Source organism: Ochotona curzoniae, unplaced genomic scaffold (assembly GCF_017591425.1).
Source record: "Ochotona curzoniae isolate NIBS_2020 unplaced genomic scaffold, NIBS_Ocur_1.0 scaffold_1852, whole genome shotgun sequence".
Taxonomy (NCBI): Eukaryota; Metazoa; Chordata; class Mammalia; order Lagomorpha; family Ochotonidae; genus Ochotona; species Ochotona curzoniae.
The window spans coordinates 35,067,174-35,138,445 of NW_024467087.1; the positions used below are offsets into that span (position 1 = coordinate 35,067,174).

At 44.0% G+C, this 71,272-nt stretch overlaps 2 protein-coding genes across 5 annotated transcripts; both read left to right on the plus strand.

Annotated features, from left to right (window-relative positions):
* The first annotated feature begins 3,230 nt into the window (after positions 1 to 3,230).
* On the plus strand, positions 3,231 to 28,178 carry LOC121169274 (glycine receptor subunit alpha-4). 2 transcript variants are annotated; one of them, XM_040999813.1, is made up of 9 exons: positions 3,231 to 3,318; positions 6,739 to 6,869; positions 7,151 to 7,218; positions 7,861 to 8,084; positions 8,207 to 8,289; positions 9,193 to 9,333; positions 14,275 to 14,489; positions 18,507 to 18,656; positions 25,991 to 28,178. In XM_040999813.1, exons 1-9 carry the CDS (start codon positions 3,248 to 3,250, stop codon positions 26,279 to 26,281), a joined length of 1,374 nt encoding a protein of 457 aa, XP_040855747.1. In that variant the 5' UTR covers positions 3,231 to 3,247; the 3' UTR covers positions 26,282 to 28,178. The 2 variants fall into 2 exon arrangements, with proteins under 2 accessions (XP_040855747.1, XP_040855749.1); XM_040999815.1 differs by lacking the exon at positions 3,231 to 3,318 and having other exon boundaries at positions 6,747 to 6,869; positions 18,507 to 18,643; positions 25,948 to 28,178.
* Positions 28,179 to 44,422: 16,244 nt separating this feature from the next.
* Positions 44,423 to 55,849, plus strand: MORF4L2 (mortality factor 4 like 2). 3 transcript variants are annotated; one of them, XM_040999644.1, is made up of 4 exons: positions 44,423 to 44,441; positions 47,105 to 47,195; positions 53,133 to 53,229; positions 54,281 to 55,849. In XM_040999644.1, exon 4 carries the CDS (start codon positions 54,305 to 54,307, stop codon positions 55,169 to 55,171), a length of 867 nt encoding a protein of 288 aa, XP_040855578.1. In that variant the 5' UTR covers positions 44,423 to 44,441; positions 47,105 to 47,195; positions 53,133 to 53,229; positions 54,281 to 54,304; the 3' UTR covers positions 55,172 to 55,849. The 3 variants fall into 3 exon arrangements, with proteins under 3 accessions (XP_040855578.1, XP_040855579.1, XP_040855577.1); XM_040999645.1 differs by lacking the exon at positions 44,423 to 44,441 and adding an exon at positions 45,661 to 45,768 and having other exon boundaries at positions 53,082 to 53,229; XM_040999643.1 differs by lacking the exon at positions 44,423 to 44,441 and adding an exon at positions 45,661 to 45,768.
* The last annotated feature ends 15,423 nt before the right edge of the window (positions 55,850 to 71,272 follow it).

Here is a 71,272-nt window from a genome sequence, read left to right on the forward strand (position 1 = left end):
TACATCTTTTGCCAAATGCTCCCTGATTGCTGATTCTGCACTGGTATTTGGGTAGAATAACATGTCCATGCTCTGGGAGGTCATGATGCAATAGGGGGTGAGAGGTGAGCAGGCACCTGTGGCAGGCTGAGCACATTGTGAAGGGGGAGGTGACAGTCTGGTACTCACACCTGCTGGCAATAGGGCAGTCAGACAAGCTTTCCTTGACCACATGACAACAAAACTCACTCCACAAAGGTACCAGTGGAGAGAAGAGTGCTTTGCGCAAAGATAATATGTGAAACTACTGAAAAATGGAGACAGAAGAGGCAAGTATGAGCCCATTGGTTGCCAGGGTCCTGGACTGCAGCTCAGCACATCGGGGAACTTGTGAGGGCAGGGCAAGGGTGAGGTGAGCAAGTCTGTCAAAGGTACAAGCAAGCATTGTAGCCTCATATTCCAGATGGGAGTGCTGCTTTGAAAACTGCCTCCTCTTCTGTTTCCCAACCAACTTCCTGCTAACTTGCCTGGGAGGGCAGTGGGTGGCTGTTCCAGGTCCTTGCGTCCCTGCTACCTACAGTCGAAACCCAAATGGAGCTCCTATCTCTCCTGCTTTTGGTCTGGCCTAGCCCTGGCTGTGACAGCCATTTGGGAAGTAAACCAGAGTATAGAAAATATCTTTCTACCTCTCCATCTCTCCCTCTCTGTGTGTCACTCTGCCTTTCAAAGAAAAGAGATAGAGAGAGGGCCTGGCATGGTAGCCTAGTGGCTAAAGTCCTCAACTTGCACCTGCACGGATCCCATATGAGTGCCTCTTTGTGATCTGGCTACTCCACTTCCCATCCAACTCCCTGTGTGTGGCCTGGGAAAGAGGAACATGGTCCAAAGCCTTGGGACCCTGCACCCGTGTGGGAGACCCAGAAGAACCTCCTGGCTCCTGGCCTTGGATTAGTTCAGCTCCAGCTTTTGCAGCCACTTGGGGAATGAACCAGTGGATGGAAGATCTTTGTTTGTCCTTCTCTCTGTATATCTGGCTTTTTTTTTCTTTTTCTTTTCTTTAAGAAATCTTTTTCTTTTTTCAAATGACAATGAGGTACTCAGAAGAGACAAGTGCTTCCCCCAGCTTGAAAGCCTGAACACATCCCAGAACAGTTCCCGTCCATGGTGTTTAGATAGGGATGCTTGAGCTGGAGTGTGAGCAGTTAAAAGGGTGGGTGCAGATGTGTTTGGAGTAATTTGTGATTCATATTTACTGATAATCCAGGTCTTATTTGAGGTTTGTCATGTGCTTAGTACTCATTTCGAAAGCTCTGCTTGCTCATCAATATTTTAGTGTATATTGTTCAAAATCCTCTTCTCTCCCTTCCAATGTAGCTTGAAAATTTTCTTTTCCTTAAGAACACAGTCAAAAGGGAGATGCTGCGCCAAGTGCCATCCATGGCTGCCTTGTTATTAAGTCCTTTGTGTCACCAACTGGTCCCCATGGAAGAGCTCCCAACTCCCCCACAAACCATTTGCTAGGCAAGGTTTGGGGAGGATGCAGTCAGCTCTGGCATTGACCCTGCCCCAGGACACACTCAAACTCAGCAGAGCTGAGAAATACTGCTGCAAAAGAAATGAAAATTCTTGGCTCTGCCTGCTGGCATTTAGGAGGAGAGAGTGACAGGGTAGAGCAGGTTGAACAAGAAGACATGGATGGCGAGGAAGTAGGGGGAAAAGGAAGAGAGGGCGACAGACACAGAAGGTGTCTAAGAAGACACCTAGAGAGACTGAGATGGACAGGGGCAGATGAAGGAAAATGTCAGAGACAGGGAAGGAGAGCAGAAGAAAAGACAGTGGGTGGGCAGAGAAAGAGGGAAGAAGAAGCACACCCTGGCAAGTCCTAAGGCTCTTTAGAAGCTGCTCAGGGGAGTTGGGGAAAGGGTTAGCTGAGAAACAGTGGGGCTGTGGGAGCACCTGGATGCTGAGAGCCAATGGCAAAGACAAAGGAGGAGGACAGCCCATCACTCAGGATGCTGACTGCTCCTGCCCCACTCTCTCTCCCACACTTGCCAAGCCCGCTCCACACCAGCCCCACAGCCTGTCCCCTCTCTGTGACAGCTCTCCCTTCCCAAAGTCAGGCTGTGGAAGCAGTGTCAGAGACAGGAATTCTGAGAGCTAGATGGGGCCCCAAGCTCTGCAGACACAAATTGGGGGAGGTGGGAAGGGAGGCAGGCAGGCAGGAAGGCAGGCAGGCAAGGGGAAGGAACGCACAAGCACAGGGCTCAAAGGGCTAGGGGCAGGTGCACAGATCACAATTGAGGAGGGCCCTGGGGTTTCTGTGTATCACTCATTCATCCTCTATGCTTTCACCCAGACAGAGGGGTAGGGAAAAGCTGTCCGTGCCTTTAGCCTCCTTCTTGCCTCCTCTGGGACCTGAAACTGCCAGCTTGAGAATACCCTTCAGCTCCACCTAAACTCTCTCAGGTCTTTTTCTCTCAGAAAAAAAAAAAAATCATACGGTTTTCCTGTGCAGACCCAGCTTGGCTCCAGGCTAAATGCAGGCTAAAAGCAAAGCTGTTGGAGGGGGCAGGGACAGCAAACCGCCTGCCTGTACTCTTCCTGCTGGAGTTAGAGCCTGGTCAGACACCCTGCCTCTTCTGAGTGGTAGCAGTGGCAATAGCAGCAGAAGCAGGCGGCGGCAGTAGCCCAGATTCCTCTCCGGCACACTCACGGCTACTGCTCTGAACCCAACTCCAGCAGCTGGCAACTGTGCCTTTAAATTGCTGCTTTTGGAGGGTGCATGGCGTGGGGGGGGGGTAGTGAAGGGAGGTGGGAGGGAGGGAAACATCTTCTATCAGTCTCCCTCCTCCCTCCCCTTCAAGGCTCTCCAGGGTTTGGAGAGTGCCGCCCAAAGAGAATCTTTGCTGGCACCCTGGCCAGCAGGCTGAGGGCCGCCAGTGCCCAAGGCGAGTCCAGGCGGGAGCCAGTGGATCGTCTGTATCAGGATCATCTCCAACAGAATAGTTCTGGCCCTGTGACTGATAAAACAGGGCAAGAGAAGAGGCAGAAGAGGAGAGGGAGAAAGAGAGAGAAAGAGAGAGAAAGAGAGAGAGAGAGAGAGAGAGAGAGAGAGAGAGAAAGAGAGAGAACAACTCCTAGCCCAGCCCCACGGGCTCCCTGCAAGCAGCCCAAGTTGGAGGAAGGCACCGACCTTTGGGCGTTCCCACAGGGATATCCCCTCTTACCTTGGCAGCCAGGCTGAAAGGGCGCCAAGGTGCCCTGCGGAATGACAACTCTCCTTCCTGCAGCCCTCTCCTTCCTTCTCCTCTGGATCCTGCCAGGGCAGGTCCTCCTCAGGTGAGCTGAGTCGGGGTAAGAAGGAGGTGCATGCCAACCCTGTCGGGGGGAGGGGGTGGCCAGGACAGCTGGCAAATGCCTTCAAGTTTGCAAAAAGTCTGTGGTCTGAAGGGTTCCAGAGGGAGGATACCTGAAGCCCCAGTCAGGACCCCGGAGCTGTCCTGAGCTCTCAAGGTTCTGGCACAGGTGGGCAGGCTTCTGCATGAGTGGGAGTTTCCTGGGTCTGGGTAGAGGGTGGGTCGCTAATCCAAGCCCTAGAATGGAGACCACCTGGCCTGCCATTCAGTCCTGTCTCCCTAACAAGCTGGGCCACACACTCTTTTCAGATTCCAAAACATCACAGTGACTTCTGTCCCAGCCGCCTGCACAAAGGGCATCAGGTACCAGGAATCTGCCCCCAAGGACACAGAACAATGAAAAACTGGGTAGATCAACCCTTAACCTCTCTACAGTTACCCTTGCCCATGCATACGTGGCTTCTCATTGTCCCTCTAGGGGAACCAAGTAACACTAAGTCACTGGGCTTGCAGACAAGAAAATGCCCTCCCCCGGCCCCCTGAGAGTGCCCTGCTGTTAGTAGATTAGAAGCCAGCCCAGGTTGACAGCATGAGCCTAGCAAGAAAGATGGCCATGCTTTGTGCTGAACTGGTCCTAACATGAGTGCCTCCCAAGGTGCAGGGAGCAAGTGCTGCAATTCAAGCCTCCTTTCTCCTCCTAATCCAAACAGCACCTTGGAGCTTCCTCCTCAGTAAAACCTCCTGCCCCAGGGATCAGATGTGGAGTAGGGCAGGAAACTCCTTCAGGGTGAAAAGCAGCTCAGAATGGAAAGAAAACTCAGAGAATTGACAAGAGAGCTCTGGGCAGAAAAGGGCACCCTACCAGAGAGGAGGCTTGCCCCAAGGCCCCCACTCCAGGTTCCAGTGGCTGCATTCCCACTTGGGCTTAGGAACTATGGGTAACCAGAGAAAGATGGGCCCTCGAAGTTTTAAGTCCAAGTCTTTTGCTTTGATTCATTGTAATTAAGGCCTCAAGAAGTGGGGGTGGGGGTGGGGAAGTGATCGATCCATGGTCATACAGGTACTCACTAAGTCAGCATTCACCCCTCACCACACAGTCTTATCTGGGAAGGATTGTCAGCTCTAGCTCATCCTGAGTTCAACCAGTATATCAGACTTTCCAGGAATGAAAGGGAGGAGGAGAGAGGCTGTATAAAGTGACTGGTTTTCAGGCTCTCAGGCAAAGCAGCCCCAGAAAAGCAGGCACTATTAGGGCTTGAGGCCCAAGACAGCTGAGCCTGGAGTCAATGACAGGGTCCTAAGACTGGGATGAGTGGAGGAGGTAACTTGAAAATGGGGCTGAGAATGGTGGGGAAGGTCCAGTTGCTCCATGCGGCCTCATAGCAGGCAGGTGGCAGGTAGCCAACAGCTGCACCAGCCAGAGCAGTAACTGCCTAGCATGGACATCCTGCTGTGGGGAAGCCACAGACTTCTGCTTGCTCCAGCACCAATCCAACCTCCTTGGATTTGCAGAGTCTGCATAGGCCACCTGCTTTGGCTGGCCCTGCTGGAAGTGAGAGTAAAGCAGAGTGGCCTCTGACTGCAAGGAAAGGACCTCTTCCCAGTTGGAACATTTGGAAAGGCATGGATTTGGGAGGTGGGCAAGAGGTTACCACAGATTTTCTCCCATCCTGGTTCCTTAATAGCTCGCCTTGAGCTGTCAGCATCCTGGTGTCACAGCACAGACTCAGCTTTGAAATCAAGAACTCGGGTTTGAGTCTAGGCTTTGAAACATACTAGCCATATGATCATGAAGAATCCACCTCAGTGATCTGCTGTCAACCCTCTGCGTCTGGACGTTCCACATCCACAGATGCCACCAACCACAGATGGAAAATACTTGGGGGAGAAAAAAGCTGCACTTGTACTGAACCTATATAAACTTGTTTTTCTTGTTATTCCCTAAGCAATACAGTATAGCGACTATTTGCATAGTTGCTCCAGTGCATTTATAATGATAAGCAATCAAGAGCTGATTTAAAGCTTACCAGAGAATGTGCACAGGTTTTTATGCACGTATTACACCACTTTATGTAAGGGGTTTGAACATCCATGGATCTTGGTATCCTTGGGGTCCTAAGGCCCCACCCCTGTGGATGCTGAGCAATGACTGTAATGAGGATAATCAGAGGACTGATGTGAGAACTGATCTAGAGAAGGTGTGTGAAGTATTTCATAGAGCACCTTAGATCGTTTCACTGTTAGCAGCCCCTGGCTGCCACATGGGTTGATGGAGAAAAAGAAGCTCCCTGGCTCAAAAGAGATTAGGACCCCAAAGGACACAGCAGTCACCCTGCTGCCCAATCCAACACTGCAGCAGCAGAGGAACCAGCTTTAGTGCCTGATGCAGTGGTGGTGATGATGATTATGGTGACGACGATGACAGCAGGATAAAGCAGGAAGCCCCCAGCCCAGCCAGCCTTAGCCTGCCCCTGACCTGTTCCCCAACCCTCAAGCCTTTCCTGAGATCCTGATCCCTACCTAGCCTATCTATCTGTTGGCTGCTGAGCTGGTAAGCAGGCAAGCCGAAGGTACTTTACTGCTCTTAAATGTGGAGTGTGTCAGAGGAGAAAGGGCTGGCTGTCAGACCAGGCCAAAGGATATTACTGATCCCTGCCTCAAATTCAAGTGGATGAGGGGAGACAGAATTTAATCTTCTAAACAGGAACCTACCAGGAAGTATGCCCTATATTGCTAGAATGCAGCTTCCCCACCACAGTTGTCAAAATAAGTTCACCTACTTGCAGCAGCCATATCCCTGAACTGAAAAATATTGCTTCCAGCAACCAAGCCTTTCTCCATAGAAAGCAGGTCCTGAGTTTTGAGCAACACAGCACAAAGCAGAAGCAACTAAAACCACATCATCCTTGGAACTTTCCCATTCTGGGCATGGTAAATTGGGCAAAACTTTACAGTGGCTATGTGATTTCCAGTGAGATACCATTAAGTGTTTCCAAAGCTCCTTCAGGAAGAGACTATTGGCTGAGGCCATGGCCCAGAGGGTGAGCCCTGACCTTGTCACTCACCAGCACTAGGACTTTGCAAAAGTCACTCCTTTTGAAACCTCAGTTTCCTCATCTGTAAAATGTAAATAACAGTCCCTACCCCACCCCAACCTCACTGAGACTTATGAAAGTGGAAAGCACCTAACCTATGTGGAAGCTCCTTTCTGGGACAAGCTACTGAGTTGCTACATGGGCTTCTGGTTGCTTCTGTCTTCTCTTGAGGAACCCCAGACCCAGCTCACCTATCCTCCTGCCTGAGTGGAGACACCAGTCAGGGTGAGTGAGCATGAGAACAGAGAGAGTCTGTGATAAATGAAAAATCCAACTGGTGTCAGACCTCTTTTACCTCTCTCATCCAGGGTGGCCTTCGCAAAAGATGATGTCAAATCTGGGACCAAGGGGCCCCAGCCCATGTCACCTTCTGATTTCTTGGACAAGCTGATGGGGCGCACGTCTGGTTATGATGCCAGGATTCGACCTAATTTTAAAGGTAGGCAACATAACATCCTAAAAAGCTCCTCCCTTCTACCACCACTTCTGACAGCACACTACCTAGCCAGTTTCTGTGGCTTGCCCTAAGGAAAGGCTAGTGGGCCAGGGCTAGTTCCAGCAGCTCAAAGGAGCAACCCCATATTTTTGCCCAAAGGCCTGTGTAGGCAGCACTGCATTCTGCCAAGGACTGCCTGGGGCATGAAGCTCAGGGAGGGAGTCATTGAACCCTGCTCCAAGTCTGGAATGCCCTGCCAATGGGCTGTGCTTTGCTACCCTCAGGCCCACCCGTGAATGTGACCTGCAACATCTTCATCAACAGTTTCGGCTCCGTCACTGAGACCACTATGGTAAGGGGTCTCCCTGTTCCCTGCTTCCAGTCTGGTGTGAATGGGAGAATCCCACCACAACAGCAGGCATGTCCTTCCTCCCTGGTCCTATCACCGTTTCATAATAGTGGCTAAAGCCATGGGGTATCTGAAGTTGGCCACTGGGAGGAGAGTTTTCCTTATCCTTTCATCCCATAGCTAAATACAGACTCCTAAGCAGAAGGTGGTCAAACTTCAGTAGTTTAGTGCAGAGCACACACTTTGGAACCAAACTTGCATTTGAATCCTGACTCTACTATCTAACAGCTGTACTAACTTAAGCAGAATAGTAAGAACTCTCTCAGGCTCTGCTTCTCATCTATGAAACGGAGCTCATGACAGCACCTTCCTCACAAGGTTGGTGTGAGATAGAGTTGACATAATGGATGCAAAGAGAGCACTTGGCAAAAAGCCTGGCACATAGTAAGTATAAATAAATGCCTTTCCCCATCTTGGCTTTGCTCCATCAGTCTATGGCAGGTTCCTTCTCCAGTAAAAAAAATGGCCACACCCTGTTGAGGTGTGCCCTCAGCACTTCTCTTCCTGATCTTCTCACCCAGGAAGGCATGCTAGGTCCCTGTGACTTCCACTGCGTCCAACGGGCACATCTCTGCCCCCCTCCAGGACTACAGGGTGAATGTCTTCTTGCGGCAACAGTGGAATGATCCACGTCTGGCATACCGAGAATATCCTGATGACTCCCTAGACCTGGATCCCTCAATGCTGGACTCTATCTGGAAGCCAGACCTGTTCTTTGCCAATGAGAAAGGGGCCAACTTCCATGAGGTGACCACAGACAACAAATTACTGCGCATCTTCAAGAATGGGAATGTGCTCTACAGCATCAGGTGCACCCAAGGGTTGGCTGGAAGTCTGTGTCTGTCAAAGGGACTGAGCAGGGAGGGAACCCACCAGTGCTGTGCTGGGCCCCAGCAAGCTGATGCCACTTCTTTCTTATTGCCTCTGCCAGGTTGACCCTCATCCTGTCCTGTCCAATGGACCTCAAGAACTTCCCCATGGACATCCAGACCTGCACAATGCAGCTGGAGAGCTGTAAGTGCCTCTAGTGTGTCACAGTCCAAGGACTGGAAGAACAGCTAGTTCACAGCATTCCATGATATTGCAGACTAGAGAGAGACTTACCCAAGCACACCCAGTCTGTTCTTGGCCTAGATGAGACTCAAAACCAAGGATCCCTAACAGTTCAAGGTGTTTTTCATCCCATGCCACTTGCTGCTCTGGCTGTCCATAGGGCCAGGGAGTGCCAAAGGTACCAGCATTAGGTACCCATGTACCTACACCAGTAGTTGGGAGGCATTTGATGGATACTTCCTTCACCCAGAAGTATGTTCCTTTCCGCCAGCGCCAGCTTTACCGTCACCCCAAAACGCTACCCTGAGCAACTTGGCATGCTCTGGTATTAGCTGTCTATTTGCTCCAATTGAAGGCTCTGGCTAGGAGTCTGTAGTATGCACATTGTGCCATGCATGACTGGCGGGATATAAATAGCACTCTTCTCCCGAGGTGAAATGGCAGAAGTCCTGGCTCTGAGGCTAGCCTGGCTCAAGACATGTGTTCAGTATGCATGCTTAATCCCCTGGGCTTGAGAGAAAAGGCAGCAGCAAGTGCCCAGCTGGGGTCTTTGGCATCTTCCCAATCCTTTTGACCAGCATTCTAGATCTGTCAGAATAATTTTTTTTCTGGCTCTCCCTTAATCTTTGGAAATGGGTAGGAAAGGAGTTGGGAAACTTGCTGATTTGCCCCAGTTAAGATGGACACATGAAATAACTTACCAAGTGCCAGCTTCAGAAAAGCTTCCCTTTTCCAATATCAGCACAAAAATCCCAAACTGCAGGTCTCGCTCCTCATCTGTGAGCTCCAGCTCCTTCTTGGTTTCCCTCTACCTTCATCCAACATCCACACTCTGAAGTCCTTTGCCATCTCTTTCCCTTGCAGTCGGCTACACCATGAATGACCTCGTGTTTCAGTGGTTGGAAGATGCTCCTGCTGTGCAAGTGGCTGAGGGCCTGACCTTGCCCCAGTTTATCTTGCGGGATGAGAAGGATCTAGGCTACTGCACCAAGCACTACAACACAGGTAAGAAAGAGGTTCTTTCCTGGCTGCAAGTCCAAGGAAGGCCTCCAGATGAGAGACAAGGCAGCCAACCTCTCATGAAGACCCCTCTAGACCATATATGGTGCTAGGTACTATATGTATTTTAACTCACTGTGGTTTCAATGATCAACATGGATTACCTCCCTCGAAAGAGATGAGGAGAGTAGTAAGAGGAATAAACCATTAAGTTTAAAACTACAGTTGAGAGAAAAAATTGGTATACTCCTTATTGGACAAAACATGCAAATTTTATACAGATCAATGGCATTCCTTTGCTGTGTCTTATAGGTGTAGTCAGAGGTTTCAACTGCATATGCTTGGAAAGATGCCCAGAAATCTTCATTTTAACAAACATCCTGAGTATTGTGATGGATGTGATCTAGGGAACACAGATTGAGATACTTCAGTCCAGAAGCTATTTGCTTATCTAGAAATCCCACACTTTGGAATGTATTGATAAGGAAATATTCCAAAATATGACGTTGACTTTAAACCCCAAGAGGGCTCCTGAGTCACAGTTGATACTAACAAACTTGGAACTATTCTAAGAAACCAATAGGGCAGAAGTTATAGAAATTACACGGGGTTTCTGGTGGAATAGTAATGCAGACATTAAAAAAGAATGCTTGAAAATGTTTATATCAACATAGGAAAAACAAGTGAAGAAAGTTGAGATTCAAAGTTCTACACAGACAGTGAGTATATGGTGGGAAAAGGAGTAACCTAAAAACCTGCATTTACAATCCTGAAAGGAATAGTGCTTGATGATATAATGGGTAAGAGCAAAAACTTTAGAGTTAGGCAGAGCTGCTTGGACTCTGGCTTTAGTAGGTACTAGCTGAGTGCCCTGGAGAAATCTGATCTCTTCTTGCCTCAGTATCCCATCATAACATGAGGAATAGTAGCTTGACTTGACCCAAGGAGTAGCTACAGCACTAAATAAAAGCATACAAAGTTAGGACACTCAGTGGAAGCTTGCTAAACTGAGCTTATAAATATTATTACTCCACCTCTACATCTCACTTTTCTACATAAACAATTTTACAAGTAAAAAAAACTGCCTAAAACATAAATAAATGGGGGAGCTAATATTGTGGCATAGTTGCCACCTGTAACAACAGTATCCCATGTGGGACCAGTTCAAGTCCCAGCTGTTCCTCATCCAATCCAGGTCCCTGCCAACGCACCTGGGAAAGCAGTGGAAGATGGCCCAAGTGCTTGGCTCCTGGCTTCAGTCTGGCCAGCACAGACCACTGTGGTTGTGGAGCAGGCCAGTGGATGAAAGATTTCTTTCTCTCTCTTTTCCTCCCTCCCTCATTCTCTTCCCTCCCTTCCTTTTATTGTACCTTTGAAATAGATATAATAAATCTCTAAAACTATAATTAAGTAAAACAAAAAAACAAAAAAACAAAAAAAAAAGGAAAGGAAACAGAAGTACCTAATAAAGGCATCCATGGCAAGAAGCTACAGGGAATGGGGATAAGGTAAGGCAGACTTAGGAAACAGCAGGTGTGAGTTCATGGAGCATTTGAAAGCCGCTGTCAGTCACTGATGGAACGACTGGCCCTCAGAAATCAGCAAGGCCCGGCGAGAAAAGCAGCAGATACACAACCCCTTGACTTCATTTAGGCTATCCTGAGTTTATGCTTCAAATATCTGAATTAGTGTTTTCTTAGCCTTCGGGTGGTGAAAAGGGGATGAGAGGCAGGTGGCTGGCAGGAGTGGCCGTGCATTGGGCCAGGTGCCTAGGGCCAGCACATTTTATGTTAGTGGAATTGAATGCTGCTGCTTGATGGCTCTTAATTCTCTGCCTGCTGTCCAGAGCTGCTCTCTGTCGGGAATTATTTCCAAACGCTCGTCATCTCGCTCTTCTCACTTGCTTAAGGCACAAGGCAGTGGGCCTGGCGTGGTGGCCTAGTGGCTAAAGTCCTTGCCTCATATGCACCAGGATCCCATATGGGTGCCGGTTCTAATCCCGGCAGCCCCACTTCTCATCCAGCTCCCTGCTTGTGGCCTGGGAAAGCAGTCGAGGACGGCCCAAAGCCTCGGGATCCTGCACCCGTGTGGGAGACATGGAGGAGATTCCTGGCTCTTGGCTTCGGATTGGCGCAGCACCAGCCGTTGCAGTCACTTGGGGAGTGAATCATTAGATGGAAGATCTTCCCCTCTGTCTCTCCTCTCTGCATATCAGCCTTTCCAATAAAAATAAATAAATCTTAAAAAAAAAAAAGACACAAGGCAGTGTTGCTCCCCAGTGAAATCATTGCTACAGAACTTCCAGGGTACTAGCAAGTACAAAAAAAAAAAAAAAAATGCTGCTGAGAGAGCTAAGCTAATGGATTTCATTGAGAAAGATTTTTATTTGTTTGAAAGACAAATTTACCAGGGGCAGGAGTGGGGAAATCATCTATCCATGAGTTCACTCCCTTTTAAATGGCCACAACAGCCAGGGTTGTGTCAGACAGAAGCCAGGAACCTGGAGCTCCATCCGACTCACCCACACGGGTATCAGGGGCAAAGCACTTGGACAGCCTTCCCCTACTTTCCTAGGCACATCACAAGGGAGCTGAGGACCCGGCGTGGTGGCCTAGCAGCTAAAGTCCTTCCCATATGGGAGCTGGTTCTAATCTTGGCAGCTTTAGATCGGCACAGCACCAGCCGTTGCGGTCACTTGGGGAGTGAACCATTGGATAAAAGCTCTTCCTCTCTGTCTCTCCTCCTCTCTGTATATTTACCTTTCCAATAAAAAATAAATAAATCTGGGCCCAGCGCAATAGTGTAGTGGTTAAAGTCCTCGCCTCGCATGCCCGGGATCCTGTATGGGCGCCAGTTCTAATCCTGGAAGCCCTGCTTCCCATCCAGCTCCCTGCTTGTGGCCTGGGAAAGTAGTCGAGGACAGGCCAAAGCTTTGGAACCCTGCACCCATGTGGGAGACCCGGAAGAGCTCCTGGTTCCTGGCTTTGGATTGGCTCAGCTCCAGCCATTGTGGTCATTTGGGGAGTGAACCATGGCACAGAAGACCTTCCTCTCTCTCTCCTCCTCTCTGTATATCCGCCTTTCCAATAAAAATAAATAAATCTTTAAAAAATATATAAATCATTTTTTAAAAAAAGAAAGGAGCTGAATCAGAAGCAGGGAGCAGCTGGGAATAGAACCCATTCTTATATGGGATGCTGGTGTGGCAGCCAATGGCTTAACCACACTGCCACCACACAAGTCCCTAAACTAATGTTTTCTTAAGAAGGACAACACTAGTAACTGCTGCCTAACGTGAACACCTGAAAAGCACTGTATCCTTCAATTTTTCCAATAGCCCAGCAATGGCGTCAGTATTGTATCTGCTGTTTCACAGGTGAGGAGGCCGAAACCAAGAGGCTTGAGTGCTTTGCCCAGAGACACATAACTAATATGTGCAAAGTACAGGATTCAAACCCATGCAGGCTCTGATTCTACAGCTCTCCTGTTCTTTATCCTTTTGTGATGCCACTCCAAAGACCTTCTGCTGGAAATCAAAGTGTTGGCTCTTGCTACATGTGCAGGTATTTCAAAAAGTTCATAGAAAATGGAATGAAAAGGTTAAGTTTAGAGGCCAGTGTTGTGGCATAGCAAGTAAAGCCACTGCCTGCAATGCCAGTATTCCATATGGCCACTAGTTCAAATCTCAGCTGCTCCGCTTCTAATTCAACTCCATGCTTTTATGCCTGGAGATCAGCAGAAGATGGTTCAAGTCCTGGGCCCCTGAACCCATATGGGAGACCTTAAAGAAATTCCTGGTTCCTAGCACTGGGCTGGGCCCAGATCAAGCCATTGTGGCCATTTGGGAAGTGAACTAGCAAATACAAGATCACTCTGTCTGTCTGTCTGCCTCTCTTGTTCTACTTCATGTAATGTTCAAATAATTACTTTTAAATAAATGTATATTAAATTAATATTTTTAAAAGAGAAGCTTATTTTGGTACAAAAAATTTGAACACTATACATTGATTTTCATAATACTGTTTTTCACGAACTTTTCAAAGGCTCCTTCATATGCACAGAGTTTAAAATTTTTTGCACCCAAATAAACTTGTCTGTTTTTAAATATTTATTTATATATTTGAGAGCAAGAGTGAGCAAGAGTAAAAGACACAAAGAGAGCTTCCGACTTTTGGCCCACTCCCCAAATGGCCATACAACATCCAAGGCTAGGCCAGGCTGAAGCTAGAAGCCAGAAAACCCGTCAGGGTCTCCCACATGGGTGGCAGAGGCCCACAGACTTAGCTCAGTTTGCACTGATTTCCCATTGCATTGTTAGGGAGCTAGATTAAAAGCAGAACAGCCAGTACTTCAATTAGCATGCTGATATGGACGGTGGTGTCACACGTGGCCACCTAACTTGCTGTGCCACAATGCTAGCCCCTGAACTTACCTTTTTAAAAATTTATTTTATTGATTTGAAAGGTTAAGCTTCACAAAGAGGGCAAGACAAAGAGAGACAGGAAAAGGGAAATCTTCCACCTGTGGGCTCACTCCCCAAATGGCTACAGTGACTAGGGATGGGCCAGGCCAAAGCCAGGAGTCAGGAGCTTCATCCAGGTCTCCTGCCATCGTCCACTGTATTCCCAGGAGCATTACCAGAGAGCTCAATTCGAAGTGGAGAAGCCAGGACTCCAACTGGTGCTCATATGGGATGCCAGTTCCAAAACTGGTGGCTTAGCCCATTGCACTTCAGCACTGGTCCCTAAATTTATCTTTTAACTCCATTTTCCAAAAACATTATAAATGCCCTCATACACATAGGGCCATTTTGAAAGACTCACTCATTGGCCTAGCTTAGATGCCCAGAGGCTGGCCAAGAGAAATAAGGCTGCCCCTGTTCTGACGCCCAGGCTCAGCTGACAGAGTGTGGACCTGCTCTCTTCTACCTCATCTCTTTCCTCACAGGGAAATTCACCTGCATCGAGGTAAAGTTTCACCTGGAACGGCAGATGGGTTACTATCTGATTCAGATGTACATCCCCAGCTTGCTCATCGTCATCCTGTCCTGGGTCTCCTTCTGGATCAATATGGATGCTGCCCCTGCCCGTGTAGGCCTCGGCATCACCACTGTGCTCACCATGACCACCCAGAGCTCTGGTTCCCGGGCCTCTTTGCCCAAGGTAATCTGCTCGACATCAGGCTCTCCATTTCCCACTCACCCCATGGTCCCTCCTGCTCACTATTTATCTTAGGTTTAAGGCCGAGCAGAGCCATGGAGCAGGAGTACTACATTCTCTCTTCTCCCCAAATATGTTGGTTATAACATTGCTAACAGCATGAATGCTGGGGTTGGGAATGATTATCTGGCTAGAGACGGAGGAGAAGTGTGCTTATTTACTTTGACTTCCTTCCAGAAATAATTGCATGTCCAAGATCTTGGAATAAATAAGGTGAGTACAGCCCAGAGAGGCAAAGTGACCTTCTCAAGGTCATTTCTCCCAAGAAATAATGTAAGAAGTACTATGCTTTGAACCAATTTCTTCCCTCTTAACTGTATCAGAAATCAGAGACACTATTAAAAAGAGCTCTAGAGACAATGTCCTCATGGAATGAGAAAATTTTGAGATAGCAAATGACAAAGTCAGTGGATTCTGATCATCTGGGATCTGATGATGTTTTGATTATGCAGGAAGATTTGTGCTGATGGGACTGAGCACAGTTCTTCTTGCCTCATGGCTTCAAGGAGAGCATGGAAAGGTCACATCAAAGTCCTCACAGTCAGCAAAGTGCTAAGCAAATCATAGCACAAGGTCATTCATTCATTCAATAAATATTTATTGAGCAGGTACTGCATACCAGGCATGGTACTTAATCATAGAAAAGAAATAGGGAAAGTGAAGGAAACAAAGTTCCTTATGGATTATAGTGAATGTATTTCCTCTCGCTCTGATTTGTTGGAACTAAACTGTCATTTCCTATCTCTCAGTTTGTCCCCACTATAATTTACAACTTTAATTAATTAATTAATTAAAGCAGGTGATAATCTGGGGCAATTTATGGTGAGTTCATGAGTCTACCATATGAAGAAAGTGGTGCTTTAGAGTGAGAAATTAGAGTCAGACATACCTGGATTTAAGTCTTGAGTATTATCACGTACTACTAGTGTGATCTTTGGTGACTTACTTCCTTGACTTTCAAATTTCCTCACCTGTAACACAGAATTATCTTTTCCACAGGTTATTGTGAAAATAAATAATGTCTCACTATACAGGACAGTGCTTCACACATAATCACTCAGTAAATGTTAACTTTCTTCAGTTATTAGGTGTTAGGGTTACAAAAAAGTGTGGGATGGATCTTGGGCAAAAATGGCTAGTGTCCCCAATTATTTTTTCATTTATTTTATTAGAGGCAGAGAGAGACAGATGTATATATAGAGAGTTGGACAATGAAAGAGAGCACTCCCACCTGCTAGTTCTCTGAACACCCACGATGGACTGAGCCAAAGCCGGAAGCTGTGACCTCAATCCACAGCTCCCACAAGGGTGCCAGGAACCACACTTAAGTCACCACAGCAGCTGCCAAGGACTGCATTAATAGAAAGCTGCAAATCAGCAGCCTGGGCCACGAATCAGATCCAGCACTCTGACTTGGGACACAGACACCCTCCCTGGCACCTTAATCACTGGACTAGATATCCATCCCTCCCATAATACTGGGAAACCTTTGATCTAACCCAAAACGCTATAGGGCTAAACATGACAGAACTCAGATCAGGATCATTTGTCTGAGGAGAGACTGTTAAGAGTCATTTCTTGAAAATGCATTTGCTAGGTGGTTGGGGATACTGATGAGATTCTTGGACATAGGCTGAACTTGCGCATGGGTTATACAGCCAGGCTGGGCTGTGACAGCTGTGTTCTGATAGTGACGTTGTCCAGAGACCACAGAAAGGTAGTGCAGAGCTAAGAACCCCACTCCAGTTAACTGCCTCTACCATGCGAGGAGAGTCTTCCTTAACTCATGGAGTTACTACAATTTATGTCTTCTTTTTTTTATACTCCAAAAAACTTCTTTTTCTGGTCCCCTCCTGTGAACAAACACAATCCATATACTCCTAAGAACCATTTAGCTACCTCATTTGGAGAAAATGAACTTTGTTAGTGGCTTACTTGCTTGCAGCATTCAGTGCTTTCTCGTCAGAACTGAATGACTTCTTTACGGCTTCATTGGCCAGTAAGCAAAATAGTTTTTCCTTCTTTTAATGATTCTTTTTTAAAAAAAAAAAAAAAGATTTATTGTATTTTTATTGGAAAGTCAGATACACAGAGAGGAAAAGAGACAGAGAGGAAGATCTTCCGTCCTCTGGTTCACTCCTCAGGTGGCTGCAGCGGCCAGAACTGTGCCGATTGGAAGCCAGGAGCCCAGAGCCTCTTTGGGCTCTCCCACACAGGTGCAGGATCCCAAGGCTTTGGACTGTCCTTGACTGCCTTCCCAGGCCGCAAGCAACAAGCTAAATGGGAAGCGAGGCTACCAGGATTAGAACTGGTTCCCCCTATGGGATCCTGGTGCACGCAAGGGGAGGACTCTGGCAGCTAGGCTACTGCACCAGGCCCCAATGATTCTTTTAATAAGCAGCAACAAACATGGACACCATTTGCTTGCCCTTTGTGATTTCCTAGGGTCCTCATTAATTGAGCAGCTTAACTGGCAGAAATCCTGATTCCCATGCAAGACTAATGAAGAGACTTAAAGCTCAGAGCATAAAAGTCTTAGGCAAGATCACCCAGTGAGAAGATGATGTTAGTACCTAGGAGTCCTGGGATTCCAACTCAGTAGCCTTACAAGTTGCTTAGGCTGTGGTCTCACCAATGGACTAGGAACTCCACCCCTGTTGTTCCTCTGACCCTGTATCTTCCTGCTATTTTCTTTGTGAGAGGCCAAGTGTTAGGAATTACACACACACAGTGGGGAGTTGGGGCCTTATCTCTCACCATTTAGAGAACAAAGCAGGTTTACTCAGGAGCGCCACCTAGCAGCTGTCTGGATGCTGTGCTATTTGCAAAAGCACCATTGGCAGCCACCATTGCCTAGTGCTCCCCTTTTGCTTTTAAGTGCTTTTCTCTTCCACTTCCCTTGTGATGTTGAACACTGATTCATCCTGGAACAAGGTGACAGCTGGGTAGGGCCAGATGTGGGGGAAGACAGCTTAGGTTTGAGGTCCTTTTGCCTCTTCAACCAAATTGACCCCCTATGAAATTTTGAGTTGCTGGGTTCAGCCCAGAGAGCTCCCCAGCAGAGATGGACAGGTAATATCTTATGTCAGCTTCTGCTGTGCTTTAGACACCAGATAAGAAGAAGGTTTCAATGGATAAATCCTGTACCTCTATGGTTCCTAACTGGGAAAACATCTCCCCCATCCAGGGGCATATGGCAATGTTTGGAGACATTTGTGATGGCAGTTTGGAGCATTGATGGCAATGTGCATCGCATGGATAAAGTCCAAAATTCTGCTAAACATGCTACAGTGCACAAACACACACACACACACACACCTCTGACCCTAAATGACAATAGGGATAAGGTTGAACAATTCTGCTCTAATTCTTTTAAATTCACTTAAATGAAGAGAGTGGTTACTGATTAAGTAACCCTAATCAAGTGTCTCCCTTTTCCTATTAAGAGAATATTCTATTTCGTTCTCCATCTCCCATTTCCATTGTGCCTCTATGGATCTCAGATTACTTTTATGAAGACTGAGGATAAGGAAAGACCCCAAAAGGTTTTGGATCATCAAAGGAAAGGATCACTTAAGCACCAAGATCTTCCTGTCTCTTTTCCTCTCTGTATATCTGACTTTCCAATAAAAATACAATAAATCTTAAAAAAAAAGAATCATTAAAAGAAGGAAAAAATAAATAGAGGTAAAAGTAGAACTGCAGAAAGAATAAAGGAAAAGAAGCATAGGGAGGAAAAACAGATGGAGTAACAGGTGGAGAGTGCAGACAACTGAAGGATGGTAAGTGGCTGGATTTCTCTGACATTGGCCTTCAGATACCAGAACATTTTGTGGAAAGCTTATTTAACAGCCAGAAGAAATTCAGATTAAGGCTGAAGAACAGCTGGGCTGGAATATCCTGGATGGGCCATGGGAGGAATTCAAGAAGCCTGACCACTCTGTCAATGGCTATTTGTAGGTATCCTATGTGAAGGCCATTGACATCTGGATGGCCGTGTGCCTACTCTTTGTTTTTGCTGCCCTGCTGGAATATGCTGCTGTTAATTTCGTCTCTCGTCAGCATAAGGAATTTATGAGACTTCGAAGAAGGCAGAGGCGCCAGCGCATGGTGAGTACCGCTAGGGAGGGGCCTGGTTTCATTCTCTTTGGGGCTCCTCCCTCCCTACTCCTGTTCCCACAATCCATGCCCCAATTGAGGGCAATTGGGAGCCCCCAAAATCATTCCCAGGCTGGTCACAGTTGAGCTAAGTGCTTTAACCTCTTGGATTCTCATTCCTTATCTTTCTTTTGGGACATTAATCCCTGTAAGGTAGGTAGTAGAGATTAAGAAAATGGGCAATACTGCCTTGCATAGAAGAAGCACTGAAAATACATTAGAAGGTATTATAGCATTATCCAGTTAGTAAATATGAGAATCCTTTAAGAAGCAGAAATGGTTGCTCCTGGCTCTCCCCAGAACCAAGAAGTACTCTAGCTAGGTTGTCATAGAATAATTGGTAGTTAAGAATTAAAAAATCAGGTAATAGTGCTTTTCTAGGAGACATCATAAGGGGTGAGTAGATAGGGTCCCAGTAACTAAGCTGAACTGCAAAATAACTACTTGCCTCTCATGGCTGTTGGATTTCCAATTTATCTTCAGAATGCCTCAGAGTTGTTTGGCTTGAGCTTTGGTTCTTCCTCAGCATTGTTTGTTAACTTCTACAGTAGTGTGATCATCACCTGGGGAAATGTAAGAGGAAATCTTGTTGTCATGACAACAGAGGCAGTTTACCCTCAATTGCCCAGCTAATAGGTGCTAGGTAAGTTGTCATGACAACAGAGGTGCGTAAGCTGCCCCTGTAGCAGCAAATGTCCAATCATGTGCATAACTAAAAGCCTTTGCTGAGCTACATACTTGCTGGTTGCTTAATCATAGGGGAGATGCCAAGTCTTGGGATTGAACCCCATGTTTTCTGCCTAATCAAGAGGCCCTCAAACCAAAGGAGCAAATGAATTCAGTGACCTCTGAAGGGCAGGAAACAATGATGCTATGATCTGAACCCCCAATTAAAACCCTGGCCCTAGCCTGTCTGGGCCAACATCCCTCTCAGCTGCTCCAGGACCACCTAGCCTGCAATATGCCTACATGAAAAATATCTCACAAACGATGGCTGTGGTTTTGTGTTCTGTGCTAAGGTTCCTTTCTGCTAAGGGCAAGGCTTCTGGCTCATCAAGGGCGGGGCTGTGGGGGTTCTAAATTTATCAATTCTTGCCTCACTTTAGTGCTTTAGTTAGGCCCTAGACAACACACCCTCTAGTGGACTGATCTACAACTGCATATCCTCGAGTAGGACTCCGTCAAAAACCTAAAACTCTTTCCTATCTTATTCTCAGATTTAGAAAAATATATTTAAAAAAAAAATCGGCAGACAGGGAAAAAAGAGATGATCCCTCTTTCTAAGATATGTGTCCCTCCATCTCCTCTTGAGTTGTGTCAAACGGGTTTGTAGGTACCAAAATCCTATCTTTATAAGAGACTTTCTTTTGGTCTTGGTACCTTCTCAATGCCTAGCTTGAAAAAGAATAGGGGCGAGTGCTGTGCCCGCAGCACCAGCATCCCGTAAGAGAGCTGCTTCAAATTCCAGCTGCTCCACTTGCATTCTTGTTCACTGTTAATGTGTTGTGGGAAGGCATGAGACGGTGGTTCAAGTATTTGGGACCCTGCCACCAACATGGGAGCTCCAGAAGATACTACTGACTTCTGGCTCTGACCTGGTCCATTTCCAAACATTATAGCCAATTAAGAAAGCGAACCAATGGATGGAAGATCTCTTTCTTTCCCTGTCCTCTCTCTGTAACTGTGCCTTTCAAATAAATAAATAAATCTTTTCTTCTAAAAGAAAAACACGAATAGGCCACCAACTGGTACAAAATTCTTTTAGCAACCAAATCCAAATTACCTGTGTGGATGACACAGCAACGACAAAAATGTCAGTTTACTGTAGAGCCACTGGAACAGGTTGACACTGGTCCCGCCTCTTTCCCTGAATCCACTCAATCTCCAGGTGCTCACAGCCTTATCTCCTCCTGCTCATATACAAGTCGACCCTGAGCTCATAGTGGAGTGTGTCATAACCGGCACTCTGTTACTGCAAAGTCATAGCAGCAGCCTGGCTTCAAACCCTAGGGCCTGTCTAAAACCTCAAAAATCACACATGTGCCAGTAAGCATGTCCCTTTTCAGCTGTCCTAAAGCCACTGCCAACCTAGTGGAATTGCAGCAAGAATCATGGAGCCACCAAGCAGCCTGAAAAGGTTGATGGGAAGTAATGCATTTCTACCATCCCTCTCTTGGCTAATATATTTCTAGAATCTTTTTCTAGTGTTCCAGCTAGAGAAGCAGCTGTTTTCAGCCTGAGAGAAGTATTGTCAGGGGAGGAGAGAGAATCTACGTGATTTTCAGGGAGCAGGTTAGATTTCCTAGGAGCCAGCCAGCTATTCACTGAACTCTAGGCTTAATCTCTCATCTCTCAATCAGCCATCTTCCAAATCCTCTGTCAACAGTGACTGAGGTTTTCCCACCCCCACACCCCACCGGCATAGCTTTCTGGCCTTGTCTGCCCACAAGCCTCAGCGGCAAAGGTGAAGGTCTTTGCCAGCTGAGCAGCCTCTAGCCCCAGGATATGGACACAGTAACCATGGCACCCAGCCCACCAACTTCTGCAAACTGATTGGTAAAAGCTTGCTCTCAGTGTACACACAGAGAAAGCTTGCCTTTCTCAACAGAAGAATTGGACTAACACTCCAAATCCTGCTGCATGTTCTCAGGGGCTCTGACTCAGAACTTTGCTCATCTCTTCCCCTTCTTGCACCCTCTCCCCTCCAGACCCTATTCTCTATTCTCCTTTCTTCCAGCCCCTATCTCAGCAGCAATACATATCACTCTGCCCCACCTCTATGCCTCACCTCCTACTCCATACTTTCCCTCCCCAGCTTAGTTTTCCAACTACTTTATCTGTTTGGCTTTTCACTGCCCTTCCCTGCCCCCAATAGCTGGAAAATGAATTCTGTTGAGATAGCCTCAGGAATCACAATGTAGTATTTCAGGCTCCATTGTCCCCTGACAAACACCCATGTGCAAGCCCATGTGCACACACACCCAGAATTTGGTGTAAATAGATAATACCCAAATCCAGGACATCCTCCCATCCATGGATTTCACGCTACTAGTCTTCGTCCCTTCAACTATAAGAGTTAAGAGATATTAAAATAAAAAAATAACTAATAGTGGCTCACTTTATTGGTTATATTTTCTATCCTGTGTTAAAGGGCTTTGTCCAACCTTAGAAATATTTCCAAATAATTCCCTTTAGACTTACTAGAGCCTTATGACTGGAGAAATGGGAAAATAATTGGATCTATAGAAACAGAAATAGCAATTGTATCCAACTGTTTCCTTCAGAATTTTTTAAATTGTTACTCTTTTGCAAACATTTATATTTCATGTTTTATTCTCTAACTTGTAGGCAGTGGGTGCTTGGGTGGAGGACAGAGAGGATCAGAATAAGTAGAGAAGTGAGGGACCTTGAAATGAAAAGCAAGACAAACAGTCTTTTTACTTAAGCCCACATTATTTGTCAGTCCCCTGGGTAATTTTTTTTTTCTACCTCTGGCTCTCAGAAATGGGCCCATCACAGCCTTCCCTATAGAGAAACTGTGCAGATGAAAAAAAATACACGCGAGGTGAGCCAGGGCCTTCGGTGAAAGAGGCTGTGGAAATAACAACTCTGAGCAGACAGCTAAGATTGCCACCACTGGTCCAGTGCAACAGCCTAGTAGCTAAAGTCCTCACCTTGCACATCCAGGGATCCCACATGGGCCCCAGTTTGTGTCCAGGCTGCTCCACTTCCCTGTGGCCTGCCTGTGGCCTGGGAAAGCAGTAGAGGATGGCCCAAAGCCTTGGGACCCTGCACCCACCCGGGAGACTTGGAAGAATCTCTTGGCTCCTGCCACAGATCAAATCAGCTCTAGTTGTTGCGGCCACTTGGAGAGTGAACCAGTGGACAGAAATTTTTTCTCTCTTTCTCTCCTTCCCCCTGTAAATCTTTCCAATAAAAACAAATAAATAAATCGTAAAAAAAAAGACTGCCATCACTACAGCCTGGGGTTTAAGTGCAGCCATGAAAGCGAACTGCCTGGCTTACACGTGTACAATTCTCTCTGCAAAAGAGTGACAAAATCACGGGTTGAGTAGCAAAGCTCTCAGATGGTCAGAGTTAAGAGACAGCAAGATCTTTTCCTGAACCTAAATTTACTGCAACACTATTAATACAAGCTGAAGGATGCAGAAACAGTGCGGGGAAGTGTGGGGGGGGGGGGGCACAAATTACCAGGTTCCTGCCAAACACTCTGTAACCAAGATTCTCTTTTGAGTAGAGTTTAGGGTCCAAGCTCTCAGAAGGCTGCTGCTGGCTTCTCAGAAACTAAAAGCCACTGTCAGCTTATCAGCCTACACATTCACTCAGCAGAGACCTACCTGACTGCCTAGTTGGTTCCAGGCACTGGGGATACAGCAGTGAACAAGAGCAGAGCTACTGCCCATTGCCCAAGTTTACACTCTGGAGTCCACAGGTAGCAGACTAAGAGATGGGATTTGCCAGTGCATCTCTGACCTGAATTTTTTTTTATGTTTGTTGTTTTTTTCTCCCAGATGCCTGTGCCTATAAGACAATAGGTCAGCTTCTCATAACGTAATAACAAAAGGCTTACTGTTACCTACCACACCCAACTTCTCACCTACAAAGTCAAAGTACAAAGCCACAATTCTGACATGCTACCAAATCTGTAGCGGGCCCTACAACTGCACAGGCTTTAAAATCTACTTCTCTGTAAATGATATATTCCATTGCCATGCACTATACATGTATCTTATGCAAGCTAACCCTAGATGGTTTGCCTTAGATTTCTCTATGTTTAACACTGAAGGATCTAAGTCTCAGGAACCTCCGGAAACCTGGGCAAGTCAAGTTATAGTCTGGCATCACCCTCTGAGGAGGCATTTCACTATAGGTGAAATCACTTCGGGTGATTTCTCAGATAACAAGATTTTACTCCAAAGCCAACAGTCTTTGAAGGAACTATCTTCCAACTCTTTCCTTTGGAAGTAAATGAGACTCACCTGGATTTTATACAAAATCTGAGTAAACACGCTCTGAGTGGACTCCTCGGAGCTCCTGGTTAATGTTCTCTGTCCATCATTTAAGGGTTGGCTTGCTGCCTCTCTCTCTCTCTCTCTCTCTCTCTCTCTCTCTCTCCAGTTTTTTTTTAAATTTCCATCTACCTGTCCTTACTTCCTGGCTCCAAGCTATCTGATAGCTAATGACAGCTGACAGCCAACTACTAGATAAATGGCCTTTTTGCTAGTGCTTATATAAAATTGACCTTTTAGATGTCAATGTGTTTATTGGAATGCACTCATTATACATGAAGAGAATGCATATCAGGCAATCAATGTTTCTCTGTATGTACTGACTCCTGTGTCAAATCTGCCAATTTCCAGAAAAGCACATTTGTTTGCAGCAGAGGGATCAGGTTATTCTAATTTGTAAAACACACTGGGTTATTTTAAATTGGGAATTTTCAGCTTTGAATTGAGATAATTTTTAAAAGCAACTATAATTAAAAGAGAATTAATTCTGTCTAAAGCTTTTGAACATCATTAAAAATCCAGGTTAATCAAATCTAAATATATTAGCTTTGCTATGTGTAATGGTTTCCTAACTCAGTTTATTATGAATCAGTGTTAACTTGACATTCAGATGTCCCACTCACAGTGGCTGGCACTTCACTGAGTTTTACATTGCTCTAAATTACCTTATGCATTTTTTTAAGATTTATTTTTATTATTATTTTTTTATTGGAAAGGCAGATATACAGAGAGGAGAGGGAGAGAGGAAGATCTTCCGTCTGATGATTCACTCCCTAAGTGAGCGCAACGGCCGATGCTATGCTGATCCAAAGCCAGGAACCTCTTCCAGGTCTCCCACGCAGATGCAGGATCCCAAAGCCTTGGGCTGTCCTTGACTGCTTTCCCGGGCCACAGGCAGGGAGCTGGAAGGGAAGCGGGGCTGCCGGGATAGAACTGGCGCCCATATGGGATCCTGGGAGTGCAAGGCGAGGACCTTAACCACTGCACCACAGCGCCAGGCCCACCTTATGCATTTTTAAGATAGCTCAAAGGATGAGCATTATGGTTCAGTGTACTAAACCAACACTTGACACATCAATATTCCCTACCAGAATGCCTAGTTCGAGTCCCCACAACTCCAAGCTTCTCGTCCAGCATCCAGCCAGTACTTTTGGCTCCTACTACATATATAAATATAGGAAACCAGGCTCACCCTGGCCCAGATGTGACTGCTGTTTCCATTTAGGATGTTAATCAGTGGATAAGGGATCTCGATATCTTTTTCTTTCTCTGACTTTCTGCACACTTCAAATACATGAATAAGTCTCTTTAAAACTAAACAAATCTCTTTCTAAAAATAAAACAAAAAGGGCCTGGTGCAGTAGCCTAGTAGCTAAAGTCCTCACCTTGCACATCCAGGGATCCCCTATGGTTGCTGGTTCCTATCCTGGTGGCCCCACTTCCCATCCAGCTCCCTGCTTGTGGCCTGGGAAAGCAGTAGAGGATGGCCCAAAGCCTCGGGACCCCACCTGCATACGAGACCCGGAAGAAGCTCCTGGCCCCTGGCTTCAAATTGCCTCAACTCCAGCTGTTGCAGCCACTTGGGGAGTGAATCAGCAGACAGAAGATCTTCCTCTCTCTCTCCTCCTCTATCTGACTTTCCAATAAAAATAAATAAATCTTCAAAAAAATTAAAATAAATAAATAAATACAAAGGCAGCTCAGGGAGCTGGCATTGTGGCATATCAGGTTAAGCTGACATTTGGGATGCACACATGCTATATCAGGCGGCCAGTGCTAGTTCTAGAGCTCCACCTCCAATCCAGCACCTGCTCATGTGCCTGGGAGAGCAGCAGCGGATAGCCTAAGTGCTTCACTCCCTGTCTTCCACACGGGAGACACGGATGAAGTTCTTAACTTCTGTTTTCAGCTTTTTCCAGCCCTGAATGCTGCAGACATTTGAGAAATGGACCAGTGAATGGAAAACACATCTCTCTCTCTCTCTCTTTTCAATAAATAAATAAAAATAAATCCTTTTTTAAAAGGCAGTTCAGGGCCTATCTGCAAATGCAATTGTAACATATACTCCACATACCACGTATAATTGCTTAGCATCTATCTCATGAGTAATTTTGTGACCATTGTAAGCACACAGTGACTCACATACCAAACCAGCTTACAACACCATCTATGGGATTTTTATGTATGGTCTGTTCTTTATCTCATTTCCTTAGCACTTTGACCTCAAATTTTGCCTTGTCTTCCTTGTTATTCCAGGAGGAAGATATCATCCGAGAAAGTCGCTTCTATTTCCGTGGCTATGGCTTGGGCCACTGCCTGCAGGCAAGGGATGGAGGTCCAGTAGAAGGTTCTGGCATGTATAGCCCCCAACCTCCAGCCCCTCTTCTGAGAGAGGGAGAAGCCATGCGGAAACTCTATGTGGACCGAGCCAAGAAAATTGACACCATTTCCCGGGCTGTCTTCCCTTTCACTTTCCTCATCTTCAATATCTTCTACTGGGTTGTCTATAAAGTGTTACGGTCAGAAGATATCCACCAGGCACTGTGAACAGGGTTGGGTCTGTAAAGTCCAGCTCGGTTTCCTGTTTGCTTCTGGGTGGGCTCTCCTTCGCCCTTAGATTCCATCAGGGAATTTGACAGTTCCTTCCCAATTCCCAATTCAAAACATAAACTTACCTGTCCCAGAGCTGTGTTATCCTATACTGCATGGTGCCATGGTGGCTGTACTTAGAAGGATGGCTCATTCACCCTAACTCAAACTTTCTCCATATTTTCCCATTGCTCATGAGACTAAGCTTTGCTTTCCTGGAGCCAGTATAAACTCTTGCACTTCCTGGTGCCTCTCTATTTTCCAATACGCTGGAGAATTTTCAGACCAATGTTACTAGATTCTCACATTTGTCACCTTTTTAAAATTTTATAATACACTCCCATAGGCTCTGAGATTTCCCCTCCTCCCTTCTCCAGATCTCCTCCCCCATCTGTTTCCCTCCATATTATTACGATAGTATAGTCCTTTTGAAACAGTCTTAAGTCCATCATTCTGCCATTTGTCAGAATCTGCACTACTCCTAACCCTACTGCCTTCCAGTCAAGAGTCTGGACTTTGCCCTGTCCTTTGTCTCTCCTATTGCAGAATAAAATGGGGTATCTTTCCCATCCATAAGTGCAGCCCAGTGTGACTCCATAAGGCTTCTTTGGGGGTGACAGGAGGACAAGTCACAGGCTCGCCACCTCCCAACAAAGTTTGGAACACCCATGGGCTGCCCTGGGGTGGGGGCAATGTTTTATGTTCCAAAAGAGAGGTGTTTGAGCTTCTGGAAGACCCCAACTGTCAGAATTGGGGCAGGAACTCTGAATGCTCAAGAAAATCCTTCCAGATCCTACTGAACTTTCTGATTTCAGAATATTTTTTTTCTATTCCCTAACTAATTAGCATGATGGGAGAGTGTGCTAGGGAGTATAAAAAAGTGAAAAGTGCTTCTTTAATAAATTTACTTGATGATGCTAGAAAAGTTTCAGGGAAATTAGGATCCAAGGAAGTAAGAGCCATGGGGAGCAGAATACAGAAACTATCCTCAGAGAACGTGTTTGTTGGCTACACTTTCACTTGCTTTTTCCTTTTCTCCAAAGGACCCCTCATTTACAATTTGCCCTTTCATCTCCTTTTGACAAGCAAATAATGGTGCCACACAACCTTGTTCAGGGTGGAATGGGGCTTTGAGGTACCTGGGAAAGAGCTAGACATACAGAGGACCCATATAACTAGGCAAATGCTGACCTGACTATCAGGCTGGTACCTGAAAGCAGTTTTGCTTCCCCTCTCCTTCCCCAATGAGAAGCAGTGAAGAAGGGTAGCAGTCAAGCGACTCTGAATCTCAGAACATAGAACTGGCATGCAAGAGGCCAACTTCAAGTTTGACATACTCCTGGAGCATGGGAAATCATGAGCCTGGTATACTGTGTTCTTTGAGAAACAGAAATAGAAGAGAGCAAAGTGTGGGGCTAACAGCAGAAAGAGTTAAGCAAATGATCTCTTAGATATTATATCCTTTCTGGTCCTAGAATAATTAAGTATATAAGTCAAATCTCTGTCTCTCTGTCTCGTTCTCTTTTTCTGCCTCCCATTTCCCCACAGTATTCCAAACTGTAAGTCAATAAATACAATGGTCAAAGTAATGCCTATAGTCAAACCGAGAGTGTGGCTTTCTTTCCTCCCTTTCCCCTTTGAGCTTGGCTGTTATTTCCTCCTCTCTCGATACTCCTCTGTCTCTTGGTTTTGAGGAGAGAATTCTGGGCTGACCAGTGTAGCCGGACTAGAAGTTATTTGCCCTGCTGATATCATCTCCCTTGTGCCACAAAGATTCAAAACTAGAGAACTGGCTTCAGGGAGGACATTGAACTCAGAAGGCAAGACAGCCTCTGTTTTCTCCTTTCTGCCCAGGTAGTGCCAATCAATGAGAAGCCACAGCAATACCCCTTTGAAAGGCGCAGAGAGTATCTCTTTGATACTCTCCATGGTGGGGCTGGGGTGTCAGGCTGCTGCAGCCCGAGGGCGGGGGTAGTGGGGGGATGAACTATGGAGATGAGCTTATTGCACAGAGCTCTACTTGTTGTAGATCTTGTCCAGATGGGCCAACTGCACAAATCTGCCCTGTTGGAAGTCTCAAGAACAATGCCCTGGAGACAGCTACAGTACTGAGCAATGCAGCCTGCCCAACTGGGACGCAGATCAGGGCATCAGCTGGTGCTGGGAGTCAAGGAAGCCAAAGTACCAAGCAACATAATAGCCCAAAGGAGCTCACAAAGCTACTCAGAGGCAATGCCAGGTGGCAGGTACTCACCCTCATCATCCAATCTCCCCTGCAGAGAAGGGAGACAGAAGCAGGTGCAAATGGCTTTCATTCTCCTCCCCCTCTCCTCATATTCACAGCGGCTGAGGGGACACTGGGCCTCACAGTTCATAAGAAGCACCTGACACCTAGCAATCCACTGAATCATAGAAACTGTAAATGTGATTTCTTACCACAGTGAACTGGCAAGCAGGTGACGTAAGTGGCTAAATCGGAGGCCACTTTGATTTGTCATTGTTCTTGTCATACTCACCCCACCATAGACCCACACTACTTCCTGCCTGGATCTCACCTGAAGTGATTTGGGGATTTAAAACAGCATTTTCTTAAGAGGAAAAGCTTCCCACATAAAAAAGTGTTTTAATTCATTGTTAATATCTAATGTCAGTTAAATATTTTATACACATTTTTTTCCAGCAAAAAAGCTTTATTTATTCAATTGTTCAGGCTATCTGAACCTCTATCTTTCCTTAAGGTTGCTCTGCCTTTTGAAAAAACAGTGGCCTGTCTTCCTCTTTCCCTTCAGTCCACTAGCAGGGCCTCTTGGCTCTGCAGCGATCCACAACGCAAAGCAAAGCTCTCTAGAGGGAAAAAAATCTAATGACTAGAATTTATTCCTTTCACTTTCTCCCATGCACATTTTTCTCCACCTATTATCAAAAAACGCTCTTCCAGCTGAAATATGAAGCTGACTCTTGAAGATATTTTCTCTTTTACTGAGCCATGCAAATATCTCAGCTTGGTCCAGAACATATCACCTAATGGGACTTACATATATAGAGATGCTCCTTAGATCTCTACTCTCTCAAGTTATTGTAAGCAGCCTTGTAGCTATTATCATTCCTGGCCATCAAAATCTTGAATCTGATTTAATTTGTTAGGATTCAAGATCTTCCTTGGCTGCTGCGTTGATTAAAAAACAAACAAACCAAAAAAAAAAAAAAAACTCAATTAGGCAATTTTTAGTTCACCTACCTCCTGCCACTTAGCAACACAAAGTATGGGCATATATTATGAAAGTGTGCCTTCTCAATGAGCTTGTACACACACACACACACACACACACACACACACACACACACAAACATGTTAATTACTGGGTATAACAACCAAAGTTAAGATCACAAACCCTTCTATACTACATCATTGACTTAAGAATGATAATGTTCTGATTAAGCTTTCTAATAAGCTTTCTAGTAGTCCGAATATGAAGACAAGTATCAAGGTATATTTTAAAAATCAATCCTAAGATGAAAAGCCTAGCAGTGACAAATATAGTAGTGGGGCTTTTATGATACAACCATCCAAAGCCCTTGCCCCATGTGCTCTCTCTACTACAAAGTCAGGCATCTCTCAGGGATCTGCAATTAAGCTGTTCTTTCCCAGTCTAGCATTCTTTGCTATATCACACATTGCACGCTGTGATTATTGTGTATCCGGACTTGGCCAAGTACAGTCAGTTGGGAAGGGTTAAGCCAAGCTGAAGGAGAGTGTACATGCCAAGCCACACTCACAGGATATTCTCTCCATGGAAAAATGACAAAGTAAGTCAGCCATCATGATGCCACCTAAAGAGGCCACCTGAGGACTCAGCCATCGCCACTCCATTTGCTTAGCTCTGTTTTTCTGTCTGCTCTCACCACGGGGCTTTCCACAGGTGCCCTGGCTGCGAGATGCTGTATGGTGCAGTATCAGTGAAGCAGATGCTCTCACTCTCAATTCCTCAGACTCAGAGCAGATTCTTACCATCACCCAAAATCAGAGGACAGTTTGTCTCACAGAGCTGGAGCCAGGAAAATGTACAGTGACTCTCTTTTCACAGCCTGTGTTAAGACAGTGCAGTGGCTTTGGTTCCCCAGAGCCTGGGTTGGAATTACAATTCCAGCAGTTAGAAAAGCAGGGTTGTTTAGATAAACGACATCACCTCTCTTAGACTGTTTCCTCCTCTACTGGGTCATTTTGAGGCTCTGAAAACCCAGCACACAGCAATTACATGATGTTAAACAAATCACTGAACCTTTCTATTGTTCAATTTTCACATCTGTAAAATGGAGGTGATGCAGTTAGTGTTGTCCTACAGCAAGTTAGGCTGCCACCTGTCACGCCAGCATTCCATACGACCACCAGTTTGAGTCTCAACTACTTGAATTCCCATGTAGTTCCCTACTCATCTGTAGGGAAGCAACAGAAATGGCCCAAGTGCTTGGACCCCTGCCACCTATGAGAGACCTCGATGGTGTTCCAGGCTATTGGCTTCAGCCTGGTTCAGCCCTTGAACATCATAACCATTTGTAGTGAATTGAAAGTTGAAAGATTGTTGCATCACTCAGTCTTCCAGATAAATAAATCACTTACAATTTAAAAAATAAATAAATAAAGTACTAGGCCCGGCGCGGTAGCCTAGTGGGTAAAGTCCCTGCCTTGCACGTGTTGGGATCCCAGATGAGCGACAGTTCATAACCCGGCTGTTCCATTTCCCTTCCAGCTCCTTGCTTGTGGCTGGGAAAGCAGTTGAGGACAATTCAAAGCCTTGGGACCCTGCACCCATGTGCGAGACCTAGAAGAAGCTCCTGGCTCCTGGCTTCAGGTCAGCTCAGCTCCAGCTGTTGCAGCCACTTGGGGAGTGAACCAGTGGATAGAAGATCTTTCTCTCTGTATCTCCTTCTCTCTATATATGTCTTTCCATTAAAAATAAATAAATCTTAAAAAAAATAAAGAACTACAGTGAAGATAACACTATCTACCTTGTAGGGCTTTTTTTGGGGTTTTTTTGTTTGTTTGTTTTAGTTTTTATTTTCACTGGAAAGTCAGATATACAGAGAGGAGGTGAGACGGAGAGGAAGCTCTTCCGTCCAATGGTTCACTCCCCAAGTGGCTGCAAGGGCTGGAGCTGAGCCAAACTGAAGTCAGGAGCCAGGAGTATTTTCCGGGTCTCCCATATGGGTGCAGGGTCCCAAAGCTTTGGCCAAACCTCGACTGCTTTCCCAGGCCACAAGCAGGAAGCTGGATGGGAAGCAGGGCTGCTAGGATTAGAACCAGCACCCATATGTGATCTCGGCGTGTTCAAGGCGAGGACTTTAACCACTGCGCTATCGCACCGGGCCCCCTTGTGGGGGTTTTATAGGAACTAAATCAGATACAGTAGATGAAGTGTTTACCTCAGTACTTGGCACAGAGTCAGTGCTAGATAAAAGTTAGCTATTGACCACATAAATCATCATCATAGTGTCTTTTCTATACCCACCATTTTCCTAGCCTGATCTGTACTTTGAAGTTCCATTTTGTGTATCTTACCTTCCTGAGTCTTACACTGACAAAAGAAGGCCAAGCAAAAATCATCTCTCGTAATTTTCAGTCTCTCCACAGGCACTTGGTTCACCCTGCTGGCATTACAACATGCTTACCAACAATGTAACCAGAGGAAATTACTTAATCTGAGTCTCATCTTTTTCAGCTGGAGTCATGGGGAGAGAAAGGGGAGGAGGAGGGGCACCACCCACTCAAAACGAAAGAAGTAGGAACCACCATTCAGGCTCTGCACCTAGAGCAGCAGTTAATATGCCACTTGGGATGCCTACAGGCTATCCTAGGATGCCTGGGTTCCAATTACAACCTTGCTCCCAATTACCGTTTACTGCTAAAGCACACCCTGAGAGGCAGCAGGTGGTGGATGATTCAAACACACACAGGAAACAATTGTGTTCTTGGCTCCTGGTTTCAACATTACCCAACCCTGGCTGTTGCAGGCATTAGAGGAGAGACCCAACATGTCAGTCAGTTGGTGTCTCTCTCTCACTCACTCTATTATTTCAAATAGATAAATCTTCATGAAATGAAAAAAAAAATAATACCACATAAACTTGCAAATAGAGTTACCTACAAGGCATTACTGGAGAATATAAATCTGTCTGGATGCTGAGGTTAACAGTTTTAAAATCACTACAGGGGCCTGTGCAGTAACTCAACAGGCAAATCCTCTACCCACAAGTGCCAGCATCTCACATGGGCCCAGGTTTGTGTCCTAGCTGCTCCTCTTCCCATCTAGCTCCCTGCTTATCACCTGGGAGAGTAGAGCATGGTCCAAAGCCTTCAGACCTTGCACTCGCACAGGACACCAGGGGAGGTTTCTGGTGCCTGGCTTCAGAATCAGCTCAGCTCTGGCCATTAGGGCGATCTGGTGAGTGAACTAGTGGATAGAAGACCTTTTCTCTGTAAATCCCCTTTTTCAATAAAAAAATAATATTTTTAAAATACTAAAAAAATAATAACTCAAATAAAATGTGGAATCTGGTTACTTGAAAGGCAGAGAGAAATACTACCAGTGCCAGAGGCCAAAGGGAGGCACTTAAGGTCTAGGGAACAGCACCTGCAAAGGCACAGAGAACAAGACATAAGGGGTTGCTAGGATCACAGTGGATCAGCGCGGTCCAATGCAAGATGAATTTAGGGTCCTGAGGGCAGCTCATGAGGTGGTGGACAATTAGATTTCTTACAAGTCAATTTATGGGACTTGGGCTTTTGCAGAGGCGATAGGAAGCAATCCAAAGATTAAAAGCAGGGCGGGCACTGTGGTGTAGTAACTAAAGCTACCACCTGCAGTGCCAGCATCCCATGATTGTTGGTTCAAGTCTTGGATGCTCCACTTCTTATCCAGCTCTCTGCTAATGTGCCTAGGGAAACAGCAGAGGATGGTCCAAGTGTTTGAGCCCCTATACCCATGTGGGAAATCCAGAAGAAGCTCCTGGCTTCTGGCTTTACACCAATTCATCTCCAGCCATAGTATCCATGTAGGGAGTAACCCAGTAGATGAAGTTTGCTCTCTCTAGCTCTTGCTCTCTCCTCCTCCCTCCCTCACTCTCTGTAACCGTGCATTTCAAATAAAAATATTCAAAAAAAACAGTAAGGCTTGTCAGATATAGTGATCTCTACTCCAGTGAAGATTCCTCCAGAAAAAAAAAAAAGAGGGAAAACAAGAAACTGTTATAAATAGACTGAGAAAGTTTAAATTGACAATAGTATGGAGGACTGGAAACCACACTGGAGTCAAAGGTTGAACCAAGATGAAGTGAGGGAAGACAGAGAAGGAGAAATGTACTTTAAGTTTAAAGGTATACTCAACAAGACTCTCTCACTGATTTTATATGAAGGCTATGGAAACAGCTGTTGTCAAAAATGATTCCTGTGTTTCCAGCTTAGGTGACTGGGTAATATGAAGAACCACTTACTAACTTTGGAAGACAGGAGCTGGGGTGTTGCAGCTCAGCCAATTAGGCCACTGCCTGAAACACTGGCATGCCATATGGGTACTAATTTAGAGCCGGCTGTTCCACTTCCAATCCAGCTTCCTGCAATGCACCCAAGAAAGCAGCAGAAGATAGCCCAAGTGCCTGGGCCCTAGTACCCATATAGGAGACATGGAAGAAGCTCCTGCCTCCTGGGTTCAGCCAGGCCCAGTTCCAGTCATGGTACTCACATGGGGAGTAAAGGAACAGATGGAAGACCAGTCTCTCTCTCTCTCTCTCGCTCTCTCTCTCTCTCTTTCTCTTTCTCTTTCAAATAAACAAATCATTTTTTTAAAGATTAAGAAGATTGGAGGATTAGGGTGAGAAAAAGATTTTTAGAAGATTGTGGCTTTTTCTCTATAACACGTTGACATTGTGAGGTACTCAAGGCACAAGAGTAGAAATTTGAAAATCATCAGGTTGCAGGCTAACCCAGCCACGGAACTCGTCCAGAACAGCTAAGTGGTATGTGAGCACTGAGAAGTGAAAGCCAGAGGCGAAGTCAGGAGTATCAGAACAACAGGAAGGAATAGTCACAGGGGCATGATAGAAATGAAGAAAATGAAAGGCATGGGGGAAGAGAATTTTAAAGAAGGTATGACAGTTCTGACAAATGCTTGAGACGGAAGATTAGAACAGGGCTGACCTCATGGAGCAACTAAGAAGGTAATGTGAGAAATGTAGCAAACACGTTTGGGAACAAGTAGGGGAAAGAAAGTGGAAGAAAGAATGCAGTGGCTTACGGAAGAAAATTATACTGGCTTAAGTAAATGGGAGAGGTGAAGATTATGAAAATGACTAACAACAGTATTCCTTTTAAAAAAGATTTACTTGTTTTCATTTGAAAGACAGATTTACAGAGAAGGGAAGCAGAGAGAGAGAGAGAGACATCTTCCATTCACTGATTCACTCCCCAAACGACAGCAAAGGCCTGACCTGGGATGGCCCCAAACTGGGATCCAGGAGCTTCTTTCCAGAAACCCACACACACTTGGGTTTAGGGACCCAAGGCTTTGAGTCATCATCCTCCAACACTTTTGCAGGACATAGGCAGAGAGCCAGATCAGACATGGAGCAGCCAGGACTCAAACCACTGTCCATATGGGATGGTAGCAACACAAACAGAGGATGTATGTGCAACACCACCCCACGGGCCACACAGTTCTTTTAAGGATTATGGCAGTGAATAAAAAGAGCACAATAACTAAGCAGGTAGAGGGGGGAAAGATTGGGAGCTGGTACAATGGCTCCATTGGCTAATTCTCAACCTCAAAGCGCTGGCATCCCATGTGGGTGTCAGTTTGTGTTGCAGCTGCTCCAGTTCCCACACAGCTCCCAGGTTGTGGCCTAGGAAAGCAGTGGAGGATAGCCCAAGTCCTCGGGATCCTGAAACCATATGAGACCTAAAAGAAGCTCCTGGTTACTGGCTTTGGATTGGCTCAGTTTCAGCCACTGTAGCAAGTTGGGGAATGAACCAGCAGATGGAAGATTCTTCTCTCTGTCTCTCCACTCTGTAAATCTGCCATTCCAATGAAAATAAATATTTTTAAAAACTGCTTTTAAAAACAATTTTAGGACCTGTCACGATGGCCTAGTGGCTATAGTCCTTGCCTTGCGTGTGTCAGGGTCCCATGTGAGCACGACTTTGTGTCCTGGCTGCTTCACTTCCCAACCAGCTCCCTACTTGTGGCCGGGGAAAGCAGTCGAGGATAGCCCAAAGCTTTGGGACCCTGCAACTGTGTGGGAGACCTGGGAAAAGCTCCTGGTTCCTGGCTTCAGATTGGCTCAGCCACTTGGAGAGTGAATCAGCAGACAAAAGATCTTTCTCTCTGTCTCTTCTTCTCTGTAAATATTTCCAATAAAAATAAATTTTTAAGTTAAAAAAAATTTTTAAAAAAAAAGATTTATTAATTTAACAGGCAGGGTTACAGAGAGGGAAAGACAAAAAGAGAAAGGTTTTCCATCTCCTGCTTCACTCCCCAAAAGTCTGCAAGAGATGGAGGTGGGCCAGGCTGAAACGAGGAACCTGAAACTCCATTCTGATCTCCCACATGGATAGAGGGGCCGACACACTTAGGCCATCCTTTGTTGCTCTCCCAGGGACATTAACAGGGAGCTGAATGTGAAATGGAATAACCATGACTCAAACCAGATCTCACATAGGATGCATCTTAACCTACCCTGCCACAACACTGGCCCAATGGTGTTCTTCTGTTTCCCTCCTACATAAATATGAGTTTGTGGTCAGGAATTATAATACATTAATCTTTATGTTCTCTGTACCAAGTTGAGAGTATGAAACAGATGACTGTTTGCTAATACCATACTTCTCCACATAATTTTTTCAACTACCCAGTTTGTGCTGATTCCAATGAAGTCCATTTTCTTTGTAAGGGCTGTGTCATAAAGGATGGTACCATCAAGTTCTCAAGCATCCTAGCTTACATTTTTGCTTTATTTGTTTGTTTGTTTGTTTTTATTGGAAAAGCAGATATACAGAGAGGAGACAGTGAAGATCTTCCGCCCGATGGTTCACTCCACAAGTGGCCGCAACAGCTGGAGCTGAGTCAATCCAAAGCCAGGAGACTCCTCCGGGTCTCCCCGTGGGTGCAGGGTCCCAAAGTCTTGGGCTGTCCTCGACTGCATTCCCAGGCCAGAGGCAGGAAACTGGCTGGGAAGCAGGGTTGCCGGGATTAGAACTGGCTCCCATATGGGATCCTGGCGCGTTCAAGGTGAGGACTTTAACCACTACACTATCACGCCAGGCCCACATTTTTCCTTCTCAAAGCACTGAAATAGCATAGTGTCCTCAGAGCAAAGCTTTCAGCAAAGATAACCATGCAAGGGCTGAGGAAATGAGGCCCAGAGAGGTTAACGGACTCATCCTAGTCTCACAATAAAAGCAAACTTCAGGCTGCCTATTTCTCACTATAATGCCTTATCTGTTAGGCAAAAGACTTCAAAGTTATCTTCAAGGAGTCCTAGGCTTTTATAAGAAGAAAGAACAGGCAGCAACACACACACACACACACACACACACACACACATTTCAGTAAGAATAAAACTCCACTTTCACCTTACATATTCACTTCACCCTAATATTTTGTTTGGGGGTAGGGATGGCGAAAGAGCTTACTGCTGCTTTTTGAAGTTCAAATACAAAGCTGTACCATCTATAACTGCTATGGGGTAATCCATTTAACAGATTATCTGGGTAATATTCTAAGAGGATCTTACTGTTTGAGAATAGACTAAACCAAAGAATAGGCATGACAGAGGAAGCTAATAATGGATATCATGTCTATCTCTGAAGCTCTTTTTAAATTATCAACAGAAGCACTAACTACTCATGATCCTACCTCTGCTTACCCTTACTAAGGATGCCTGACTGAGAGATCTAGGGCGTATCAGTTCTCAGTTTAATGCTAAGGACAGCCCTGACCATCAAAGGAACAAGATTGCTTGGGACCATTGGTCACAACCACACATCTGGTATCTTGACTGTGTTTAATTTTCAGCACTAATTCCTACATATAGAAATAAAGGGTTGGCCCTTTTAGAAACCCAAATGAATCATGGGATTTCCCATAAGGCAGCTGGGTCAACTGGTCACAATCTTAAAGAATTCTAGAACCTGGCTTATTGGGCTGAGAGGTCCTTCCCAGATCATTTCAGTCTTGTTACTTTATCAGACAACATGGGGTACTGAGGGTCTGAATGGGAAAACCCCAGGCCCTATTTGGAACCCCTCTTTTCCATTAAACTAATTTGTAGCTGTGAAAGGAGAGAACAGAATAGGAAGTGAGAGACTAGAGTGTATTAGCTCTTAGTAGCTCCAGAGGCTCACCTGCCAGACTTCCCGGACTCCCAGGCTACAAGAAATTCAAGATTAAAGGTAATCTTCATCAGAGGAAACTCTTTCTGTGATGACTGTTCTGTTCTGAACCCCTGCCTTGTTCATCTTCCAACCCAGTTCAATGTTCATATTCTCCATAGAAAGTATATAGCCAGATCTTGCAACAGGATATTATAAGAGTAAAATATTCATATCAAACTCCATATTCTATACATCTAGTCTCCTTCACAAGATTTTCTTTGTGAATCCCTTAGCCTTTAACTTCCTTTAGCCCTAGCTGTTATCATCATTTTATTGACCTAAGTTTCAGATTGGTTTGAAGAATTATCTACTGGGAAATAAATTTTATTGGAAAGTCAGATTTACAGAGGGAAAGAAAGACAGAGAGAATGATTTTCCATCTGCTGGTTCACTCCCCAAGTAGCTGCTATGGTCAGAGCTGAGCTGATTCAAACCCAGAAGGCAGGCGCCTCTTCTGGGTCTCCCACACGGATGCAGGGTCCCAAAGCTCTGGGATGTCCTTGACCTGCTTTCCCAGGCCACAAACAGGGAGCTGAGTGAGAAATGGAGCTGCCTGGACATGAACCAGCATCCATATGGGATCCCAGCACAAGCAAGGTAAAGAATTTAGCTAGGGTATCAGGCCGTGCTCGTCTAGTTGGTTCTAAAAGGAAGGAGATAAACTGCTTTATCATTAGTTTATTTCTAATTGTTTAAATATTTACAATTGTGTTATATAAGAATCTATTATTCTGATGAAATATAGTACATTGACATTGGAATTAACCTTACCTATCTAATCTCATTAGGATTTCAAATTCCAGGTATATAAACCTCTTCACCCAAGGACATCTATTAGGAAATAGACTGTGGAATTTAATCTTTTATTTTGTAGCTGCTACTTAAATAACCTCACTCTCTAGTGTTCTTAGTGGTGGATTCATATTGAGGATAAATGATTTAAGGGAGAAAGCAAAGGTAAAAACTAATGAATACATCTTTAAAATGTCACTAATGTCATCTTCGATGTTATTCTTCAAGCAAGAAACATGCAGTTAGGTTTGCAGTTACAGAATTGTCTCCACTTCTTTCTTCTGTCTTTCCTTATGGTGGGGGTGGGTGTACACTGTCTCTCAGACATGTTCCACCAAATAAACAATAGCACAAATGGGCCTAAGTGCACTGAGCCATACTGTCAAAGGCTCTGGTTTGAAGAAACAATTGAGCAAATTCTTCTGTTTGCAGAGGAGCGAGAGATGGGGTAATCAGGGAGGGAAAGATAATGAGTCCACAAGTTAACTGGAAAGCTAGGGTTTAGGGAAAGCTGAAGCTGGGGTTCTCTGGGTTTTGCTTGATTATTGTTGGTTTTGCTCTGCTTTTTCAGAAGCCAATGTTCTCTTAGGATTTTCTCCCCTTACAACTGAAAACTTGTCTGTGTTTTCCCTTGCACACAGGTGTAGGAACAATCCTGAAGACCAGCTTTCACCAACCAAGGTACTCCATATCCTTTGGATGCATTCATGAATTACAGTGGAATGACTACCACAATATGTTAAGCACTGAGCTAAGTACAGGGGATACACAGTGAAGAAGAAACTTAGTCCCTAGCCTTTAGATCTTATACCCTAGCAAGGAAGACAAACTCAGACTAAAGTTTTGGATAAAAGTAAGATAGAGGAAATGGGAGAAGGTATTCTGGAAATAAGTCAGAGGGACACTGGCCTAGCTGTGATAGGAGTTGGGGGAAGGGTGTGTAGGAAGGCTTCCCTGGGGCAGACATATTTCAGAAGTCATCCAAAGGAAAGGGAAGAAGCAAAGCAGGAATAGGTCATCAGGTGAAAATGCTGGTGTCATGCATAGAGGAATGTGATGGGGGCTGTGGGACATAAAGCAAAAAGCACGTAGCCAGGTGCTAGACATCTGGGAAGGCCTCCTTGAGAAAGTAACATTTCAAGTTGAGACTTAAAGGGTGGATTATCCATGGTAAAGGAAGTGAAGCAGAGAGGACTGAAGAGAATCTCTAATACGTTAACGATCTCCTTTAACCAAAGAAGGACTCATTTTTCACTCTGGCTTTGGTCCTGGTCTGGAACAACTGTTACCTCTTTTTCCTAACTAATGTCTGTATTTTCACAGCTCACCCCAATCACAGATTCACTAACTATAGTCCAATACGAGCAGCTGCTCTTGCTTCTAAAGTCCTATGCCATATGTGTCACTTAGCATTTAAAGATCTACTGTTTAGGATGGTTTCTTAGCTTTCCACATATTCACAAACTCCATGTGAACTTCCTGGATTTGCAAAATGTCTCCTATCACTTCAGCATCAACCAGGGTACCTAGCACAACAATAGACACATAACACATTCACTGAATGAATGAATGGATGGATGAGGCACCAGAGTCCCTGCAGATCTCCTTTAGATAGTCACTATTACCTGCGAAACTGATACAGGAAAGGAGTCTACTTTCCATAAGATTTCTGCAACTTGCATGGGAAGACCTGTGGTCTGGAACGGACTGCTCCTTCCCACTGCTCACTACTTCTCACCCCCATGCAATCCTGGTCGTCCTCCCCTCCCTGCAGCCCCTCTCCCCTTTTCCATTGTTTCTTCTGTCTTCTGGTTGCCAGCCAGGATGACAAAATGGTCAAGCTGTCCTCAGAGACTTACGCCAGCCTGAGCTGCTCTGCAGTGCCATGAAGGGCCAGGACTTTTGTTTCCAGCTGGGAGCATGGTGAGGCAGTGAGCACAGCTGACAGCCCCACTCTGGGGCAAACATCAATTTTCCTCTGTCCTCTCAGCCAAGTTTCACAGACCAGCTCTATTGAAAGATGGCCGCACCCACCCTGGCTCACTGACGTCCCACCCACAACTCTAGCCTGGGAGTAGCTGGGTGCAATCTCGGCATTGTACCTTTTAGGAACTGCCCTTGCTCTCTTCTCTGTCTCTGCTTGCAAATCAGTTTATCTCAATCGCAGAGTTTTGAAAGAGTATGTTCTGAGGTCCCTACACGCTAAACAGTGCCCTTCCTCCCCAGGAATAACTGTTCTTTCCCAGCAATGTACAAATGTTCTCCTTTGCTCAAGTGCACAGTGAAAACATGACCACCACCCAAATCAGAACCAAACCGCAGGGCTTTCAATGTGTATTCCTTGCAAGCAGGTTCCTGAAAGTGTGTGCAAGCTCATACACATGCATGTATGTTCCTTGCCTCCAGTAGGATTTCCCCCTTTTAAAACCTACCAATCAGTTGAGGCCTGGTACTCCCCAATAATCCTCCTGAGGCCCCGAGTGAGGGTCTCTGTCACACATCCTGCTCCCTGGCAGCTTTGCCCTTTCCTCTGCCTGCTGGCTAATACACTGCACACGGATTAACGCCTCATCCCCTGGTTTTCAGCCTCCCTACTCCCTAACTCCTGAGAGATATGATACACTTGGTTCAGCAGTACTGGCTTCTTTGAGCCAAGCTTCTTCTGAGGGCTGCTGGAGTGGGACTGCAGGCAGGAGATTCTCCTCCTAGGTGACCTCATTCAGAATACATTGGTCACCACCTTCCAGATCTAGGGAGACAATGCTTAGCCGCAAGATAAAACAAACAAGGCCAGCAGATAATCTTGGGCAGTTTGCATAACAGTGTCCAACTAAGGGAGCATAAATCTGGGCTGAAATTCATTTTTCAACTACCCTGCTGAAACTGCAATAGCCCTAGAGAAAGAAAAGCAGTTTTCTCCTTGTTCCACTGAAGTGGACACTTCGATGTAATCTGCCCCCAGGTGGCACATGGTTCTAATCAGCACAAGACATTTATGAGCTAATGGTGGCCTTAGAAATGAACACATGATTGTGGAGTGACTGAGTATCTAGCCTGTGAAGGCTAGGAACACAGCCTCTGTCTGGCCTTGTGCCTTGGAGCTAAACAAACCTAAGCTCTCTCTCCCTTCCAGTTAAAACAGATTATAAACACAACTCATCTGCGAACGTGAAAGAAGAGTTAAGTCACATTTTCCCAGGACCCACCACAAGTCCAAAATCTGCAGAGACCTAATTCTACCAGTAAGTGAAGGCAGCAGTGGGGGTGGCATAACATAATGGGGAGGGGGGAGTAGGCTTTACAGTGGGAGAAGTCTCACTCCTTGCGCTCTGCCATTTGATTGCTGAGCAAAACAGTGTGAGAGCTTAAATGCTCTGGGCCCAAATGAGCAATGACTAAGACAACTGATGGGAAGAGCTGGGCACACGGCTGCCTGGCACATCAGAGGTATTTACCTTCTATGCTTTTTGCTGCTACCACACAGGCTACAAAGCTAGTTCATGCTATTCACATGCTTATCCTTGAAGCCTCGTTCAAGAAAATGTATTCAGGGGTGTACAAGCCTGCATATCACAGCATGAGTCAGGGAATGCAGGTCCTAATGGTTCCTGCATGAAGACATCCATGACAGTACCTTTGAGAAGATATTCTCCTCCCCTGATCCTGGTATGAGAGTACCTTATGCTAGGCCCTCTTCCACGCCTTATGTCCTCTGAATCAGCACTGTGCAGAAGAACTTGCTGCAATCGGAAGAATGCTCTATAGCTGTGCTAATATGGGAGTCGTTAGCTCTAAGTACCTACTGAGCCCTGGACATGTGACTGGTGCAATGCAGGAACTGAATTTTTAATTTTTTTCATTTTAAATAGGCACATGGGGCTGCTGACCATTCTATAAGGTAGTGAGGCTGTAAGGATACGAAACAGAGAAACTTGCTCTCACTGAATCTATGCTAACACTTAGATACTTAGACAAGGCAGAGATGCTCAGACAAGTAAAGGAATTGCTGGAAAGCACTTTGATAGTAAGTAAATCTGATTCAAAGTTGCAAAATGGGAAGCTTAGGAGAGTCATGGAGTCCGATATCCCAGTCACTTACAAGTGACGATAGGCAAAGAAAAAGAATAGCAGGCAGTACAACTCACTTTCAGCATCTAGAAAATGACTGTCACCTAATCCACAGGCCAGTTATTGGATTAAACAGATGTGGAGTCATACAGGGTGGCTCATAGGAGGTCTTCGACAAGTGTTGCTTCTTCACCATCCCGATTCTTCCATCACAGAGAGACAGTACCTCCAGGGTAGAGAGCATACTTAACAAAAAAAAAAAAAAAGAGAGAGAAACTCATGTGATTTCCTAGACTTCTTATTATAGAATGTACACGGGAAAGGGTAGGAAAAATGACCAAAACATTTTCATTTAATTATTTTTGCTTTCCTGGACTCTTCTTGATACTCAAGTCAACATTATCTAAATCTGGGGGAAAAAAAGATTGTATTTTCACACAAGTTGCTATGGTTGAACTGAGGCCAGTAAAATTAAAATTATGGTTCCATACTTATTGAGTGTACAGGTAAAATAATCTCATCCTTGTTCACATTAGACTTTTAACACGTGAAATGCAAATGATTTTTTCACAAGTTATCATTTAGTTTGACTTTCCATTATGTAGCACCCCCTAGTGGTGAAGACGAAGCTAAGCATTGCACTTCGGTCTTCCCAAAGCCATGGTCTCAAACATCAGCGTGTCCTGGAATCAATGCAACAGGTTGCAATAACAGATTGCTAAATCCCATCCACAGAATTTCTAATTCATTAGGTTTGGGGTGAGGCGTGAGATCGTGAGTGTCCAACAACTTCCCTGATGCTGATAATGTTTGTGGGAAGCACATTTTGAGACCCACTGCCCTAAAACTCCCCCTTACATATTTATCAATATATTAGGTTGGTAACTAGAGCATGACTTTAATTAGACAAATCTAGTATCACTGTAGAAAAAGGAAGGGGGCAAATATACATAACTGATCAAAAAATCTGAAATGAAAAGTTGGTTTTCAATAGCAGGGTCCAACTTTTACCCGTGAGGCTTTTTTTTTTTTTTTAAGATGTTTTTATCTACTTGAAAGGAGGGGGAGGGAGAAGAAGCAGGGCTAATCTTTCATCCACTAGTTCACTTCCCAAATGGCAAGGGCTGGGACAGGATCAAAAAAGGAGCTAGGAATTTTATCTTGGTCTCCCAAGAGGTTGCAGGGGCCCAAGTACACAGATAACCTACAATGCTATCCCAACATCATGAGCAGGGAGGTAGATGGCAAGTGAGGCAGCACCCATATGAGGTGCTGGCATTATAGATGGTGGCACGTGCTGCACCACAGCTAAGTAAGGCCCTAAGTCTCTTGAGTTCTCATGTATCTTTATTGACTGAATAAACGTTAATCTCCATCATTAGATTAAGGGAGTCTTAAGCACTGGGAAAGAAGGTGAGCAAAGGACTAAGGATTTCCATTACCTTCAGCACCTACGCTTCCAAGGCAAAGGAGAGGGAGACTTTTATTTCCCATGGAGAAAAGAATATTATCAGGGAAAAAAAAAATCTGGCTCTCGGGTCACTGTGCCTTGCCTAACGGCTAACTTTTTTCCTAGGGATGGAAGGAAGATACACTCGTACAGGATGTCTGTATTGTTTGGAGAGTTCTGCTAATTAGAAGGCAGGGGTGGCGGCAGAAGGGTTGGTGGATTAATAGTCCATAATCCCAGGGAGCAGCCAATCCTTTACTGGGATTTGGCGGCATCTAGCGACAAGCTCCGGAGATAACAACTTCATCCCTAGAACTTTCTGGAAAATTAACTGAAGGCGCATTTCCCTTTAGACGGGCATTGCGCTTGGAGCTCGTGACAAACAGGTAGGAGAGCTTCCGCTATGAAAATTTCACAGTCTCTAGCAGAAGAGAAAGATATCATATGCAGATATTTTACTATTTTCATGAGAAAATGTAATTTATTGCGGAACAGGCATGGGGGTAGGGAAAAGGGGAGTGTGAGGCTCGGAGAGAGGAGGGAGGGAGACAATTAGGTTAGTTAGAACAAGCCACCACTTGGAGTTGCTAATATGGGAAGGGGTGGATTTGTTAACCACTTAGGGGCTGTTTATTGGATCACAACGGAATTTTGACACAGAAGAAAATGTATTGAGAAATTTATTGGCGGGGAAGATCTGAAATTAAATCGGTAGGGGAAATAATTTTTTTTTCTAAAAAACGACTTTGGTTGCTGTAGTCTTTGCAATTTAATTACTTGCCTTGCCATAAACACGGCTTTTGAAACATAAACCACAGAAATATACAGAGCGCTTTGGCTCCACACGCCCCCCCCTTCCCGGCCACATCCGGGTGCGCGCCTGCGCACAGCCACCACCGTCGGCGCCACGCGGGCTGGCGCGCGCTCACGCCCTAAGCCAACGCCAGCTCAGGACCCCGCGCACACACGCACACGCTGGCCCTGACACTCCGCGCTCGCGCCACTCACCGTGCCAGCTCGCGCGTACATCAAAACCCCAACTGCGCCGTTTGGTTTTTTTTTTTTTCCCTTGGCTCGCAAGTTGCGCAACAGGCTCGGGGGCGTGGCCCGAGATTTGACCTCGCGCTTCCCCACTCGCGGGAACCTTAGCTCATTTCCGCCTATCCTATTTCCGCAGGCCACGTAGACACTTCCTTTCCCAGTGGGGAGGGGGGGAAAAAACCACCCACAAACCCATAATGCCTCCCTGCAGAAAGGGAAAAAAAATTCTCTGGTCAGAGGAACTCTGGGTCGTGAAAACGAGCCACGTGAGCTCTCTGCCCTATAGACTTATGACCCAACGGCTGTCGCGCTTTTAGAGGGTGGGCTTAGAATCTAAGAGGGCGAGCGTTATTGGCCGAAACTCGCACTGAAGGAGGAAGGTGATTGGTTCGTTTTGGGCTGTAACCATGAAGAAGCAGGTTGCTACGCCCGCCTTTACTGCGGCGGACTGTCATTACTGACGTTGGAGTCATTGTCCAATCATTTCGTTATGGAACATTCTAAAACTTAGAGAAGACGGTCGTGATTGGTTCAAGGACCTAAGCCCGCCTCCCGGGTGACGTGTCTCCGTATGGATATCAGTTGCCGGAGAAACCTGGCTTTACTATGGCGGTTGGAGAGACGGCTGTGAACACACGTCGGCTCCTAGGAAGAACTGGATTCTCCTTTCAGGTTTCGGGGTGTAGGGGTGGGATAAAAGGGTTGATGGTTTTCTCTTTTCAGCGTTTTTACAGAAAGGGTGAGGTAGTTGCTTCTCGGTGGGGCAAAGTTGTATTCTGGTTCCTGCTCGGCAACGCCCCGCTTGGGCAAGGCTCCTGTTCTTTCTGTGTCGGTTTCCATGTTTGTAAAATGGTGATAATAATAGTGTCTGCCTCAGAAACGTGTGCTCAGGGATGTGTGCTCTTTATTAATGTGTATGAAACGCTTAATATGAAACGTGCTTCCGCAAAATGTTAGCTATTGTTACGGAGAGAAATATCCACGTAGCAGGAGAAAAAAATATGAATTACGTAAATTGGCTCGTCATCGTCGCTTTTCTGCCTTTCAGCCCCTTGCCTAGGAGAAATTAAGATTAGAATGAAAGAGGATGAATTTTTACCAATCTGGGAGCTAATCTCAAAATAGCGAGGATTGAAATTTTGCTATTTTAGAAAGTTAAAGAGGAGGGGAATGGAGAGAAATGAGCCACATGCGATGCGTAGGCCTTGTTTGGATTCTGATTCAAAACTACGCCAGCTATGAACGGCTATTTAAGATGCGTCAGAGAAATTTGGTCACAGATGCGATATTTGATGTTTTTCAAGGAATTCATGTCAGATTTTTAGCAGTCGTGGTCGTAATTGTGGTTATGTTTTTAGACGCTGTGTTTCTTTTTAGGGGATTTTGGCAAAAATTTTGCGTGGATTAAATAACGTTATGCTTACAATTATTTTTAAAATACGTTGATGACTAGGATTTCCTTTGAAATAATTCAGCGGTAGGAAAGAAGGGGGAGGGGAATAGGGGCAAGAAAATTAACTGTAAATTATTAATTGTTTAAGCGAAATTACAGGCAGATGAGTTCCTTGTATTAATCTGTTTTTTCTTGGTATATGCTTGAAATTTTCCACAATAAAATAATAGAAATCAGCTATTAGGTGAGCTTTAAAAAGTCGGGGAGGGGGAGGGAGCAGTGGGTGGGGTTATAGATGAAACAAGATGGCCTTCAGTTAGTAATTGTTGAAGCTGGATGATGGAGTCTTTCTACATTTTTTTTTTTGCCTTTTGCTGTTATCCTTAATAATGAGTAGGGGGGACATTTTTAATTCATCAAGGATTGAATAAATGTACAACAAAATACAGTTGAAAATAGGACCACAAGAAAGGAAAATGAAGTGCTTGTACATTATTTATCAGCTTTGGTGTCCTTTGTGAGTGATAAAATTGCGTTTATGGATGGAAAAGAAAATTGTCCTTTCCTACCTGTCTTTTTTTAATGTCCTTTCTTATCCCTTTGTTTGACCTCTAGATCACCACCAGAAAAGCTTAAGTTTCCTATACAGTAAGGATCAGGAGCCCTGATCCTGATTGCAGAACCGGTCCTGATTACAGAATCTTAGGTAAGTGACTCCCTTCCCCTGGCCTTAGCTCATGCACAGCGTAACACTACAGATCCTTACAGAAATATTTGGAAAATTAGTAAGCTCCTTTCTGAGAAAGTAGTCCACATTCTGAGAATGGGAGGATGGCGTAACATGCTTCCAATATAAGAAGAGGCTAGACACCAGCTTGCATGCATTCTGCTAAGATTGATTCCCAATGGCAGATCCACAAACTCGTGTTTTCTTGGGGTGGGGGGAGGGCATCCCACATGCAGCGTAACTTGGTGGTGAAGAGCAAATACTGACTTCCTGAATTTAAACCATGGCTCTGCCAGTGTCTAATTCTGGGAGAGATACTTCACTCATCTTGTGCTTAAATTTCCTTCTCTGTAAAATGGGGATTATAATAATAGCAGTTCTTGCTTCATTTAATTGTTGAGGGGATTACACGTAAAGTACCAGGACAACGTCAGGCGCAATTAAGTGTTTGCTGTGATAAAAACGAATGGCTCTGTTACATCCTGTTTTACGCATGCACATCTAGCACATACTTCTGGAAGCACTGGATCCTCTTTCGGAATTATAAGAAAAAAATTAATGTTATTGATTTCTTCATTTTCCAGAAGCAGCAGTTACCACTAGGACTGGAAATAGGATTTCTGACTTATTCTAACATTCTAAAAAGGTTTAAATTATGTTGTCATATTTATGGGGAAATTTCCAGGTGCTGTAATTTTAACTTACTCATTATTTTCAATCTAACAAATTTTGCATCGTTTCTTCTTTGTTCAGACCTTTAAAAAAAACATGTTAAACATAAAAGAAATGTTTTAAGATCCAAGGAGGAGATGGATATAACTGACATAATATTTGCACTTAATAGAAAATGTCACACCCTTGTGACACATGCACAAAAATGGTAGCATTTGGAGTCTTGCTTCCCGTTCCTTGCAGGAAGAGGTGAAAAATGGCTTTTCAATCTCTTGAAAGCTGTATTTCTCATGGAGTCCCTCTGTTTTTCTCTCTTCTGAAATACACATTTCAGAAGAGGACACTGCCCTGAGGAAGTTATATTCGGTGCAAAAGCATGAAACAACCATATATGATACCATTTAGAGAATAATTAAGGAACAAAGGGAAGCAGAGTATTAGGCCTTAAAGGTGCTCAAAGAAAGCAGGGGTCAGGATGACCTGGGAAAGAAAAAGGATCTTGACCTAGCCTTCCAAGGATGAGTAAAATCTAGAGGGGAGGAGACCCAGGCTACAAAGCATACAAGGATCAGAATTTTAAAGCATTTTGAAATGCGAATAGTCTTATTTTATATTTTTCTTTATTCAAATATGGTGTTACACTGTTGGTATTGCTTTGTGTCTTGTCTGCCTTGGATGTCTATTATAGTTCTATCTTATTCCTGTCACACTGCCAGTCTTTTAATTAGCAATATATTTCATTTTTAGGACATGCATAACACTTTACTTTGCTAAGTCACCATTGATAGTTTTTTAGGTTGACTCCAATGGGTTATTATTTCAAATAATACTGCATCAAACGTCCTTAATGCATGCTTACAAGTGTTAGTCAAAGGCATTGTTTAAATTAGTAAACCAGTAATTTAACTAATGTGAAGATATAAGGAGAACAGACACAGTATTGCCACAAATAGGTGGTCTAGGGTCAGTGATAACTTTAAAAATCAAACTCTAAATTATTGAGGGTAGAGTACATTCAGTTACTCATATCTCTGAGAATTTAGAATACTATAAAATAGCATTTCACATCCATTGGGTAAAAGAATATTTTTTCACTATTCATAAATATTCATTAATGAATATTTGGAAAAGTTTGGAGGAAATTAAAAACATTAAGAAATGATACAGAAAATCAGTTTTATAATATTGGTGGGGGGACATCTTCCCCAAAGATGACCTGAAAACCAAAAGTGAAAAAGGCAAAGATTGACATCATCATAATCCTGAGACGTCCACACATATGCATGTTAAGATACCATTAGGTACATTTTTCAAAAGTGAAATTCTGGGAGGAAGTTACTGGAAATCAGTAAGTAGCAACAAACCTAGTAGAAGAGCAAATTAAAATATTCATGTAAGAAAAGCATAACGGACCAATGAATATATGAAAAGACAGGAATATGTTATCACATATTAGATTAGCCCAAAAAAAAAAAAAAACAAAACAACAACGGCGTATATAGTCCTGCTGAAGATCTGGAAGAATGAATTTCTGCATTGTTTGCCGGGTACAAATTAAAATGGTTCTGTCCTGAGTAATTGGTCTTGGAATATGTCCTTGAGAGATATTTAATGCTCTAAAATTTCTAAAAACCAATGTCTAGTTCAGCGTTTTTGTGATAATGCCTAAATGTTCTTTAATGTAGTTACAATTACATAACTTTATAATAGAACATGATGTGGATGGTAAAGAGGTAGGTATGTGCTGGCATTGAAAGATGCCTGTGAAGGGGGCAAGGCAAAGAGCAGAACGTGTTACATAAAATGCACACATTGAATTTTCAAATTATACTTTATTATATATGTGAATATATACCTAAAATATTTGAAAACATTCTCAGTTCTTCAGAGGATATTCCTGGGAGTGTTGGAATGAAGCAACAGTTGCACATTTTTATAGAGTATGTATGAATAGGTTTATGAAAGAATCATAATTAGTACCAGTTATTTCGATCCTTGAGGGAAAATATATAGCTTGTCAAGTAAAAATTTACAAATACTCCCAGGTGCATTTGTCCTTTATCTTTAAACTTAAAAATGGGATGGACAATTCTACATTTGCTTGTAAAACTTGAAAAATGAAAATATCATGCACTAAAAGAACACCTTAGAAATATTTTTGGGCTGAGACAATCTTTTTAAAGAGCTCGTGTATGGATGTTAAAAGCACTAAGGACAAACTCAAAATGCATGCACAGTGGGCACACAAACAAATACATCCTGGAAGCAGCCTATCTCCTTAAAAAAATTCACAGATATTTTTGGATGAAGGATTTTTTTTTTTTTTTTTTTTTTTTTTTTTTTGCAATGCTGACCTGAGTCTTGAGTGATCAGCATTTTGCACGCCGCTTCTGGGACTGGTAAAAGTTGGGGGGAAGAGTAACTTGGTGTTAAAAGTGTTCACTAAATCCACTTCTTGGAGTTTCAAAGGAATCATAGGAAATGAGGACAAAAAATGTTCACAGAATACTTAAAAATTGGTTGGTAGTGAGAGAGTATACCAAATGTTTCCAGGAGAAAAACAAAATTACTAGTTGTAATTTTTGCAGAATGTTAAATTCCAACATAGGCTAACCAGTGTGAGCTTATCTATGTATATTTAGAGATTAAACATGCAACATTATAGAAAGCTAAGACAAGTGTTTTCTCACTTTGTGCCTTAGATTAAAGCTGACTTGTAGAGAACAGGTGGGAAAATGGTACCTGCTGTCCTAGCTGTGCTTTCATTTTCTCTGTGTGTTAAAATACCCCACACCGATTTAATGCAAGTTCCATAGCAAACAATATATCGGCTCCATAAGCAAAATTAACACATGAAATATTTAATAAGTTTTGGGGTGCTAACATCATTTATGTCTGGGGGAAAAATGGCTAAAATAAGTTAGAAAGGGCTTTAAGAGGGGAGGACATCTGATTGAAGCAAAGAAAAGGTAGGCCAAGTCAGGTAACAGAAACTGGTAAATTCCTATTTTTAAATGGCTTAAAAAGCAATGTTTAAGAGCTTTGGGGCAAATAATGTGCCCAGCACTTTAGGGCACCCTTGAAGCAGTGTTAGGCTTCCAGGAAAGGGGCTAGAAGGTGCAAAGACACCATAGTATAAGGGAGGAGCAAATATTAAGTGGTTGGTATCTGGCTCCAGATTCTCAAGTGATAGTGGTTACTTGTTTCTTGTGTAGGACATCCTGATAAAAATAAAACTTACTGAGATAATACTTTCTAAAAAGCTTCTGGCTTTCTCCATACTGGGTACATAAGCCTTGGCTAGTTGTACAGGTATTTTTCCTATAGAAGTGTCGGGCATTTCATCCACTGTGGTGAGGACCAGATCGAATTCTTTGTGTTTTTTGTGGACAAGAATCTTAAATCGATACCATGGATAATATAGGAGGTTCAGCTATCACTCTCAAGTTCTTCCACACTTAGAAATTATGGATGGCCTAAGTATAGTTCACGGAATAGCTCTTGTCTAGTCAGGCTCTGTATGTTTTGCAGTCTGGTTAGCACTGAGCCATCTTGAGTTCTGTAGGTTTTGGGTTTTTCTGTTTTTGGTTTGACGTGTTTGGTTTTATTTTTGTTTTGTTTTTTTGTTTTTGCACTTTATGAGCAAACCTCATGATATGCTTCCTGGATTTTTTTTTAAAGATTTATTTATTTTTACAAAGTCAGATATATCAGAGAGGAGGAAGAGACAGAAAGGAAGATGTTCCGTCTGATGATTCACCCCACAAGTGACCACGACAGCCGGAGTTAAGCCAAACCAAAACCAGGAGGCAGGAACTTATCCAGGTCTCCCATGCCAGTGCAGGGTCCCAAGGCTTTGGGCTATCCTCCTTTCCCAGGCCACAGGCAGGGAGCTGGATGGAAAGTGGAGCTGCCGGGATTAAAACCGGTGCCCATGTGGGATCTTAAAGATTTTTTTTTTTTAATTGGAAAAGCAGATATATACACAGAGAAGGAAAGACAAAGATCTTTCTTCCACTGATTAATTCCCTAAGTGGCCATAGTGCCTGGAGCTGAGTTGATCGTAAGCCAGGAGCTTCTTCTGAGTCTCCCATGTGGGTACAGGATCCCAAAGTTTTGGGCTGTCCTCTGTGGCTTTCCAACGCCACAAGCAAGGAGCTGGATGGGAAGTGAATCAGCCAGGGTACGATCTGATACCCATATGGGAGGCGAGAATTTAGGTACTAGGATATCACACCTGTTTTAAGCATGTCTGAGGGCACTGGCCACTCTTGCCACTAATACAAGATGTGTCTGTGCTCTGAGCCAGCAGCTTCCTGATACCCACAGAAGTCTTTTTTTTTTTTTTTTTTTTTTTTTTTTTTTTTTTTTTTTTGGTGTTGGTGGGTTGGGTTTTTTGTTTTGTTTATTTTTTTTTCTTTTTGTTAGATCAGTCTTTACAGTCACAGCTTTTAATGTCCTGAAGCCTGGCTTTGCCGCTTAATTCGTACTCAAGGTTTTGAGCCTTTCTTTTACAAGGTATTGTTTGCTTAGTAACAGCTAGCAGCTCTGGGGCTTCTTTTCTATGATATAGAGGGTTTTAGGTTGTTTTTTGCATTTGTTTTACACCCTGTCTGTATATACTTGAGGATTAGAAATGGGCTGGTAGAACTTCACTGCCTGTGAAAATTATAGTTACCATGGAAACTTGCTGTGAGGCTGATCAGCCAGTGTCCCTTTCTTAGAGGTTACACTGACTTTAGCAGGGCACCTTAGACATGAAACAAGATTCCACTCAGAGCTGAAGTGCTTATTTTTCTGCCTGGACTGTCTATCCATTTGGAATTCTGTTGTACCTAATATTTTGCAACCTCCCTATCTACTTGATCTGTTGAACATCTTTGCATATGTATACCTGGATTTCCTTTGCTTCGTTTAAATGTTTTGTTATTGAATGCGAACAGAACTTGTATACCCTGGGGAAGAATGTGTAGTTCCAGTTCTTCAGTATTGCAAGCATTACAGAAACCACAGTGAGCATCTGATACATCTAAGTATTCCTGCAGTGTGTAGAGCTATTTATTCAGCCACATCACATTTCAGAAATTCACAGGAGCTTGTGAAAGCTGGGGATAACTTTGCTGTGTCTTATAGGACTCAGAGCCAATGGCACAGAAATCTTTATGATGTCACAACTCAACATTTTTTTCCTAGATGATTTCACAGAAGTTCACCTTGATTGCAGATACTTGCTTTATTTTCTAGGTTGTGTCTCCTACTCCACTCTTACAGACCATCTCAGAAGATCTATAAAATCCGGGAAATCTCTAGGCATTCTTGGAAAGGAAAGAAGAAAGATTGTGTAAGTGAAAAGAATTGTTTTATCTGCCACACGCAAAAGATTTATTTTTTACAACCTTGATTTTCTAGTCCTCCCTCACAGTACATTATTCCTTTCCCTTCTTGGAATTCACAACTTGGGCTTCCAAAATGTTAGCCTCCTAATTATCCAGTGGCTGCTGTGGCCATTTGTTTCATTTGGCCTTCGCAGTGCTCACCAGTTAGGTAGTGTTCTTCCTGAGATTTCCCAGGAGTTAATACTTCATATTCTTTTTCTGTTTCCACATGAATGATTTCATTGGCTTTCCTGCTGTCTGCTGCCAGCTATATGGCAACTACTCGTAGATCTCACTTCTAATTCTGACTTCTCTCCCCCACATTTTAAAATGCTCTTTGAAATACACACCTCACATGTGATAGGACCTGATACTGAATAACATCTCCCTCTAATCTAATTGCTCCTCCTATAGAAGCAGTAATGTCTTGTTTTGTGATAGTTCTAATGACCTAATCACATGCCCTCAAAACCTGCGAGTCCTCACTAGCTTCTCCCTAGCCACTGTCCTACCTTCAACAAGTGATGGCTTGTCTGCCACCAAAATATTCTGTGCCTGTAACTGTCCCATACTGGCGCTTTCTTTTTTTTTTATCATGATCACTTTAGATGTTTGAATTTTCTAGCACCTATCATAGTACCAGTTGGAAGCAAAAATGCAGTGGTATGTGATAAAAAAGCTTAATAGACCTCTGTTCCTTCATTACTCCACTGCCTTTTGTAGATTCCTTCTCATTTTGGTGCTTTCTCTTAAAGGACACTCATACTTTTTAGTGGGATTAAAAACCTGGAGGCTAGTCTGGTGAGTGCCTGGGAGGCAAGTTGAGAATAGTGGGTAGTGGTGAATAGAGAAAGAGGGGAAGGGAGGTAGAAAAGGCACCAAAAAAAGGTCCTGAAATAGGATTTAAAACTTACATTGTGAGACAGTTAGATAAGTTGTGTTCTAAATGGGCCTTTATGAGGCACAGTTAAGGGTCCCTCTAGACAATAAACAAGTAAAATACTTTATATGTTACAGTGGTTGGAATAAAAACAGGGTTGAATGAGTTCCAGAAAGCAGGGCTCTCAAGTTCGTGGAAACCAATCTGCGGAAGAAGACAACTTCAAAAAGCCAACTAGAGGCAACATGCAGAGAAGTAAGATGAGAGGCGCCTCTTCAGGAAAGAAGTCAGCCGGCCAGCAGCCGAAGAATGCTGAACAAGCTCTGTCAGGAAGATGGGGGGGTCGCTCGGCTGAGAACCCCCCTTCTGGATCAGTGAGGAAGACCAGAAAGAACAAGCAGAAGACCCCTGGAAACGGAGATGGTGGAAGCACCAGCGAAGCACCCCAGCCCCCTCGTAAGAAGAGGGCACGGGCTGATCCTACTGTCGAGAGCGAGGATGCATTCAAGAATCGAATGGAAGTTAAAGTGAAGATTCCTGAAGAGCTAAAGCCATGGCTTGTTGAGGACTGGGACTTGGTAACCAGGCAGAAGCAGCTGTTTCAACTCCCTGCTAAGAAGAATGTTGATGCTATCCTGGAAGAATATGCCAATTGCAAGAAGTCACAAGGCAACATCGATAACAAGGAGTACGCAGTTAATGAGGTGGTGGGAGGGATTAAGGAGTATTTCAATGTGATGTTGGGCACTCAGCTGCTCTACAAGTTTGAGAGGCCCCAATATGCCGAGATTCTGTTGGCCCACCCTGATGCACCAATGTCCCAGGTCTATGGGGCACCACACCTACTGAGATTATTTGTGAGAATTGGAGCAATGCTGGCTTATACGCCCCTTGATGAGAAGAGCCTTGCTCTGTTGTTGGGCTATTTGCATGATTTCCTAAAATATCTGGCAAAGAATTCCGCATCTCTGTTTACTGCCAGTGATTACAAAGTGGCTTCTGCTGAGTACCACCGCAAAGCCCTGTGAGGGTCTACTGACCACTCACCATTAATGTCTGGTATCTGTAAAACACTTTTTGGTTCCTAGTCTTTTTCTTGTACAATTGATGTTCTTTAAAATTGTTAATGTATAACAGGGCTTATGTTTCAGTTTGTTTTCTGTTCTATATTTAACAGAAAATAAAGGAGTACAAACTCCTTTTTCTCATTTTGAAGTTGCTACCAGTGTATGCAGTAATTAGAAAAAGAAGAAAAATTCAGTAGAACATTTTGTTGCATAGTTGACAACATTGCTTGAATGCTGGTGGTTCCATCCCTTTGACACTACACGATTTTCTAATATGTGTTAATGCTATGTGATAAAGAAAAAATAAAAAATGATAAATGCCCTGATTCCTAGTGCCAAAGGTTCAACTTAATGTATATACCCGAAAACCCATGCATTTGTGCTTTTTTTTTTTTATGGTGCTTGAAGTAAAAACAGCCCATCCTCTGCAATCCATCTATGTTGTTCCTTAGGCATTCTATCTTTGCTCAAATTGTTGAAGGATGGTGATTTGTTTCATGGTTTTTGTATTTGAGTCTAATGCACGTTCTAACATGATAGAGGCAATGCATTATTGTGTAGCCACGGTTTTCTGGAGAAGTTGATATTTTAGGAATTGTATTTCAGATCTCAAATAAAAATTGTTTCTAAGTTTCAAAGCAAGAAATGTGTATTGTGCTTAATTTTAATGTCACTGGGGCTGACAGATTCAACTTGTTCGGAGAAAGATCTAGGTGGTATCACTGAGGAGTCCATGGCTCTTAATTAACAAGATTCCATTTCCTGCTTGGTGTGGCAGTCAGGAATATGTTCTGTCAGGCCAGTAATCTTCCTCTCCCCCCTCAGTGTGGCTTCTCTTGATTGCCACTTGCCCTGTGAGTACGGCTGGTATAATATCGTAGCCATTTAGTGTGGCTACTATTCTAATTCCTTACACAGAGTTTTGCCCTTTCCCACCAAAGCACGGGTAGCCACTTGGGTTTCACGCATCTATTAGGAATACTTGTAAGATCTTTGACCAAGGTTGACAGGCTTCCTGACAACCTTCCACCACACGTATTATATTCCCTCTTGGTTCATAATCCCTTGGAAGCAGTTGAGAATTCTAGGGGAGAAAAATCCATGAAAGTGTGGAGTGATATTGGATAACTATGCTTGAGAGTTCATCTTAACATGGGAATTTACTAGTCAAGCCACGCTATTACTATCCTAAACAATGTTTTTCATAGCTTTAGCAAGAAAAGTAGTCTGTAACTATCGTAGAAATTTTAGAAAAAACAAAATCCTACTAGATCACTCTTAAGTACCAGCAAAAAATGACCAGAATGGATTATTGCACAAGTTTGATAAAATAATTTTTCCCCAGCTTATCAGTGTAAAGATACAGATCATTAGATGGTGGACCACCCTATTGGCCTTATTTTAACTTGTGTTATCAGACCCTATTTCCAAAAAAAAAAGCCACATGCTGAGGTGCTAGGAGTTCAACATGGGGCTTTTAAAAACATAAGCGGGCTGTAACAGTGTTAATACTGTTCAACATGGGAGAGGAAGCAAAAAGGAGAAGGGGGTGGGGACAGTCCTGTAGTGCTATCTGAGTATGTGGAAAGGGCCACTTGACAGCAGCTGTGTTCTTCAGGATGACATCACCTCACAAAGACTGAAACATCAGCCAGGATGAAGAGTAAGTACGATCTTTTCCTTTCTATCTCCTGCTGGGTTCCTTTTGACCAAGCCTGAAGGCAAAGTTCAAGGAATACCTTCCAAGGTAAACCTGTGAGACAGAGCAGGGAGCAAAGTGGCTGGGAGGGGGAACACAGGACATCCTTAGCATACACGTACCTGAAATAGCTGGTTAATACAGGGTCACTTATCTTAAGGTTTATGCATATGTGTACACATTTGCAGTGAAATCACACATTTTTGGCAGAATTGGGATCCGATTGTATGTGTACACATACAATTCTCTAGTTATCTCTCCCAGATTGACATACAAATGAAGTTCAAACCTAACAAAGCCAATTACATTTAAGACAGTGAAACTAGGAAATTTTTTAACAAGAAAAGGAGTCATATAATAAAATTTGTTAAATGACACTTTTTAGGGGCCAACACTGGGGAACAGTGACTTAAGCCACCACATGTAATCATGGCATACCATACCGGAGTGATAGTTTAAATCCTAGCTATACCAGCTTCCTGGGTGCATCTAGGAGGGCAGTAGATGGTGGCTTGGATGCTTAGGTTCCTAGCTTTGGCCTGTCAGCCGTGATCCTTCAGGGCTGAACCAGCAGGTGAAAGATTTCTGTGTCACTCTGCCTTCCATATAAATATAAAAATATAAATAATGATGAAAGTTTTTTTAAAATAGTGCTCTCTAAAAACCACTTTCTTGTGGATACCAAAGTAGATCAGAGGAACAGAATAGAAATGCCTGTATTTATATATATTAAAAGAAGCATTTAAATTAGTAATAAAAGAATAAAATAGCCATAGAATGAGATAGTCTAGAAAGGTCTGAAGAAGATAATATTGAAGAGTGTTGGATTTTTTCTTTTTTCTTTTTTTTTTTTTTTTTTGCGTTACACTTTATTCCAAAGTATATTCCAAATGGATTAAATATTTGGATTTTGTAAATGAAACCACACTTTTCCTAAAATGAAAACCTTGTAAGCTTGACTGAGGGAATAACCTTAGTAAATATTAGATTATTGGCAGAGAACTATGGAAAAAGTTGGATATATTTGAATACATAAATATTTTAACTAATAAAACATGAAGTTATTAGATATGCAAGATACGACAACAGAGCAGTCAGTAAAACAAAAGATAATGTCCTTAAAATATATTCTGTAATCTGGAATTATGTTTGTGTGTGTTTATGTTTTTGAGTGTGTCCAATCCAAAGAGTACTAATAGAATAAGAAAAGCCACTGCTTGCCATGTTCCTACTATGTACCAGACCCTGACTAGATTTTTTTCCTTTTTTTATTTTTCATTATACGTTTCCATAGGCTCAGGGACTTCCCCTTCCACCCTTCTCATCGTCCCCTCCCCCAGTGTTTTCTCCTATATCATTACAATATTATAGTCCTTCGGCAACAGTCACAAGTCCTTAAAATACATTTTTTAAAGCAAAGTATTTTTTTTAAAGATTTATTTATTTATTGGAAAGTCAGATATACAGAGAGGAGGAAAGACAGAGGGGAAGATTTTCCATCCAATGATTCACTCCCCAAGTGAGCACAGCGGCCAATGCTATGCCGATCCAAAGCCAGGATCCAGGAACTTCTTCCGGCTATCCCACACGGGTGCAGGGTCCCAAGGCCATCCTCAACTGCTTTCCCAGACCACAAGCAGGGAGCTGGATGGGAAGTGGAGCTGCTGGGATTAGAACCGGCGCCCATATGGGATCCCGGGGCATTCAAGGTGAGGACTTTAGCTGCTAGGCCACGCTGCCGGTCCCAAAACAAAGTATTTAAAAGACAGAGTCAGCCAAAGATCTCCTATGCATTAGTTCACCTTTGCATGGCTACAAGAGCTAATGCTGGGCCAGCCTGAAGGGAGTGGCCTAGGACTACTCAACTTCTTACCTGAATCTCTTGCTTTCACAAGTTTCTCTACATCAGATATGTTACAACTTCATCTAGACAGATGGCTACATGTCATCCCTTTTAAAATTGAAGGATTATTTCAAGTGCATATTTGCCCCATGATTTTAGTGCCCAGCTAACATAGTAGACCCATAATAAATACCTATTTTAATTATTATTTATTATTGTGATCAGTCACCAACATAAATAAGCCTGTTTTCCATTCAAGAGAATGTGGACTGACATGGAAGCATACGTGAAGGAACTTGCAAGACCCTCCCTACTAGAGCTCCTGAAAAAGTAAAGAATGTAGTCATTAACTATAAGGCTTATCTGATCTAAAGCAAATGCTTAAGACAGAACAGATGGTCACAAATGATTATATTCTCCCTTCTCAAAAGGAAAGGGTGGAGAATACATTGCTAAAAGCTGTAGTTTTTATAGGATGCTGGACTAACTATCTGCCATTGTCCCATACCTGCAATGTCAGGATGTGCTTAATAGCAGAATGATGGACTTATGACTATTTATGAAGGATTAGACTATTGTACTAATATAGGGGAAATTAGTGGGAGGGGATTTGGGAAGGGATAAGGGAGATCCCAGAGCCTATGGAATTGTATCATAAAATAAAAAATAAAATAAAAATAATAATAACAAATCTGTAGCTCTTAGAACATTTTATTGTTACCATTAAGAATTGAAAGGCTTTCTTCTCCCTTCTTTTCCTCATTTTTTGATTTCTAAATGTTTATGAAGGAAACACTCAGCTGAGCAATTTCTAGGACCAAAGGCATAATATATATTTCAAAGTGCATCATTAACTTTGGACTGTAATATTAGGTCAACAGTGTGTATGCTCATAGAAATGTCAATTATCAGAAGACATATATATATATATATATATATATATATATTCCAAAATATAAAAGTCTATATGAGGAGGAATAAAAGTGGAAAATAACCTAGACTTATTTAAAAATCATAGATCATAGTTACATTTTGAAATTTGAAAAACTCTCAAGCATTAAAGGATTAGAAACTGCATAAAATTCAGAAATTACAAAGGAAACTATTAGTCCAACAGGAAACAAGAAAAAAAGGGAAGGAGAGGATATTTTTAAAAAGTACATTATTGGGCCCAGTCCAGTGGCTCAACTGGCTGAATCCTAATCTTGCAGGTGCCAAGATCCCATATGGGCACCGGTTCTAATCCCAGCTGCTCTTCCCACCCAGCTCCCTGCTTCTGGCCTGGGGAAGCAGTAGAGGATGGCCCAAGGCCTTGGGTCCCTTCGCTGCATGGCAGACCTAGAAAAAGCTCCTGGATGCTGGCTTCAAATTGGTTCAACTGTGGCTATTGCAGCCACTTGGGGAATGAGCCAGTGGACGGAAGATATTTCTCTGTCTTTTCTTCTCTCTGCAAATCTGCCTTTCCAATAAAGATAAATAAATCTTTAAGAAAAAAAATAAATGATAAATAAAAAATGGAAAGTAAGGAAAATAAATAGAAATATGTCTGTGGCATATCGATAATAATAAATGCACATGGATTAAGCTCATTTTGAAAGCTCAGTCTGGGTATCATATAGGGCATAGTCCTGAACTTCATGCTTTTCTCAGAGATGCACTAGCTGTTATGTAGAAAATTTCCAGTTGAATAGGGTGGAAGGAAACATATCGAGGAAATATTAAACAAAAGCTGTCATAGCAAAATTAGTGCCAAGAGAGTATGGCATATCACAAATATCACACCAAACAAGTGTAGTCAATATTATTGAAAAAGAACTACTGGTGAGATATAATAAAAATGCAACTTCAGATTCACACCATAGTGTAGCAGGCTAAACCAGATCCCATATCAGAAAGCTGTTTTTCATTCTGGCTACTCAGCTTCTGAGCCAGCTCCCAACTAAAATGCCTGGGGGAAGTAACAGAAGATAACCAGAGAGCTTGGGCCGCTGCACCCACAGAGACAACACTGATGGAGTTCCTGGCTCCTGGCTTCAGGCTGGCCCAGCCCAGTATGTTGTGGTTATTTGAGGAGTGAATCAGCAAATGGAAGATCTCTCTGTCTCTGACTCTGTGTCTCTCTGCTTCTCTGTCATTCTACATTTCATATGTATAAATAATGTTTAAAATATGCTGCTTTTGTCTAATACTGTAACATTAACCCTCCCCTCCCCACCCCCCACCGAGGTTCCATAGCTTCGTTTTTCAATCTAAGGTGCCCTACCATCACTTTAAATCACAAATTCTCAGTTCCGTGATTAGAAGGTCCAGATTTAAAGAGTAAAGCATTCCTGAACTTGATTTAGAGTTAAGTCTTCTCTACTCAGCTGGCACCAAATTCAGATGACGTCTCACCCTGGAGAAGAGGGAGGTACTAAATTTCTTGTCTACTCTCCCTCCTTCCCAGCTTACTGACTTCAGGTCACTCGGGGTATGGAGTAAAGAGGAAGTAAGGAGGGGAAAGGAAGAACAGCATGTTCTCAAGTGTCTATAAACTAAAGCAATTTCATGTTCTTTTGATGTACCTGATATTTAAAGCTGACTCTCATCAGAGGCCGCCTTACTGACACTCCTGAATCAAGACCAAAAAGTTCCTTTGATCTTTTCCCTTCTGCCCCCTGGTATTTTCAGCTGTCCACTTTATGTGTTTCTCTGCTGGAGTCCTTGGCACCCACAACCAATTTTTTTTCCAGCAAACCCAGCCGTCAAGCACTTGCTCTCGAAGCCCTGCTTTGTCTGCGTGCAAGAACCCATGTATCTCTTGCCCCTAACAATTTGGAAATGCACATCAATCAAAGTCACCTATTCTGTGCTCCAACCATCACTCCCAATGATGTCCTCTTGCCACTAAAACATCTCACACACTGGTATCAAATTCCAATCCAGTGGGCCTCCCAATTTCAAGAGATGCATATCAAGATTCAAAAGGCCCTGGAGAACCTAGGAGTCAAGGAGGGCAGCACCCTGACTTTCCCATCTTGGAAGCCCATTTCAAAGAAATCCTTCTCAGAAACAGTCCCTCACCATAGCTATTCTCTTGACCTTCTTAATCCTCCTTGTGGGTTTTAGAGCAGTGTGGTTATTTCCTTCAAAAACCTGCATTAAACTTTGTCTCCATTATAGCTGGATATCTATAAGGGAACTTCCAATTTAGCATCCACCCATGCAAATGTACAACAAGGAGTCTGAGGCCAATGTTGTGGTGCAGCATGTTAAGCCACTGCCAGAAACATTGGCATTGCATACAGGATTGCCGGCTTGAGATCTGGCCACTGCACTTCTGATCCATTTTCCTGTTAATGCGCCTGAGAAAATAGAAGATGAGTGCTTGGGCCCTTGACACACATGTGGGAGACCAGGAAGGAGTTCCTGGCTCCTAGCTTCTGCCTGGCCCAGATCTGATTATTGCAGCTATTTGGGGGAGTAAACCAGCAAAAGCAAGATATATTTCTCTCTCTTTCTCTTTCTCTCCCTCTCTCCCTAAACTAATCTTTTTTTTAATGACTTTTTTTTAAAGATTTATTTTATTTTTATTGGAAATGCAGATATACAGAGAGGAAGATCTTCCATCCGATGAGTCACTCCCCAGGCGGCAGCAACGGCTGAGACAATCCGAAGCCAGGAGCCTCTTCCGGGTTTCCCACGCGGGTGCAGGGTCCCAAAGCTTTGGGCCGTCCTCGACTGCTTTCTCAGGCCACAGACAGGGAGCTGGATGGGAAGCGGGGCTGCTGGGACTAGAACCGGCGCCCATATGGGATCCTGGGCGTGCAAGGCGAGGACCTTAACCACTGTGCCATCGCTCCAGGCCCCACCTGAACTAATCTTTTAAAAAGATTTATTTATTATGCTTGGAAACTCAGAGTTACAAAAAGGAGATACAGAGAAAGATCTTCCATCCATTGGTTCACTCTCCAAATGCCTGCAATGGCCAGAGGTGGGCCAGTCCGAAGCCAGGAGCCAGGAGCTTCTCCCAGGTCTCCCATGTGGGTGCAGGGACCCACCCTTGGCCTTCCACTGCTACTTTCCCAGGCTATAAGGAGGGAGCTGGATTGAATCGGCCACAGCTGAGGTGATCTGAAGCCAGGATCCAGGAACTTCTTTTGGGTCTTCTATGCAGATGCAGGGTCCCAGGGCTTTGGGCCAGCCTCGACTGCTTTCCCAGTTTACTAGACTTGGGACTTGGAAAATATACTCAATCTCCCTGAATTCTGTTTTTTCTTCATTTGAAGGAAATAATGCCTAATTCATAAGACTTTTATGGGATTCAAAGAGAAATTCAACATAAAACACCAAATGCTACACCTGGACGTTAGTAGGCAGGCGTTTGTCTACCCTCTCTTGCCTTCCATGAACACCCTGTCTTTGGCGTACCATCCCACAAAACCATTTACAAATGGAACAATGGGGAAGTACTTGTAAAATCTTCAGTGCCACTTCTGTATTCCAGAAAGGGTTATCTGACAGACACATACAGGAAAATAAACAATAGTATTACACGATTGGGGGGGGCGAAGGGAGGATGTTACATGCCCAATAAACAATAGTATTACATGGTTGGGGGGGCGGGGGGGGATGTTACATGCCCAATGGAGTTGAAGATAGGGAACAATAATCATCACGCTATTGTTGCATGTGTTTTCCTGAACTTTGATTTTAGCTTCTAGGCTAAATAGTAGTAAAACATACGTACAGAGAGTTCCAGAGCTTTAGAAATGGGGCCCCAGTGCCAAACTCATCCTTAACACTGAACCTGTTCAGATCTTTTCCTCTTCTCTGACTTCATCTGTTAAAGATAGTTAAAACAAGCTGATACTTGTTACCCTGTATTGACACTAAGTGATCTACCTAAAATTTGTAGAAGCCTTGCAGCCACTGCCCTAGGAAATAATGTGTTTGTTCCAATTTTATAAAAAGGACACATAGACTGAGGAAACATAGCCACACTGAAAGACCTGGGAATTGAAGCTAGAGAGTAACAACACTTCATTACTATGCTATCACCACTGCTTTGGTATACTGCCTTTCTGTAAAATAGCACAGCTACTGAGAAATTAGAAGCTTGAGATCACTTCTATATCAAAGTATTTGTTGAGGTCCTCCTAGAAGCTGATTCCAAGACAAGATTAGACATACAACAGACTTGTAGGAAAAAAAAAAAACACACATGTAATAGATAAAATGGAGAAGGGAGCAGAGAAGATGAAAAAAACCTTCAGCCTGTGACAGATATCTCACACCTGTGAAAGGCAAGGGAAGGAAGGAACATGAGGCAGGAATAACCTCTGGCTGGGCCACTGGGGACTCCAGGCACAGATGCAAAAAGTTACCCATCAAGCTGAAGTAGCTCAGGTCTAGCAGCCATCTTTCACACGCATGGACAGAATATGAGTATTCTGGGGAAAATGTGATAGTAACATAAATCATCATGAGCCGGCATTGTGACAGAGTGAATAAAACTGCCATGTGTAGCAGCAGCATCCCATATGGGTGCTGGTTCGTGTCTTAGCTACTCCACTTCCAAACCATCTCCCTTGCACTGGCCTGGGAAAAGCAGTAAAGCATGGGTCAAGCCCTTGGGCCCTTTCACCTACATGGGAGACATGTAAGAAGCTTCAGACTCAGCTCTGGCCTTTTAGTGGCCATTTGCTGAGTGAACCAATGAATGCAAGTTCTCTCTCTTTTCTCTCTCCCTCCTTCTCTCTTTCCCCACCTACCTTCTCTGTAACTGCCTTTCAAATAAATAAATCTTTTTTTTTTTTTTTTTGGAAAAAAAGTGTTCCAACCAATATATCCAGTTAGAAAGCTTGGGGGCTTCATCACTTCTTCCCCTATGAAGTTGTCCCCAGAAGAAAAGGAGAAAAGAAAGCGAGTAGCAAAGTGCTGTGTTTTGCCTGGGGCGGACACTCGTCACCCTGCCTCCCGGCCCAGCCAGCAGCCTAGCAGGGGCTGGTGTCTGCTGCAGGCTGAGGGTGAGCTCTTCCACGTGCTGCCTGAACACCAGAGAGATAGATTTAGTCTGCCGTGGGAACGTGCCACTCTCCCCTGTACCTTATCACAGGCCAGCCAGAATTTCAGGCTGCCATAACCTTGAAGCATGGCCTGGATACATGAAGTACTCCCAAAATGCTATCTCATTAAAAAAAAAAAAAAAAAACAAAGAACAAAAAACAAAACACATTCACTCCTGTTGCTTTTAAAGACTTACTCCCTTATTGCTACTGCCCATAACTAACGATGATCTAGTCCTTATTGTACTCTCATCAGTGCCACACGGGACACACACTGATATTTATTCCTATGTGAAGATGCTGGACACTCTTTCTCACCACCCTAGTGTCACATTGATACCTTTGTTATATGTCTGTCAACCTCATGTGGATGAAGGGTCACTAATTTTTTCTTTTTTCTTTTTTTCCCTTCTCCCCGTGGTGGACTGTACTCAGGGGGATGCATACTGGAAGTGTAGTGGAAATTAATATGCTCATAGGTAGAAATGGAAGTATGTCCTCATGCATGCAGTGCAAGGATGGACTCAGGGTGAAATGGCTGATGATCTCCTACATTGCTGGGAGACACCTCAGTGACAGCACTGAAAGATACCTGTTGTAAGACTGGAGGGGAGAAGAGTGGGGAGGGGAGGGAACTAGGGGAGGAGAAGGGAGTGCCTATTAAATGGTGTCATAAAACAAACAAAAAAATTTTAAAAGATTTGCTTCCTATCTTATCACTGTGTTCACAATATTCATTTTTTGTTTCCATTAGTGCCTTGACTTGTTGCATTTTCTTAGTTTTTCTCTTGTTAGTTTACACACCCTCTGTGCACGAGCACACACACACACACACACACACACACTTCAGCAACAACTACACCAAACTATACTTGCTAGTCCCCTGCCCCTGCCTAGCACCTTGTCATCAGGTGGGGCAGCATGATTAGCTGTGGCTAATTCGCTGCAGCACACTATTTTTACACTGATGTACCGTAGGTGAAAGAGTTCCCTGGGTCTCTGCCCCCTTCTATTATGTTTCAGGTTGTATAGACGTGTCAGTCTGAATCCCTAAGATGTTAAGGGAGGCAGGACCCCTTCACCTCTGACCTTCACTAACACTCGTGGGCACTGACTGCGAGCTGTGTGGAGCCACTGAGGTTGGGTTTGTTTTCAAAAGGCGTGAGGAGGTAGAGCAGCAGCATTAAACAATGCAATTTTGGATTTCTCCGCCCCCGCGCCTTGGGGCTTACACAGCCCAGGCCTCTGCACGTGCAGCAGCTGTCACATGCACCTCCGGGGATCCGGGGGGCGCTCGCTTTTCTTTCTCCACCTTTTGCTCCACACTCCTAGCAGCAATAGGAAACTGGCACCCACGCACAGTTCCGTTCGCCTTGCCGCTCCCCGCCCGCACCCCCGCTCTCCGCTGCCCACCATTTTCTGAATCAAAATGGACAGAGGGCGTGGCCGTGGTGTGGGGGCTGCAATAGGAGAGCCGCTGCAAGCGTCTTCGTCCCGTTCTTTACGAGCTTCCTGCCTTCGCCCTGACTCACAGTCCTGCCTTCGCCCTGACTCGTAGCAAGGTTGTTGTTTTTTTGTTGTTGTTGTTTGTTTTTGTCCCGCTCTCTCCCGGGTATGGAGCCAAGTCAGTTTTCAACGCAATAAGAAATGGGTATCCAAACCCGGCCACCGGCCACCGGCCACCGACGTCCTCCCAGATCCGTCCCTGCAAACCCACCACTTAAAAAAAAAAAAAAAACCTAAAATGGAGCCGATTAAAGGAAGGGAATGGGTGTAGGGAGTGCAGTCCTGGACCCTTCATGCTTTTCGCCTCACCTTCGGATATGTTCTGCTCACTCCAGCCTCCTCGGATCTCGAGCAGGTGGTAGTGGCTTCCCTTTCTGTCGCGAGCCCGCTTGCCTCCAAGGCAATAAGAAGGAGGAGATGGTGGTCGGAGCTGGGGTAGGGGGTGGGGAGGTTCAGGCTACAGGATGACTTAACGTCAGCCCTTTGTCTAGGGAGGCCCTAGTTAATTGGGACCTCCTATCCCCCAGTTAATGAAGTCGCCCTTCGCCTCCCCCAGTTAACACTGTATTCTCTGCCTTTTATCCTTGCACCAAGAGCAAACTACCTCCGTGAAATTTCTAGTCACCTTGAGAAGGAGAACCTGTATTCGAAGTTAATACATCATGGTTGCCTTCTGGCCTCTCCTTCCTGGAGATCTCCACCTCCAATCCCCTCCCCCGCTTCCCCGGAGATTCCCAAATCTAACTTCCTTTGCAGCCCTTTCCAAGACCCCGAAATGGGGCCCGGGGAAAATGAAGCTGGAATGAGAGTCAGATTTTTTTTTTTAACTAGTTCTTTTCAGTCTTTGTTGTTGTTCCTTGTTATTCTCCTTACTAATATGACTGTCATCAGCCTACATCCTGTTTGGTATTCGAAACCAGAAAAGAACTATTTTCTTTTGGGAAGCAGGACGTGCATGTGCTGTAAACAAATAACTCACCACCTGTTTTCACTGCTCAGAGATAACACAAATATAGGTCTTCTAGGCAGCTGCTATTTTGGCAGTTTGAAATGTACAGGGCAGCTGGTGTGAGGGGCCCCTATGTGCCTGCAAAGCTATTTCATGAAGTCAGCTGCTGGGATCTGGGTACACCCAGATTTGCATTCTTGACCTAATGTTCTTGTCTTGAAAAATTGCGTCAATTCCCAGCTCTCTATCACATCCACGTCCCCATTAGCCATTTCCAATGGCAACCAGAAAACATCCTGTCCTTACCACCTACAGGGCACATCTAGGTGAGCCAGAAATTGAAATTTATGAGGGTGAAGGTCTAGTAAAAACGATATTAAAGGTATAGGCAATGCAAGCAACTAGAAACAAAAGTTTTCATTTCTTTACACTGAGAGATCGCAGCCAACGATAAAATTCGAACTGCTTACATATATAAAAATCCCACTTTCTATAAAAATGATTTTTTAAGATTCATTTTTTATTTGAAAGGCATACTCAAAGATAGAAGGAGAGCGAGAAATCTTCCATCCTCTGGGTCTCTGTCCAAATAGCCAAAGCCAGGAGCCAGGAGTTTCATCTGGGTCTCCCAAATGGGTGCAGGGATCCAAGTACTAGGGATACCTTCCACTGCTTTGCCAGGTGCATCAGGACAGAGATGGATCAGAAGTGCAGCCGCTGAGGCTGGAACCTGTGCCATACGGGTTGCCAGCACCTCGGGCAAAGGCTTAACAGTTTATAGCATGGTGTCAGCCCCAATATTTTTTTAACTGAATGCCTAGTATACCTTTAGAATAATTTTTCCCCTACAGTTTTTTTTAAAGATTTATTTATTTATTGGAAAGTCAGATATACAGAGAGGAGGAGAGACAGAGAGGAAGATCTTCCATCCTGTGATTCACTCCCCAAGTGAGCACAGTGGCCAATGCTATGCCCCGCCCCCCCCCCCCAAGCCAGGATCCAGGAACTTCTTCCGGCTATCCCACACGGGTGCAGGGTCCCAAGGCTTTGGGCCGTTCTCGACTGCTTTCCCAGGCCACAAGCAGGGAGCTGGATGGGAAGTGGAGCTGCTGGGATTAGAACTGGCGCCCATATGGGATCCTGGGGCATTCAAGGTGAGGACTTTAGCTGCTAGGCTATGCCACTGGGCCCTCCCCTACAGTTTGTAACCACAAAATGCTTGGATCCTCTCTTCATATGACATTTTCACCAAAGAAAATGACCCAGGTAAAATGACAAAAGATACCCCAAGCTCTTGGACCCTTGCACCAACGTGGGAGACCCAGGAGAAGCGCTGGCCTGGCCCATTGAGGACATCTCTGGGGAATGACTTTTTGAATAATTATATAATTATATTTTTCAAATAATTATAATAAAATTAAATGTTTTTAGAAATTAAGACAAGTGAAAAGGTATAGCTTATTTAGATTGATTATTAGTATTAGAATTGAATCTAATCTGGACCTTCCACTTACTACCCTGTGAAATTTTACTAGTAATTACTTAGTTATACATAGAAAGAACTGAGAAACAATGAATAAATTATCCAACTAAAATGAACCTCAATGTAATTTCAGATTAATGAACACTTCCCTCTATATTCCCATAGCCATCTCACCAACCAGGAATATTTAGATTAAAACGAAACAGAAGGCTTAAATTGTGTCAAGTATTCTTGGTTTTGCCAGATTTATGAAAATATGCAAAATTGAGTTACAGCCTCTGTACTAATTTTCTATCTCCATGTAACAAAATATAATTTCCCTGGTTTAAAATAACTCCCTTATGGGCCTGACACAGTAGCCTAGTGGCTAAAGTTCTCATCTTGCATGTGCCGGAATCCCATATGGCTGCCGGTTCTAATCCTGGTGGCCCTGCTTCCCATCCAGCTCCCTGCCTGTGGCCTGGGAAAGTAGTAGAGGATGGCCCAAAGCCTTGGGATCCTGCACCTGCATGGGAGACCTGGAAGAAGTTCTCAGCTCCTGGCTTTGGACTGGCTCAGCTCCACTGTTGCGGCCATTTGGGGGAGTGAATCAGCAGTTGGAGGATCTTCCTCTCTGTCTCTCCTCCTCTCTGTAAAACTGACTTTCCAATGAAAATTAAAAATGAATCTTCTAAAAAAAAAAAAAAAAACAAAAACTCCCGTATCTGGCTGATTCACAGCTGGGCCAGAGAGAAATGCAAGCCTTGCCTGATTCAGTTCTCTGCTCAGGCTCTCATAAAGCTAAACTAAAGGTATTAGGCAGGATGAGTTCACTTCTGAAACTTGGGGTCCTTTTCTAACCTAGCATGATTGTGGCTGAGTTCAGTTCCAGTGAACGCACAAGTGAAGCCCTGTTTTCCCTCTAGCCATCTGCCAGGAGTCGATCTCAGCTTCTATTTGTCACTGACACGCCTCACCAAATGGCCCCCTCCACCTTCCAAACCATATTCCCTTACACTGAATTTCTTTCATACGTTGAATTTCTCTGACTTAAAGAAGAGCAGGATCCTTTAAAGGCTAAAAGGCTAACTTGACTAGGTTAGACCCACACAGTATTTGCCCTTTTGATTTAACCCAATGATTTGTACCTTCAAAATATCTCTTGGTAAATAATAATGTAACAATAGGAAAGACACCATCTTCGCAGGTTCCATCTATAGTCAAGGATAGGCTGTTGGGGATCATCCTAGAATTTTGCCCACTACAACCTTCCAAGTGACCTTCAAAGGTGGGAACCTTTTTTTCTGCCAGTGGGCCTTTGGATATTTATAACCTCATTCATGGGTCAGACAAAAACAATCAACTGAAAAATTAGACTGCTGCTTTGAATTCATTAAATTTGGAATTCTACCTGCAGTTGCTTTGGCAGAACCAGACCAGATGATTTTATAGCCTGGTGGGCTAGATGTTCCCCAACCCGATAGATGGTGCCCAGATAAATCAAAGGCCCTGAAGCTGAAGTTTCATTAGCTTCAAGGAAAATTCACCTCTGTATTACCTCTGCCCATATTTAGTTTTTCACTTCTAAACAACACTGTTCTGTTAATAAGTCCCTAAATTTCACCCATACATAATAATGGATCTGTTATTGCATACAATGCGTTTTTTTTTTCTTAAACGTTATCATGATTTACATATTTCTTTTTTTTAGAAGGGCAGAAAGACAAGGATAACTTCCATCTGCTGGTTCATTTCCCAAATGCCTGACACAGCTAGGGCTGGGTGAGGCCAAAGTCAAGAGCCAGGAATGCAATCCGGATGACCGGGACTCAAGTATTGAAGCATTTGAGCCATCACCTGCTGCTACCTAGGCTGTGTACCTATAAGAAGCTAGCACTAGGAACAGAGCTATGACTCAAACCCAGGCACTTTGATATGTGGTGGGGGCACCCCAAGCAGTGACTTAACCACTGTGCCAAATACCCCTACTGCCTACATTTTTTAAAACTAGTTTTATTTATTTGAAAATCAGAGCTATAGAAAGAATAAGGGAGAGACAGAGTGGGAGGAGTGGGAGAAGAAGGAGGAGAAGAGGGGAAAGGAGAGGAATCTTTCATCTGCTAGTTCATTCCTTAAATGGACTCAACAGCTGAAGCTAGGTCAGGCTGAAGCCAAGAGCCAGAAATTTTGATGTGCACGTCAAGGGTCCAAGCAGTTGGGCTGTTCTCTGCTTTCCTAGGCACACTAGCAGGGAACTGGATCAGAAACCAAGCATCATGGACCCGAACCAGAGATCATATGGGATGCTAGGGATGCAGGTGGCAGCCTAACCCTCTAAGCAGCATGACACAGGCTCCAGCTTACTTGATTTCTTGATGTCATTGTGCCATTCTCCTGCTCTTAAAGACTCTGACTAGGAAATCTTCAGAATCCAGCCTGAAACACAGATCCTTCAGCTTTGTCATGCCTTTTTCCTCTGTTCCAGACCCATTCTCTATCTGTGTGACCCAAGTGTGCTTCTCCCCTTCTCCTCTTTCTATCCTCGCCATGTCATTC

What these genes read in the sequence shown, in the direction of transcription:
- MORF4L2 (XM_040999644.1), top strand. Translation starts at nt 54,305, where the DNA reads ATGAGTTCCAGAAAGCAGGGCTCTCAAGTTCGTGGAAACCAATCTGCG.
- LOC121169274 (XM_040999813.1), top strand. Translation starts at nt 3,248, where the DNA reads ATGACAACTCTCCTTCCTGCAGCCCTCTCCTTCCTTCTCCTCTGGATC. An exon ending in CACCAAGCACTACAACACAG is followed by an intron (nt 9,334 to 14,274) that starts GTAAGAAAGAGG and finishes CTTTCCTCACAG; the next exon opens with GGAAATTCACCTGCATCGAG. An exon ending in GGCAGAGGCGCCAGCGCATG is followed by an intron (nt 18,657 to 25,990) that starts GTGAGTACCGCT and finishes TTGTTATTCCAG; the next exon opens with GAGGAAGATATCATCCGAGA.